Here is a 72,089-nt window from a genome sequence, read left to right as displayed (position 1 = left end):
TCACTCATGTTGACATTGATGTTTACTGTGCATTTTTCTTATTTTCTCCTTTTCTTGTTTTCTAATTTTTTTTTGTTTTATTTGTAAAATATTTCAAATCTAAGTTACGTTCTTACGCAAAGACAAAGAAGTCAATATTCAAGTTACTTGAGACTGAAGAGGAATAGCAAGTCAGGAAGGATAGAACTGTGATCTTACACCCTGACTGCAACCTTAAGATGGAGTGACCTTGTGTGATAACCTGGGAAGTTCTTCCTTACTAACCTTTCTGTCTGTTAGCATTAAACATATTTTGTTTATTGAGTACTACATTGCTGATTAATGCAGTTGATGAAACTGCAGTAATTCAGATTATTTTCAGTGGGGAAACTGTGTTGATCCAACACAAAGAGAAGAAAATTGCAGGACTCCTTGGTTACGAGCCACTTGCAGTGGCCCACTTGGACAGATGAGAGAGACCATGATAAAAACAAAGATCCGTATGAGGCACCTATCATTGCATTGATCTAGATGCTTAAAACTAAAGCTGAGATATTTTCAGCCATAATGGCCTTTGCTGTATGTCAAGAAAGAAGCATATCTTGAACATCTCCTTAACAATATCCATGAAAGATCCCAATGTGTCTCTTCAGTAACCATTTACAATAGACTCACACAAGTGGCCTCACTGAATTGCTCACAGTAAGATGAATGTGAATAAGATGTAGCGAAAAGAGAGATATAACCTCGCTGAACCAGACAACAGCTGGCTCAAGTGACAAATATAAACAAAGAAAATACATCTTTAACAGTTACATGATTTTTATCCCATACTCTACCCCAGACAGTCTGCAAATGCTCACTGACAGTTCATTGTGGCATTTAAAAGAGAACAGAAAAAATTGATGAATAGTAAAGTGTACCCAGAACCAGTTTACAGCTGCAATATATCATAACAATGCAGAGAGTTGAAAGCAGGACAGGATTTGCCTTCCCTGCCTGCAGAAAGGAATCTCCTCTGAAGATACCACAAGAACCAGTGGTTTTCCAGCCTTACAGTTCTTCCACTTCCACTTACAGCCAGAAATAGGAAGTGCAGAAGAACACAAAAAGGCAGGGATGTTGGAGAGAAAAGTCTGATCGAGCTTTCCAAAAAAGTGATTTGATTTGCTCTGCTTTAAAAATATGAACAAAATTTTGCACTGAGTCAGACTTTGCATTGTCTGGACTGTTCTGAATTTAACGGAGATATGTGTGAGTGATATGTAGTGAGAAGGGAGATCTTACTGCACTGCTGCCTGTTCTCAGAAATAGCTAGCTGTGTAAAGAGATCCCTGTAGTAAAGGTTAAGTGTATACTGTATATTATCTCTCTCTTTCCTTTTTTTTTTCTTAACAAAAAGAAGAAAGCTAAAAAGAAAAAAAAATGTTGTGAAAGTTTAAAAGTATGACCTCCAGAACCAGACATGCTGAGACTGGGCAATATTGGAGACAGAAACAGAAGGGGTTGGATAAAAGGCTTTGTGATATGAATCTCTGTCTCTCCTGCCCTCAGCAGAAAGGCTTAAATATCTCCTTCTTGGACAAACAGATCAATACAAGCTTTTTAACATCTTCAATGAGAGCTCATTAATGCTCTCATGGTGTCCTCTTTTGTGCCCTGGTGACCTGGTGGGAGCCAGGGAAACTGAACTGCAGCTTGGTAATTATCACAGGAATAACACTTCATATCATCTCCTGCGAAATGTGAATTGTTTTCCTAATTATTCAGGACAGCAGTGAGCGAAAGTGCAAACTAATTGAAAAGACATTATGATTTATTTGAGTATGTGAGATTGGACCTATTAGTTTGGGTTAAATGTTAACCAATAAAATATTTGCTATCTCTTTGAAGAGCTGAATGTTAGGAAAACACAAGAACAGAAAACTCCATTTCCTACAATCACTTCTTCATTACATGCAGTTTATGGATTTTCTTTTGCCACTGGAAGCATTGGAATCTTTCCCCTTATAAATGATGATATCCAGGCTGGGTTCAGGATCTTGAAATCGTTTGAAGATCTGAGCAATAGGGGTGGGATGTGGAGTGATGACTTTTGCTAAGACAAATTGGGAAAGAAGTAGGAGTTTTATACGATCAATATATCAAATAATTGAATAAATAACATTTTATTTGACTCAACATAAGATGAGATTTTATAAGGAAGGTGTCTTGTTTGTTTCGTACAGACCAGTAGCATGGTTCATGTGTTTTTACATCAGTTTTAGTCTATAATTCATTTCCACATAACAGTTTGAAAATCTTCCATAAAGAAGGGTCAAAAAGAAATTTTCAGTTTAAAATATTTCCCTTAAGCTAAAGAAAGTACATGCACAAGAAGAGCAAATTAACAGAGTCAAAAATGCCAATGTAAGATAGTCTGTGAGGTTACTTACTGCGTAGGTGTGACCTAACATCCAAACTGACCTGTTTGATTGAACTCCTGAGTGGCAGGGGAAGAAAAGAGGCACTCAGACATTTTAATGAAGTTGGATCTTCCATAAACACTGAAAATTAGAAAATCAGACCCTCTGCACATGTCTGATTTTGAGCCCTGGAAAACTGTAATACTCAGAATCACTCACTGCTTTTGAAAATTGAAGCCATGTAGTTGAAAATAGGTATTTAATTTACGTAAGAAGTTTGCTCTTTCAAGCACCTGTCTCAAGCAGCTTCTTATTATCGACATTGTAGGTTGCCACAGTGCCAAGCTATTACTACTGTATATTAGCTTGAAAATAACATGGTACTCATAGAACTGGGAAAATTCTTTTCATTTTCACAAATGGTGTGTAATTTTTGGGGTGACCCCTCTCTTAGCTAATCAAGATACAGTGCAAAGATACCAGAACTCATATTTTTTAATTAAAATTAAAATATAGAGAAAAAAAAAGCAACAAAAAAAGAAGCCCTGATCTATTTTAGTCACATTTTATAATCCTGTTTTTAGTGCAAGAATTTAATTATACATATTTTCATCATTTCTCATATTCTGACATATTAATTAAGGATGCTCTAATTCAATTCCTGTGGCACTATTGGCCTATCTTGTAAAAACATTTTCCTGTTTTGGTACAAACACAAAAATGAAGGGGAAGGTAAAAGCAGCACCTCAGTTTGCTGCCTACACATTGCCATTTCTTGTCATGGAAATAGCAGACTAATTATTTTATAAAGTGATAGATTCTCCCATCTGTATAGTGTTCAGTGGCACTAACACTTAATAAAATATACATGGGAAAACAGCAGTCTCCTGAAGGTTCCTGGGCTGAAGTGTGTCTGCCTCTGATGGTAGAGCCACAAAAACAAGGTTAAGTGCCTCACACTTTTACTGTGACTACTTTGCCTCATTATACAGTCTTTGAAAACCCTGTAAGTACTAGGTAAGGTTTATGGACTCATATGTCTTCTCAGGTCCTCCTTAAGACTCAGCAACTAGAAGGTATCACCTTGGTGCTCAAGGGGCTAAGCTTATTTTCTATTGTTTTTGTCCTAATATATTTAGTTTTTCAGCTATGAGTACAAACTATTGCAGCCTCAATATGTGTTGGGGAATGTCAGCAGTAACTAATGCAATGTTATGATAGTAAACAGTACACAATCTGCACTAAAATAATTATCAAAATCGAAGTTCCCATTCATGATTCAAACATGCCAGTATATGTAGCTAGTGAACCTTTAGAAGCAATGTGTCCAGCGTCAACTCCTGCCACTTGAGACTAAAACTGAGTGAACAAGGCTGCCATAAAAAGTGTGACAGCTAGACCCATCTCACACCACAAGCTGAAAGTAGAGCCTAAACTCATGCCATCAAGCTGGGATTGTCTGAGTGCTTTTACATCATGAGCACAATCTGAAGATGATACTCAGACTGGGATTGTGTTGTTTGTCTGGTTCAGGTTGGTTTGCACCGAGGAGGCAGGGAAGGGAAAGGCGTGCTGCTTTCCCATTTCAACAATTACCCATCTCTATTACTGATGTGGTACATTCATATTCATGCTGGGTCCAAGTCCAGCCACCTCAAAATGCACAAGGGGATAATGGGAGCATCAGTGACTAATGAGGGCTATAGGACAGTCTGGAAACTAAACCCAAAAATACTCTGACAAGCACTGAAGGGGACAACAAGGCTCACATAAACACTGACACATGCACACCAGGGAGAGAACAGAATAGCCTTGGACTCTTCAGTACTGGCAGGTGAATTAATGTCTGTAGAAGCTGCTCAGACTATCATTAACATATACCTGATAAGTATGGCAGTGGGATCTCAAGGTCTCCACTGTAATCCTGCCTTCTCCTTTTAATTCAAAGGAAAGTGTTGTACCTTAAAGCAATGCAGACATGCAACAATCATTTAGCTGTCCCCAGTTCCTGTCGGAGGGACATGAGCTGGTTGTGAATCATTCCCTCAAGAAATCTTGGTAATCTTGACTATTTTTGAATTTCTAAATGTATTTTGATTTAAAGCCTAAATTAGACTTAAGCCAGCGATAGTGTGTCTTGAACCACTTTTGAAAATAAATGAGATATGCTGATGCCGAAATGTTGGTAAAAGGGGATTAAGAAGACTAGGCTGCTTTCCACCCCAGTGGCTTTGCGTTACTATTAAGAGGGATGGATTAATATCAGATTTCTGGTATCTGGTTCCTCAGTGATACTGCTTAATTATCCAGATAAGTGATCAGAGTCAAAGCATGAGTGACAGCATAAATATAAAGAACATCATCTTATAATTTTTTCCCTTAAAAACATGTATATTAGTTTTAGTATCATAAAGATACATTTTTAAAGTGCTCATTAAAGTTAAAATTTTAAGTAGTTTTTAGATACTCAGTTTTGGTTAGTCATCCTTTAAAAAGTTGCAGTTTATTTATTCATTGACAGGCATAGAGAAGTAGCTCGCACTGAAAGAATTCCAAAAACACTGGTCTGCTTCTCTGTGCAACAAGCAGCTTCTTCCACCCATTTCCACATAGCCAATTATTCCACTTTCTTGCTTTTCACTCTCACTACCCTGCTGCAGAGTTCTCACCCTTGCTGAAGGGGCTGGGCCACTGACTGTCCCTGACTCACATCAGAGGCTGGAAATATCTGGTCTCCCTGTCCGATCTCCAGAGGGGAGGACCATGACTTCCCAGATTACTTCTCAGCCCAGATCTTCTTTATAGCTTTGGTCCCTGTTGGCTGGTAATTTTATCCAATAACACATTTGATATGTGTGTGTGAATGCACTTGTGTATTTTCAACATAGACAAGTACTTGGACTGATCAGGATCTTAGGATGGGAGAAAAAGTTTTGGCACCGGTAATTGATTCAAATAGAATCACTTTGACTGTGGTATTTTGTCCCTTGCTGAGTCCCTTTTCAAGACTCTGAGATTGGTGTCAGACATAAGGCAATGAGTTAAAGATGATTTTAGTAAAAACTCCTGCCGAAAATTTTTATGTGATCTATGCCTGCCATTCTTTGGCAGCAGGAGAGGATTTCCAGATACCTTGAAATTGAAAGATGGAGTGGAAATTTCTGTGTTGGTGGAGAATTATTTCCTCACTAATTTAGGGGCAAGAAAGACAAAATATTTTTTCTGGGGCAGTTCCTACATTCTGTAAGTAAGCAGGAAAGAGAACAAAATGTCTATATTAATTATGCTTTTAAAAACCCCAGAAGAATATTTAAAAAAAAAAAAATAAAAAAAAAGGAAAGTTCTGCACCTAACACGCAGACAAATCTGAATACAACTTAAATCAATAACTAGAGCACTGTTTACTCCCCTGAATGTCCAAACTTCTTCAGACATATATAAATTTTAGACTTCATTAGTTTCTGACACAATTGACATGCCTGTATTATGCACTGTAGCACACACCAGGCAGAATAGAGTTATATTTCATAATACAGAGCAAACTTTTTTCATTTTCTTTTCTGGTGTTATGCATTTCAGACATTGCAACTACCACAGCTTGTTCAAAGTCTTTTCCTCCAGTTTATTTGGAGAAATCCAGATAAGGCTCCAAAGAACATTTGCATTCCACCATTATAAGTGAATAGCAATGCAAATGGTGCTAACAGAAAGCACTGATACAGAAAACTGCCTCTCTCTTTTTATTTCTTCTGCCTCCTCCAGGGAGGGTGTTAAAACCTTAGGTGGGTTGCAGATACAAAAGAGAACTGAAAGTTGTGGACTTGAAAAATCCATACATGTTGATAGCAGCCTAAACCTCACTCATACAGTTCATTCTTGTACTTAATTCTGTAGGTGGAGAGACTATTTGACAATGACTCACAAACAGGGAAGAAAGACTCATCATCATACTGGTTCAAATCTGAGTCTGCAGTGGGAGGAGGACTTTTGCCATGGGTCTAACACCTTCATTTCTGCAACTGAGGTAAACTAGAGGCTCAAGAAAACATTTTTCAGGGTTTGGTTGTTGGGGGGTTTTTGTGGCTTTTATTTTTTTGGTGGGGTTGGTGTGGGGTTTTTGTTTGTTTGTTTTCTGTTTTGTTTTGGGTTTCTTGGGGGTTGTGTTATGTTTTGTGGTGGGGTTTTTGTTTGTTTTGTTGTTGTTGTTGTTTGTTTCTTTTTCAAGAATTTTGATATTAACAGGAAAAAGGCAATGTGAAATTATCTTGTGTACTGGACAGGCCAGCATGTTGGTAGGTAAACATAACACAGAACTCAAAATAAAAATAAAATAGAGTTTCTGATGATGGTCTACATGGGGTATTTTAAGGAAGAGGAATCTTAGGATTTCTTTGTAGTGACATACTTTTCTCCAAGGTTCATCTTAATGAGTCTCATCTCTTGTCACAGGTTCCTTAATCAAATAGGTCTGGTCAGCTGTTGTATTAGAGAAAGTCAAAGAGAAGTCCTATAAACTGCTGTTATTCACTGACACTCACCTGAGTTAATAACAGCATAGCACTGTGTTAAAGACTCTTTAGTGTGGTAGGTGACACCTTTCGAAAAAGATGTGATTAGTCTTTGGCCATCCTCTGCCATTTATCCTACTGTTATTCTCTGGAGTGACTGTTCATATGTCATAACCTAATTACAGCTAACTGTTATTCTCAGTGCCTAACTATACATGCTTTTCACCTCCAATCAATCTACAGCGCATTTTTTCCCTGTGGATAAAGCAATATTATCACATATTAAAATATGTGAATTTCAGTGTTAGGAAAATTGTACAGGAAGTGAAAAAGTCTCTGTTCAGTCCTTTCTATGGGTCAGTTATGCCCTCTACCTTGAACTCGTATGACTTAACCTTGTGAAGAAAATACAGAACCTTTCCTAGATTTTCACAGATGCTGCAAGGGCTGATGTAGCTGACCAGGACACTTAAGTGCTCACAGTGCACATTCCTCATTCTCAGCAGTAGAAGAGCATAGGATCCCTTGAGTACCTGTCCTCAAACATAAGACCATATGGTTTTACCACACTCCTGAGTCATCTGCTAATGCCGCCCCTGAACAAAATGCAATAATAAATAATCAGAAATTAAAGCAGCGAAGCATTATCTACAGCAAGATTTCATGTGTTTTCCTGGAAGTCAATTGGTACTGCCCATCATGCAAGAGAGCTGGTGACCTTGATAAATCTTCCTAACTGCAAAAAAACCCCTCTCATATAGCTTAACTCATAAATAGTGTTCTATGGACTGATGATGATCTCCCATTGGACCATCCAACCTTTCTCAGGGTATTTTAAACTGAGTTGTTTTACCCGAAAATATGTCAGACTCACTCTGCAATCCTCACTGCTTGTCCTTGTTCCTAAGTCTTTGGAAGTGCTTAGGCTGATCAGAAGGAGCCATTGAGCCCTCCAGTGTGTGTCCAGTGGGGAGCCCCCACAACACCTCCTGCACCTTCTAGCTGCACTATAATCAACCTCAAGAAGCAACTGAGGTCCATTTCTGTTCCCATTATGTTAGTGTCCAGGCAAGAGCAGCAGAGGGCAATAGCTGAGCCAGCTGATATTTTCGGTCTTCTTTTTCTCTCAACATGTTGTATTCCGGTTTATTTCCAAGGAAAAAGTTTGAGGCTCAAGCTAGGTTTTTCTGTTTGTAGGGAAGGGGCTTTTTTGTGCTGTTTTTTGTTTGTTTGTATTTGGTGAGTGGTTTTGTTTTTTTCTGAAAGTTTGTAAACCTGTTAATTAGAGCTAGATATTGATGCTATCTTGCACGTTTTCCATTTTCTCCATGTAAGACCCTCCCCTTGAAGGGAGCTTGAGTGGAAGTCAATTTAGGCATGGTGACAAAGGAGTCCAGATTCCATCAGGAAATCAAGCATAGGAAGGAGGCAAAAGCAAAAAAGAGATTTGTAAGTGTCCTTAGTCATCTGTAGTTCTCCACTAGGCTAAATAGACCCTTTCTGTTGTGCATTAATTGAAGTGTATCTTCTCCATTCTAAAGCTCTCACTTTTAGTTAATCATCCTGGACCCATAAGAAAGTGCAGGCTTCCTAGTCTTTCTGAAACTGCCCCTCTCCCTGTAAAGGGAAAACAGGCCCAGCTTACAATGCTTGCATCTTTCTACATAAACTAAATAGTGCCAGAACACAGATTTCAGTGTTGCCCTGTTTCATCTTAACTGCAAAATTGCTAACATGATCCTTGGAAAAGGATCTCTAAAATGTGTAGACATGGGAATATTATATAGTACAGGACACAGGAGGGATATCAAGACAGCGTGATTACCAGAAATTGTCTGTATTTCTGTGACACCCAATTATTCAGCTTTACATCTAATTTACTATACTACAATGGCAAGACAGGTTCTAGACTTGATCAAGTTTGTCTCAACTTTAGATGTATCCAGAATCAGAAAAGAACATTTCCTACCTGGAGGATAAGTTAAGTAACATTTAGACCTCACTTCACATAAAGAAGAACGAATAGAAAATGCATAAAATTATTAACTGCAGTATTTTTAAATCATTATTGTGAGTAAAAAAAAAGAACAAATAAAATTTGTGTTAAGTTTATTGCCTTGGTCATTAATATGAAACAAAAGCGTTGAAATGTTTTCCAGTGAGCATATTACATATGCAAGCACCTTGGGCCCGAATTTATTAACACAATGTATATTGACATTTCTGTGCATATACTCTGATATATTCAATACAAGGATACAAAAACTACACTAATAATATCACAAGTAAAAAATACAAACTGGGGTACACACTCTAAAAGGTAGTTTCATCACAGAGATATTCTCCTAGTATTAGCCACCTGTGAAGCAAAAGATTAAATACATTATTTCTTCCTAAGCACACTAGCTACGAAAGAAGACAATTTCCCCCATAATTTATACAGTTGTTTGTGTCATTGATAATTTAACTAAGGCTGGGAAATAGAAGGAATATTTTCAAGAAGTAATACACAATACTTTTCTCAATGTATTTTGAGTTGTGTCCAACTCATCACAATGCTATTTTTGAATGGTTTTAAGGGCCGTTAAAATTTCAGCTAAGTAGCAAGATTTACTTCTCCAGTCCAAAACCTGTTTGTTGGAATATTTATTTATTCTTTTATTTTGCATTCAACACCGAAATACCACGGCAAAAATTTTAAGCAGTCACAGTTTCTAGAGAAAAGGCATTGTAAGAAGAAGCAACCTATTAGAATGCCTACCTCTGCCGTGTATCACTATAGAGAAAGAAATACAAGGTCAGCTGCTCAGTGGGAATGTCTGATTTTAGTGGAGATGTACCAAGCTATATCACCTCAAAACCTAGACTGTCCCTAATGTCTCTTTCATCAGAAGTAGAAATGAGATTTGTGGTAAAGCCTATGCTACTACAAAATTGCAAAGATTTGACAAGGGCTCAATGCTGATGCAAGGCATTGAAGTGTCTAGAAGAAAAATTGATGAATAAATCTCTATATCCTTTACGATAATTTACAGACCAGATTTTATGCTGTGTTCACCCCTTATTTTGTGGCTGTTGTTTTCAGAAATGGCAGTTTAAAAGAGGAAGCTCACACCATGGGTAGTTACTATTCTCTGATACATCAAAACAACATTTCAGAATGAGGACTCTTTGCCTAGCAACTTTCACAAGTCTTAAAAGAACTTTAAACCAAAATTAAGACAGACCCATGGAATTCTGATAAGAAAAGTGAAGGCTACTTTTTGTTTTCTCACAAAGAATTTAGGACATCAGAAAATGTCAGAAACATTTTAGAAAAGGTAAAATTCCTTCATACAGCAGTACTCAGCCTTTGCAAAACAGGCATTAAAAATGTTACAAATTCTGATCTCAATAAATATTTCCTTTTTTTTGTAGCAGATTCACACATTAAAGTTAGATCTAGGGCTGATGTAAAATCCATTTAGCTTCATTGAGGTTAATGAACCAAAGATGATGTACATCCATTGAGAATCTGCCTTTGTGTGTGATCAGTTACAATGCTATTTGTTTTGATTGGCTTAGCCATTGATGTGTTACTATGTGGCTCTGTGTTTTTTTAATCAATAGGAGTTAGAATACTTGAAAACTATGTTTCTATGAAACTAAAGCCTGAAAGGGGCTCTCTTAAAACCAGAAGTTCCTTTGAGATGGAGGTATGGTTATATACTACAGAAATCAGAACATTTTAAACTGAATTTTTTGCTAAATAAGTGAGTCAACACACATTTATCCTCCATGAAAAACAGTAGAAAATTTGAAAAATGAGTGCGTCTTTCACCCCTCATAAAAGGTTATCTTGGAGTAGAGAAAACTTAAGAGGAAAGAAATATCTCATTCACACAAGATTAAAAAAAACATAAATTGCACTTTATAAATAAATGCAAAACAGTCTAAAAAAAGCAACACATTATGAATAGACACCTTTGGAAATAAATTTCTGAAGCCTCCAGAGAGCTTGAGAAAATAACTAGCTTGCACAGCATTAAGTGGAAGGAGTTTCCCTAAGGGAATCAAGGGATCAGAGGTATCCTGTCTTGGTTAGTCTTTGATAAGTTTGCATCTGTGTCTTTTTTAGACTGCTGGTAATAAGCTGAGAGACACAGTGTTACACAGAGGCAAATGGCAAAATTGTTTCTTAGGTTGAGAATAATAAAAATGATTGATTTTATTGGAATTATATTAGCACAATTTCACACCCTATTCAAAATACACAAGGGGAAATGGATTCAGGGTTTGCTTTATCCCCTTCTCATGACCTCTTTGTGTAGCCCTGGACAGTACAAAACTGCTTCAAACACAAAATGAATCTGTGCTGATGAAACTAAACATAAACCACCCCTCTGTGCTGATGTTTATTAATAGTTTTTGATAGACCTAGAGAAACATCACTCAGTTTCTTAAATATGCTTAAAATAGAGCAGGATATGTCAGTACATTTTTGTGAGTCAAAAGGTTTGCAATTCTTGTGGGCGGGCAAAGAGTGCAGGATTCATCTCACCCAAAATCAGGCATGAACAGAACAGATATTTATCTCAAAACTAGTTAGTCTAGAGTCCATTTACAGTCAGTAGAGATTTATAAGAACCTTTAAGGCATGAGTCATTAGACTTATTTCAGACGTCTACTTTCTAATGAGATACACTGCTCAGAAAGATACCTGTTTCATTCTTTTGACTGTAAAGGAAGTTCATATTAACTCAGAAACACATTTTAGACACCCATATTTGGTTAAATAAATGTCACTCAAAAAGACTGAAAAATAAAAATCTCCTCTGCAAGAGACCAAAGTTTTTGAGAGATTTATAATCATCAAAGTGATCATCCTTTCTCCTGAAGTCTGAGAGATTTTATTTTATTTTATTTTATTTTAATTTTTAAAAGATGTATGCCATTTGTTCAAGTCTCCTTTTGGCTTCTTTTTATACTAGAAATTAGTGACAGAGGTCTTTTTTAGGAAGCAATTCAGATCCAATACCCTGCCTCCAGTTGCGTAAAACCCAAGACTGAAAAAAGATTTAAATCTAGCCATACAAATCTATTTACCTGGAATCTCTGATTCTGAGGAACTAAAATACATGAAATCAGAGATTTAAGATACTTGGCATACTAATAAATATGTAAATCATAACATTTATATCAGCTAATAAATCACTAAAATTTGCCCTTCTGAAAATTGAGCTGCAAAACTCTAAAATGGAAGAAAATCCATTGAAAACTCAGAGAGAGGGGGAAAAAATGTTGAAAACATAATTTTTAGAATACCAGACTCTTCTTTAGAATATTTCCACATTCTACTTCATATAAACAATTAATATTGCTTGAATTTTCTCTACTTCTCATTGGTATAAATCAATAGTGACACAATACTTTGAGGAAAGATAAACTACAGCTAGAGCTCTCGTAAATGACTTGATTTTACGTATTTCTTATAGGAAATGAGAATTCATAGGAGAGAAATTCTTGGAAATATGTCTGATGTGAGGAAGTGTCACCTAAAGAAATGTAATGATACATTACAAAAAAAATTGGAAAATTCCAGTTTGACCTCTGCTGTACAGAATATTTAGCTATCATCTAGAACTACTATTGCCTTGTGATTAAAACTAAATTAAAATAGGTAAACAAGCAACTCAATTTATTCAAAACATAAGAATCAAACAAGAATGTTTTATGAGCTTTGTACTGCAAAAAATTTGAAAACATTGATTTTGTTTATTTTGTATGAGAGAAAAAAAAACAACTTTTACTTTTTAAACAAAAATATCAGTTTCCTTTTTACTGTGTTAACAACACAAACCTGAATGAGAGAAAAATCACACATCGAAGAAACCAGGTAGTCATTTAAACCCATACCCCCAAAGACCTAATTTTTATGGCTCTAATTCCCACAAAACATTTCAATGTGACATAATTTATTTAGATGCTAGAAACTTCATAAGGACAGGGAAATGAGAAGTATGTAGAAAAGACATGAAAAATGAAACCTCTACAGAAGCCTAAGCATGTTAATAACATATTCATGTAATAACCTGCGAAAAACACAATATGCAGGGTATGTTTTGTATGAATTATTTATTTTACCTTTATACATACAGTAGTGCACAAAAATTTCTTCCCAAATAATTGCATGTTGTTAATGGGGAGAGTACAGCACATATTTTCGCAATACCTTTCAAAGTCATAGAGGCATCTTTATTCACCCGAGGAATTCAAAATAACTGAAAATGGCAGTACTCTTAAGAATGGAAGTAGTTACATGTGGTGAGCTTTAAATGTGACCCGGTCCTATATAAATGATTTTAAGAATTACCAGACACACAGTGAACACAAAAGCACAGGAATCTGCCTCACCCTCTCCTCCCTGTGAGTTGTTATCAGAGGAACATCTTAGCGACAGAGAAACAGTTTTGTCATTGACTTACCAGGGACTGAATTTCAGTCCTGAAATTTCAAAGAAATCCAAGACAAGTGTTAATAATATATCAGAATATAAATAGGCTAAACAGACAGTACCTCCACCATCCTGCTTTCCATTTCCATCTACCACCATATTTTGCCCTAATTCAAATACTTGCCTCATGTAAAGAGGGAGTTTCCAGTGAAAAACAGCAAAGCCATCACAATAGTATCAGTAAATTTTTTAATGAGACCAGATGGGAAAAAATATTTGGAGGTGGACAAATCAGGGTATCACTCTCCTGGGCTTGTGGTAGGAGCTAGAGGGGCACTGACAAGAGCCTTTACTATCTTTGACAGCAGCCCGATTAAGCTTAATCAGCTTTAGATGCATTCCCCTCTGATTTTGCCTTTTATTAGCTCCCTTAAAACTTATCAGTGACATCAAACTTACAGAAACTGTTCATCTGCTGGAGCTGCAAGTTCTGCACATGTATCTCGTATTTTGCTTACACTTCTCTCTACTGTAAGAAAATTATTATAATGATGAAGAAGGAAGATATAAACTGTTAAAAACTGACTGCAGACAGATTTATTTTTTATTGCAAATGTGAATATTTTGTCTAAGATATATTGTCCTAGTTTTGACTGTATTGTGTTATTGCGACATGGTAAACAATTTAAAAATAGTATTTATATATACAAAGAGAAATGTAATAATACATGTACATTTTATGCAGTCTGTAATTCATATTCCATTGTATAATAACAATAAATGTAATTTGAAAGTCTTGAACCAATACTGATGAATGTGTCTGTGTTTTTTATGACAATTTTTAAAGGTTTAAGAAATTTCTATTTACAAAAGTATTTATATAACCCTAGTAAAGGTAGTGAATGATAATAAACTAAAAATTATGGAGGAGAGCCTTTCTTAATGTTTTATCTCATAGGCCATTCTTGCCAAACAAAAGAATCTGAAATGACCTAGTTACGTGAGTCCCTTCCTTTCTGCATCCTGACAAGGATCTACAGGCCCTAAAGGAACCTGTATCGAGCATTTTCTTCCCTGGAGAAAAATTATTAACACTAATCCCTGACTTTGAACACAGCAATCTTTTGATTGGTGTAATTGAGCTACATTACCTCACTTTTCTACTTCTGTCACAGCATCCTATAGATGTAGCACCACTGAATTCATGAGCCTCATACAGAAAGGGTAAGAGTATTAATATGTTAATAGTGTGCTGGCTTGCAAATTATGATTTTTTTATAAAGTCTCAGTTAATTACATTACCAGGGTTTGAAGCCAGACTGAATTTTACTCCTGTAAATTTGCAATGCTAAATGTTCTTAAGTAGACAAACTGAGAGAATTCCAGAAGAATTTGTATAAAATACTTGAACCTGATTTTTACAAGAGACATCTGGTTTTAGAGATGCCAAATCTCGTGTACATGAGTAGCCTGAACACGTAAAATGAAACATACTTGCTTCTAGACCATATCACATGTTTAAAAGAAAAAACAGAGTGAAGATAGGAAGGACTTAAACCCTCTGTCACTTTCCAGACTGGACTGCTCATCGGTTCTTTTAGGTCATCTTTGACTGTGATAAAAAATAGGAAAAAATATTATGATGCATATCCAATGCACTGAAGAAATATGGCAAAAAGCTGGTGCAGCAGTTTCTAGATAACTCATTAAAACTGAAAAAAAGAATATAAAAATATACCATCCAAACTCCTCCTAACCTAATAATGTCCCACAGGCAATTGAGGGCTTTTCAATTCCCATTTATCTGGAATCCCTCAATTGCCACGTTAGCCAGCTTTGGGGAGAATTTTGTGCCATCAAAATTATAAAGGCATCTCAGTGGAAGATAAGGAACAAATTCAGGCTGGACAGGGTTTTGAGCAATCCGATCCTAGGGCAAGACATCCCTGCCCACAGCTGGAGAGTTGGAACCCAGACAATCTTTAAAGGTCCTTCCCGACTCAAACCATTCTGAAACTCTATGAAACAAATGTGCTTGGGGGAAATGACCTATGCTGAGAATTGAGGAAAAAATGCTGTAGGAAATCTGGAGCAGGGGGCTTCCCACCATTCTATTCTGAAAGTGATAAAAACACTTCTAATGTAAGGTGGCTTCACTCCGAGTCACATGCTCAAAGAATGTGAAACCCCTCTGCTTAGAATCTATCCCCATGCCCTCTTGATATAGGAAATCTCATTGTGATTGTGGTGTTAAAGGCATTTTTAAAAGCATTTACCTTTCCCTAAGTCAATCTTCCCTTTTCATTGCTGTTTTTCAAATTAGTACTGAAGGCAACATCCAAGAAAGGGGAAAGGAGGAAGTTGAAGATGCTTCTGGACTTGTCTCTCACAAAAGAGAAAGTCAGGATCCTTATGTTTAAAGAAAAGTAAATATGAGCTCATTTCAGCCTTTTCTTAAGGTGGTGCAGATAACACAAAGTTATGTTCCAAAAAACCAGGATGGACAGTCTCATGGTTCCTGGTGAGCAGCTGAACTACAGATGCCTCTCTGCCCTTAAACCTACCGGAGAGCTCTGCAGTGACCTGAGGCAGGCCATGTCTCAAGGGATTGATCTCATTTAACTTTAAAAATCTGCAGCGTAGGCACCTGAGCCAGTTACCCATGTACTCTTTAGTGTCAATTGGGAGAGATAGGCATCTTTAGGGAATATTTTTTTTTTTTTAGTCTACTTGAGTTTCTTCTTTAGGGGGAACTATGTTGTGCGTGTTACAGATGTATACACTTTTTCAGAGTGCTTCCACCTCCAGATTTTTCTTGTATTTGGGCCTTTTCCCATTATTTTCCCTGACTTTGCTGTTTGGATTCTCTTCACAACAGACGAATGCTACCAAGACTTAGCTGGTTTGCACAAAGTCACGTTAGCTATCCTCTCTGTTCAACTGGAGAGAAGGTGACAAACATACTATCTACAAGTCAACAAAGATTTTAATTTGCATTCAATTTCAAATATATTGGTAGAATGGAAATGGAATATTTTCTGATTTTGTTTTGTGCAAGACTAAGGATATGTTTATATCCAGAGACTCAACTGTAGTTCAGTTTCTTAGGTTAAGGAATAAAAATATTATTACTGTAAGTCTCATAGGTCTGCTGCCACTACTGTATATTTCTGTATTAATGGAATTTTAAACATTAAATCAATCATTTCATTCAGTCTTTAAAATAGTGAAAGCCTTACTTTTACTATATGCTTTGGTTCTGGAGTGTGTTCATAATAACAGTGTTCCAGCTATTCTAAAGAGTTTAGGGAAGACTTCTGTAGTCTACAGGGTTATATCTTGGGGTTAATGATAAGGTAAAAACTGAATATAAGATGATGTATAAAATTTATAACTGATCCTCAGAGAAGCCTTTGAGTTACTATTTCTGCGACTCAGGAGTTTGCATCCCCTCCATGTACGAGTCTGAAAAGAAATTTAGTCTCCTTTTGCCTTTCTTTCCTGCCCCAGTTTTCATCTAGCAAACATGTAAAACCTGGAATTCAACACTTGCCTATGACTAAATGTTTATATAGTGCCTGGCACAAGGAGGCTTGAACCCTCATCCATGGCCTCTACTATAATAGTAACTGTTTCTGAAGATCTTTGAAAGGACCTGCCACTGAATGGAGATGAAGTACCAGTGAATGTTAAATCATGATTTAGTGTATATTCTCACAAGTCCTGCAATTATTGAAATTAAATTGTTGGAATATAAAATGCAATTCTATCAAGTACTAACTGCAAAGATCTCCTCTTACTGCTACAATATTTGAGTGATAATGGGAGATGGTCAAAGCGTTTTTCACTCACACCTGGGCACTCTATCCTTCTCAGAGAATCCTACCACCACTGCACTGATGTGCCAGCTGTTCTCATATCAGCCACTACTTTCATACAGTGAAGCCCAGGAAAAGGATACATCTTTAAAAAAAAATATCTATGAGGTATCTTTCAATGGTGACTACCTCTGCAAGAAAGAATGCACAGACAAAAGTAGGAAGATCTGCAGGTATCCCAGGGAAAATTATTCCTCCCTGTGAATATGAGTTCATGGTGTCAAAAAAGACTTTCCTCACTGGTAGCATATATTTTAATAGATGATTTTCTGTTCTGCTTTAAAAAGTATATCAAAACCAGTAGCCAATTACTTTTTATCAGGTACTGATCTAGGCTGATGGTTTTAGTGGTCTTACCGATTTGCAGTGTCAGCTAACTGCTAAGCAAAAGCTGTGGCTGGTGAGCAGGCTGCTTTCACATCACAGCTGACCTGCTGGAAGACATGCTGAAACTTTGTTAAGAGGCAATAGGTGGAGGAATATCACGGTACCCTACTCTTCCAACCTTGCTGTGGTGGTGACAGGTTTTGGTGTACCCTATTTGCCCATATAATGATCACACCCTACCACCACAACCACCTGACTAGTAGTGCAGTAGTGAACAATGGATTACCAGTCATTTTAGAACAGACATAAAAACCTGAACCATGTTATCTGTTAGGACAAAATGCCTGGAACCAGCAGGGATTTGTGTGTTCCATGAGGAAAAGAAGTTCTAGATCTGACTAAACAGACAGATTAAGACATGGATCTACAGTGGAGGATTCAGATCTGGAGTTGGATATAAACATACTACAATTTTTTTTGGTTTTGCAGTAAGTCAAGGTGCTCTCTGGTGTATAGTATGTTCTGTTTCCATCAAATGGCCTAACATAATATAGGGGTGCAGAATTAAGCACAATGCACTCTAAAAGGATTGTAAGTCTCAGATAAACTAGTATGTTTCATGTGAAACATCAGGTTTGTGAATATATATGTCCCATTCTGCACACTTGGTGTCAGCAGTTCTTATGCACTGGAACAGCTATAATGCCACCAAGTCTGCTTCTGTGGATAGCTGTTATATGGGTAAAGGCTTAACAAAGACATTTATCTGTGAACATTTTGATAGCGTTACTCCACAGTGTAGGGCCTGAGCATCTACAGTTTCAAACTATCATTTAGTTTCAATATATCATATGCCAGCACTTGTTTGTCTAAACACATCATTCAAGAAAACACATTAGTGGTTTAAGTCAATTATCTATTCCATTTGTTTTCTTAGCTGCATGTGCTTTTGAATGGTTATCTTAGCTTGCTACTGTGCTTCTGTGAGGTGTGTCCAACAGTTAGAACAATATTTCTCATGCTCACTGAAGCAGAGAAAAAACAGTTGAGATCAGCAACAATGAATTCACATAGTTCTGCTGCATTCAGCACTCATGTTTGGATCTGAGTGCTCTCTTCTTTCATAATAAAAATTCCCAGGAAGTCAGAGACAGTTTTTACTGAATCTAAAAGCCTTGTAGGATCGGGGATTGTTAAGGATCAGACCCTTAATAATGCTTTAAGGGCTGTGCAGGTGTACTGAAAATAGATAGATGCTTAGGGATTTCCGACTAGTACTGGGATGATGATGACTGGTATGTAATTTTGTAAAAAAACAGCTTTCCTTGAGACTAGAACTTCAATCTTGAAGTCAGTGGCAGATTTTCCCAAGTTCACAGAAAAAAGGGCTGAAGGGACTACTTCTGCCATCTAGTCTGTCTGCTTGCAATATTCCTGAGTTATTTCCCCTAGATGTTAGCAAGAGTAGAACTACAGGCAGATAGAGGTCAGCCCTAAGATTTAAGTTTTCACAGGACTCTCTTATCGTTCTTGCAGAAATTGGCTCTGAAGTGCCACAAAAACACAGGAGTTCCTGTTCTTTCCACTGCTCAACAGGCTCCAAGGAGTGAATACCTCATCCTCTTCATTCAAGATCTCAGGATGGATTTGAACTGAAGTTTCTAAGGTTAAAGAGCTTGACAAGACACACTGCTGCCTTCCTCTAAACAGCTGGAATAGCATAAAAATCTTTTATTCTATGCATCTCTCCCACATTTGATTCTGAAGGAAAACAATGCGCTGTCTAGTAAGCTGTATTTTTTTTTTTTAGATAATAGCAAAGTATGTCTAATTCAAACCAACTGAACTAATTGGACAAAAAAGGATGCAAACAGCCTAGACTACCAGACTGTATTTAAAACAATTGTTAGCAATCAATAAATCCTGCTGGATTGCTTGATTTCATTAAAGATGTATTTGTTACCAAGCAGCTGGCACCCAAACAGCTGTTTTAAATAGAGAGATATTTTTCCTGCTCTATTTTATCACTGTCTTCACTATTTTATTTGCACATTTTCAGAGACAATGACTACTGAATAGAATCAAAATGCAGATAAAGCCTATCACATCCTTGTCTGAGCATGTGGTGGGTCAGGGGAGTGCATAGGAGAAATGACAGCCTGCTTCCCTTTCTACTATCCCTGAACATTATCTTTCAGGCTTTCAACACTCAGTCATGAGGATAAAACCAAACCTGAGACTGGCCCACTGATTAAATAATAAACTAAAGATATCACAGCTTCTTTTCAAAGCCCTGAATTTGGCTTTCTGTGAATACTGACCTGAACATTCACATCCATCGAGCAGAGTGGTCACAAAATGAGGGCTCCCTGGTGTTATAATAGTGCTACATAGTGGAGTTAGTTCCTTTTAAAGACCACTTTAAAGTAAATTTAAGCTGAACCCTACGCAGATGAAACCTCTACCGCATTATATAACACATATAATGAAGGTAACAGTTTTTGTGTTACATTTTGATAGCAAACCAGGCAGCTTTCCCTTGTGGATATGTTGTCACCAAGCAAGAGCATTAGCAGCTGAAGCATGGACAGCTTTTAGAAGGGAAAGCAAACTCATAATAAAACAGCTGCAAATTTGAAATCAGTCCCAGGATCACTTAGGTGCATTTAGGTGAGCCAGATACCCAGGGAGTAATGTGGAAGCAGGATAAGCTTAGTTTTTCTTGATTTCTAGCCAGATTTAGTCTCACTGTGGCCATTGTGATGCTCTCAGTCCTGCACTCACATACTCAAGTAGGAGAACAGTCAGCAGAAAGACCAAGGTGGCATTCCCTGTTGGTTCTGCTGCCTGCCAGCATTCTTTGGGCATAGAAAGGTATATTTTACCTCTTCCTCATCTTGCAGTAGAGCTGGGCTTTGAGGCTACAGATATGTGTGTTGCACTGTTGGCAGACAAGGGAGAAAGGTGTCCTTTGTCATTACTCTTAACACTCTGTAAAATCATTCACAATGAACCTTCACACAATTGCATGATATGGATAAATCCATGGTGGCCAATGGCCAATGTGGCTCAGGTGATATTTGCTAATATACACTCACACTTTATTAAAGTTGTGAGGTACTTGGATCAAGGGGCTTCATTTCATGCTTGTTCTATATTTGGCCCAAGCAGCTGAAATCTCAAACTAAACCCAAATTAGAATGATCACTTTTTGAAGACAAAAAAGGACTGAACCACACTGATGTTGACTTATTTTAACTTCCCTTTGAATTTTATGAGGCAGATCCTGAGCTGACGTCATCAGAGCTATGCTGATGTGCATGACCCCAATCCAAACAAAAATCAAAAGCCTGATTACACAAACATAGCACAACAGTTTATTCTTGCAACATTTCAGACTCTTTGACAATCAAGTGGTGGCAAGAACCTCCTAAGAAGAAAGATTGTCTGTCAGCCCTGTTTCTAGACCAAAGAAATTTGGGTAAACACACAAACTTTTTTGACTCACATTGTAAACATTTTGAAGCCTGCCCAACACTAATTGTCTGTCATATCTCAACCTATGGCCATGCAGGTTCTTTGCAGACAGCCAGAAGAAAAAGAAAGCAGTAGGTATTTTTTTAATATCCATCTATTCCTCTGTAGTTTGAAAAAATAAAAATCCTATTTTAGACAGGCAAAATGTTTCAATGGAACTTTAGATTCATCCTAACATCTTAGGCCCTGCTGGGTTGACCCTCCCCTCTCCCTCTGCTCTTTGCAGAATTTGTATGCAAAACCCACAAAAAGATTTTGGAACAGGCCATACATCCAAAAGCTTTTGACAAGGAACAGGGACTACTTGAAAGAAAAGGTCTTCTGAAACAGCTTTTCTTTTCTTCTCTCCCATTTTTTCCCCAGAATTCATGCACCCCTTAACAACTTCACTGGTACTTTAGCCTGTGTGGGCTTCGTCCAGCACAATAAATGAAAGACAGCCAACTCTCCATGTTTAAGACAGTGATGGAAGGGAGAGACTGTGTATGCCAAAAAAAGAACCTGTCTTGCTTAGGAAGCATGTGCTCTATCTGATAGTTATCATTTCCTGTTATAAATCAGAGAACAACATATTTTCATAATAAAACACACTTATTACATAACACTTTTGGCCAGATGTTTGCAAGCAAAGTCGTCAATAATAATTTCTCTCAGTGAAACCTGAGCAAGAGTGACTTTCAGCAAGAATTAGAAGAACGGCTTTTCACATATCCACACAGATTAAGTAGGGCATGTAGAATTGAGACAGGACATCTGCCCACATCAGTTTCAGGCAGCTGAATGTTACATCTGAGGTTTAATCCTCCAATATCCCACCCATTACTTGCAATGTGCATCAGAAAGGTTAGTAAATGTGTCTAAAGGGATCAGAATACATATGTATATATGTTATGTCCATTTCCCCAGCTCAGTAAATCAGGAGATGATAGTGCCAAAACAGAAGGAACTTTCATGCATTATGTTTTATTCCCGGTTGGCTTGGAGAATGGTTGAGCCTTTTACACAGCCTCCTAAATCCTCTGTGTTTTGACTGGCCCATAATATCCCAGTAGCTAAAATAAATTACACTCCAAAAGTCTAGTCCCACACAAAGCAACAAGGGGCAACACAAAGCACCAAGGTGCTCAAACAAGCATAAAAGTAAGGTAAAGTAGTTTTTGTACACACATTATGGACGAAGTTTAACTGCAGGTTACACTTTGAACCATATGATCTTTAGCAAGAGTTCAAGAGCTAGCTGACAGACTCTCAAACTTCTTCAAAAGTGGCCATCTGAAATTCTCATTGTTATGATCTACTACATTGCTCTTCAGTAAACACTATTGGTGCAATTGAGCAGGCCTAAATATTATATAAATTGACTCTCCATAGACAAAAGTACTTCTTTTGAAACTTCAGACATATGGTTAAGTAATCACAGTTTAGCATGTTAATGTGTGTCAGCTCAGCTGAGCCATGTACATGATGTTGGCTTTTGAATATGATATGGACTTAGACACTACTACATCTTAAGTGAATGTCTCATCCACTTGCATTTAGTGTGGTCTAGCTGTGTCCTAGGGTAGTTATGGCAATTCGGTTTCTGCAGTAATTCATTACATAATAGAGATATATTAGAGTCTAAGTTCCAACTTAAAAGGTGTTACTTTAACAGATTGCATTCAACCAGTGAAAGACCCCTGTTATTTCAGTTTAATGGTCACATTTGTAAATTTAAATTAACCCTGTTAAATTAAGATTTAAGCCCTGTCAACAATAATCAGACTTCAATCAAGGGGAAAAGTGTCCATCCTGCTTTTGTTCCTGCTCAGCTACATAATTTCCAACTTGGACTTTTCTTGAGAAAATGTCATCTTTTGATTAACATTACCCTGACTTGCTTTCCTCCCTGTCCAAGTGTGCTACAAGAGTCAGATAGAATCCAAGGCAAGGGTATGTGTTGGGACCAATGTCAGAATAGTACAGGGACCAGTGGATGTTACCCATCCCCTGCCTCAGAGGTGGCAGAATGACAAAATGTTTTATTGACCACAAATACCACCTCAGGAATGTGGTCTAGTTTAGAAAAAAATCAACAGTCTTCTACCAGAATTACTTAAGCTAACACAGTTCTTTGTTACAGGCCTGTTTTATGTTGCAACTAAGCATGTCTTTTAAATGAGACAAAAGGGGCAAAGTTTTGGTCACAGAGATGAATTTAACCGAGATAACAGAACAAAAGTACAGGTTCAGTTTTCCTGTGCTCACAGATGTGCAAACAGCTTTTTAGGTATGTTGAAGAAAACAGAGGCCAGGCTACAATACTCTATGTTTGGGCAGCTTAAAACTAGGACAGTGAAAGACCACATCTGTCCAGAGTACCTTAGGACAGCCTATATTTAATGAAATGGTAAGTGCAAAAAGATGAAGTATGAGTAATTTGTAGGAAAATATACAACTCACCCGTGTGTGTCAGACCAGTCACAAAAACAACTGTATGAAAACACGCAGTTCTGTAAAGTTCTAATCTCCACCCCAACTAACACACTCAGACTTTTAGCCACTTCCCAGACACTCAGATTTAAATAAAATTATACTGCTTCCTGCTCATGATTCAAAAAAGGCTCACCAGTTCTACAGAATTTAACAGGCAAAGAGAGAACAATTAGGAGGAATCCTTAAAAGCATTCTTTTCATTATACTTTGGAGAAATATTTTTTTTCTAATTTCCTCGATGATGTGTTGTATTGTGCTGTCACTTTGGGTTTTGTCAGTCATGTCTGCTAATGTAATACAGTATGACTGACACAACATGTGACATGTCACCATGAAATGCATCACTTGGAAACTTTGGCAAACACATTGAAGAGAAGGAATTGCAGCAAAAAGGCTGACTGTTTATTTTCTTTATTTCTTTCTCCTTCTTTCTTTCTCACTTTCATTTTCTTTCTTCCTCTCTCTTCTCTTTCCTCTTTCTCTTTAAAATAAATGCAGAAACATTTATTTTAAAGATAAAGGCATAACTAGCAATAGCACATAGAATAATTCCCTTAGTGAAAGGACTTGTTAGCCCTTTATTAACCATGGCAGAGACTGTGAGAGCAAATCAGCAGGCTAAGAAGTTAATTTTCACAAGTGACCTGAAAAAAACCCTATGCTTTTTAATCTGCCTTTAAGAGGCTTCAGTAAAATACTTTTAGTTTTCATAATAGGTAGCAAATCTTCTATAAAAGCAAATTCTAGTCCTAGTGAAACTGTTAATATAGACACAGAGAGAACTTCACATTTTAACAATCTCACTCTGATGGCAGGGCAGAAGTGTAATAACCAGAGAAGTACCCAAGTGTGAGACTGACATTGGCTTCTTTAGGCTGATGGAAATAAGGACAGATTTCATTTGTTTCCTTGACAATCCTAGAAATTTCCTGATTACTGGAGCTGGTGGAGACTTTCCAGGAGTTTTCCATATTTCACTCTCTGGATTGTAAATTGTTTCAACACACAGCAAGGTGCATTTGTAATAAAAAAATGTATAAATATGACTGAAGACAGCAGGCAGGAAGACCCACATAATTTAATTAACTTGAAGAAGTTAATAAGCTTCTTTCTGGAATGCCTTGAAAACTGGGTGCACTGTGCTTGAATGATAGTAGTGTCTCAGAACTACCCAGCATTACCCAAATATTCCCTCCTGGCCCATTATTTGGGCTAGTTTTGGGCTTAGATCTTGGCCACAACAGGAATTCTCATTACATGCCTTTATATACCTCTGCTCTTTGGGGGTCAAAACAAATTCTTCATTAACAGAAGGTACTATCCTGTACCCAAGAGTAAGCACAAATAAATAAAGACAAAACAAGAGCAATGTATGCACAAGGTCCATGATGAATGCCTGACAACTTCTTGTTTTTATTAAAAACATTGTAAATTTTGCATACTCTGTATATGCTTAATCTTATGCTTGGATATTTTTACTTCTTTAACTTTGAAACTTGCCCCTTAAATTTCAAGAAATACTCTGGGTATACAAATAAGTATACTATATATTTTTGTTGATGGGACTTTAAACATAGCTTTTCTTTCTTTCTTTCTTTTTTTCTTGCACTCTTTCTTCCTTTTTTTCTCTTTCTTTCTTTTTCTCTTTTTTTTTCTATCTTTATCAGACCTTTCACCAAACCTCTATATCAAATATATCTGTTGAGTATTTGTGGACTGTTAACTATGTAGTCCTAAATAAATAGTTCTTTAACAGTTTTTTTCACTTGTTTCAGGGTCATGTTAGCAGTTTATTTCAGAGTCCAAGCTCTAATGGTAAAATATTAAATTGTTTTATTTTTTTGGTCTTGGATACAAAACTTAGATGGTCATATCTGCAAGTAGCTCTACTTTGAAACTTTTTCTACAGTTTACCCCTCTTTGTTTATTTCTGCTGCACTTTAATTGGTGATTCTTCTATGTGATGTGCTATTAAAAAAAAAAAGGGTATTCTTTGTAAGTAACTGCAAAAATAAAAGACAGACTGAAGTTTAACTGACTTTGTCTATTACCGTGTGAACCACATCTTGCAGGTTTGCATAACAAACTCTTCTCAAGAGGTTCGTGGGAAAGATATGAGGAGGGTTGCATATAGTCTGGTAAAGGAAGGATATTCATTGCTGCTGTTCTTACATACTTGTACTTTTATCACTTCCTATCATCTCACTGGTTGTTAACCTCAAAAGTAGGACAAACTGCTAGAAGTGCTATTGTGAGGCACTTCTAGGGTATCACAAAATGGTTAGAACCAGAAACCAGTGCAGCAGTTAACATCTATATTACCAGGCAGTGATACTTAGCAATCATAAAGTCCACTATTCCTTTCTTTTCAGCGTGTTTTAACTTGTTTTCATGAAGTATAGGAGGACCTTGGTAAATGCCTAGCAGTATTTAGTCTCTTAATCTGCAAAATACTGAGCGGCTCTATGTTGCTACTGTAAGAGTCCTTCTGGGGTTTGCAGTAGTTGAAGGTCAGAGTGCTTTCAGCTTTTTCTAAATGCAGTGGAGAGCAAAAGTCACCCAACACCTGCGAAAATGGCACTGCCTCTTTCAGTGCTCCCCTGGAATGAAATCATTGAGTGAGAGGGCAGATATTATGACTAAAGAAAAGGGGTGCGTGGAAGGGCTGGTTTCAGTGCATTAGAAGAAAAAGAAAAAAAAAGAAAAAGGAAAAAACCACCATCAAAACACAACAACCAAAAAGGGAGGCAGAAAACTGAGTCACACAGGGAATGGGCATTTGAGCACTGAAGCTTTCCCCAGCCTGAGGGACGTAGACAGCAAGGAATAGTGATCCTGAGAGGACCACCGCACATCGAGGAGTCAGAGGTCCACAGCACAGATGGTCTGAGTGGGGCCAGGCACACACAGTGTGGTCCTCAGGCCTGACTGTGCTGCCCAAATCCCTGGGTGCAGGACAGGCTCAGCCAGAACACTGTGCCACAGGAACCCATGGGCAGCTCCGCTGGATACAGGCTCCCTCACCATCTGCCTGACCTTGCCTTTATCTAACAGTGCAGCAAGAAGTTCCCATGAGAACATCCTTTCTTTCTGACTGTAGAAATGACAAATAGAGCTGTTTCCTTCTAAGAAAATCCCATAATAACTAGAAAGACCAAAAACTGAGAAACCCCGAAACCATAGTCATAGAATGATTTGGATTGGAAAGGACCTTAAAGATCAGCTAGTTCCAACCACCCTGCTGTGGACAGGGATACCTTCCACTAGAGCAGGTTGAGTGGAGCTCCATCCAACCTGGCCTTAAACACTTCCACAGATGGGTAGTCCACAACTTCTCTGGATCTGCATGGCATGCTGCACATGAAACAGAGTTCTGTTCAATCTTACACTGCTCAAGGCTCCCTGCATCTGAAGGGCTGTGTGGTTACCTATGCTACTCTCATCTTATAACACTAACTCTAATAAATAGCATTTAAAATAATTTATTACAAAATCTGCATTATTTCTTTCATAGCAGACCTGTATCTCCTGGTGCAATACACAAAGCCAGATGCAGACATGGTTCAGGGGGCTGGAGACCAGCTAGGAGGGGTCAGTGCAAGCCTCTCATTCAGTCAATGAGAAAACGAGAACGAGGGAAGAGATTCTGAATACTGTCCAACAAAGTCAAAAACTGATGGCTGCTACTAAAACCATGAGTCCTAAAAAATCCTCTCCCTCTTCTGAGAGGGAAGATGTCGAACTCTGTCCCTGTCCTTGCACGCAAAGTGCCGCTCTAGACCAACCAAAAAGCAACTCTAGTTCCCCATCAGACACCTCGTGGCTGTATAGGCTCTATGGGCCCCGGTGTGAGAGTCATGTGATACAAGCTGTCAGAAAATGTAATGCTTTTGATTTGCCCTGAAACAACAACTGAGTTTCCTGTTTCTAATCTCACAAAGGGGAATAAAATCAAGGAGAGGAAAATCAGTGTTGCTTGACTTCTATTTCAACACGCAGCAAACCACATGTGTATGAAAACAATTACCTTTAGATGAAAGAATGATGAGTGCGTTAAGTGAACATAGATAGTAGAAGATGAGTCATAAAATATTCCATTGTCATTAATGCACAGAGTGGTTAACTAGAGAAATAAAGAATTAAAAGGTTGGACCTCTCATTAATACTAATACTATTATCTGGTGTATCTGCATATATTTCATTTGCAGTGTGGGCTAAGTAGTGCCCAGTATAGCTAATGTTTTTGGCATAGTCATATATTCCTGAAAGCTTATTTTGGGACTAATACATTTCGATATTGTCCTTTGATCTACAGTTAATTTATGTTGCAAGGAGACAAAGGCTAAAATCTGCAAAACTGATTTTTGAAGTTCCTTGGTTGTTAAACAAAAATTCATCATGACTCACATGTACATGCTGTGCTGTTTTGGATCATCCTAACATTTTCCTTTTTCCAGATTCCTCTTGGTTTGCATAACAGCATTTCTAGTTGAAACAAAAGGTTTCTTCAGCCTTGAACAAAATGTTTTGGTTAAATTTGGTGCATTTTTAATTAAATAAAAAGAACTTAGGAAATGAAAGGCTACCCTCATAATGGGATTCAAGTATTAATCACAAGACCCAGAAGGGACTGTCCTTCTGCCAATGAAACCTGTTCTGAAGTGCTCTGTGGTGTGGGAAGGTTTCAGACTTTTATTTACATGACTCAGCACAGAGCTTTGGGTTTTTGAGTATTTCAGGTGTTACTTCTGTCTGATTTAAATATTCCTTAAGCCGCCTTTGGATAGGCATTTTTCATGCTCATCTCTTACAGATGCTTCTGTTACTGATTTTTGCTATTTAGGTGCACTGTAAAAGAAGGGAGTATTTTGCACAGTGAAGCAGAACCCAGTGACAGCTTACATTTGGGCAGGTACAATCCTAAATTCAGAGACACTTTCTCAGGATCTGAAAGCGGCATAGTCATACTACCTTCACAATGCACCTGAGCTATTAATTTCTGCTTTCCAGTTGGGGTGGTGGGTGACTGCCTCTGAAACTCTTCTGGTCCCATAGCTAGTTTAGTCTCACATAGGTCTGGCACTTCTGTACCGTGCTGAGTTGTGTCTGGTATATAGTAGTTAGGAAGTGCAGTAGTTAAGTATTAGGCCTGTCCTCACTTTCTCCAGGCACATGTGCATGAACACATATAATCTCCCTTCCCACAGCAATTAGGTTTGTCCCAGATCATGTCTTTGTTCCCTCATGGAGTTAGCCTTAAAAAGACTCAAATTCTGAAGTACTTAAGAAAATTGCTTTCCACGTTTCTCATTCTTTAATATTTTTTCTCTGTTACAAAATACATTAATGAAATTGATATGATAACACCAGTGCCAGGTTAATACTGGAATAAACTTCTATGTGAGGACAGTCAGGTAGTGGAAACAGCTGCCTGGACAGGTTGCGCAGTTGCCACCCTGGGAGGTTTTCAAGATACAACTGGACAAAGTACTAAACAACTTGGTCTCATGGAGCACCCTACTCTGAGCAGCAGGTTGAACTAGAGACCTCCTTAAATCCATGCCAGTCTGGATCAGCTTGTGACCCCAGGGTCCTGTCCAGACATTCAGTTTCCTCCACTCCACCAACTTCATTGGGAACTTCAGTTTCTCGGCATTAATTTGACTAGAAACAGATTAATACGATCAGGTCTTGCACTGGTGTAAAGTGGCAAACAGCCACTGAAGAGGCAGCATTGCCCAGAGGCTAAGACATTGTGTTAAGGCTCAGGAAATTTAGGCATCACCTGAGAACTGTTCTTATATCTTCTTTGCCTGTCTGTTTCACTCCTTTTTATTCTTCATATTTCAGCAGGGACATTCTTTGGAGAGCAACTGCCTCATAACACTTAAAGTCTATAATAAAACTAGGTTTCAATTTCACTTGGGACTTCATGGCTTGGTTATTAGGTAAATAATAGCAATTCAAGGTTTTCAGTGGATCTGTGTCAGTTTGGACTCTCTTAAGGGATAGTGAAGGCCAGAAGGATCATGTACTCTCTGATTATATACCCTGACCTCCAAATAAAATCTTCATTCAGTCTTTCAGACAGCACAATTAATTACCACAGTTTTGAGGCCCTGAAATAATATAATCTTTATTTTCCCAAATAAGTATTTACAAATTTAAATTCATCAGCTTAAGATGTCTTAGCATAGGTTACAAAAGTTAACACAAAATTAAGTGTTAGCAAATGGCCATTAGTCTCAAATAGTTGCTGTCTGAGAGTATGCTCAGGTAAAATAGATTTAGTTTTAAAGTAGATAGGCATCTTTAAAAGTTGGCTAGTGAAGGATGGTATATTTCAAATATTTACCTGAAAGAAATGCCTGAAAGTGCATGGACTGTCCATCAACATCCATGGGATGAAATGTTGGCCTCTATCAAAACAAAAGACTCCCCATGCAAAGAAGAGTAATATGGGGCAAAATGGGACTGCTGTAGGAATGTGTACCTACAGAGTTCATGTCTGAAAAATGGTGCTGCCTGGCAGCCTGCCTCAGGAGAGAAGGATGGATCACACTGCAACACTACAGAAAGGTGAGGCTTGAAATTATGAAATGGATTAGCTTATCACTCACCCTGGCAGACTGCAAATACTATAAAATCCTCCCTTGCTGTGGTTTGCAATAAGGTATAGTTCTATATTTGCTCATTGTCAAAAGAGGAAAATTCCTCCTGCATATTTGCCCTTAGAAAGCAACTCAGCCATTAGACTCCATGCTCAGTAAGATCCTTTGTGGTTCAAACAATTTGCAGATCTTGCACACAAAATTTCTAAACTCTGTTCTATCATTCCTCGCTGATATGAAAAGCCTATTCAGTCAGTGAGTTAACTTCAAGGCATTCAAAATCAAAGACTGATTATTGAAAGAGCCCACCCTTCTTAAAATCTTATCTTATAAACATGTGTGTCTATCTTGCAGATATGTATAGACAGATGTGCATGCCCAAACCATCTCAGCATCTATGTGTGGTTTATGGGAAGGCACAGGACTTGCAGAAGCTGACAGGCAGGTCCTCTGTCCTGGATTTGGGATGTTTGGATTTGATTGTTATTTGGAGTGGTGTCATATATCAGGCATACGTCTTGTTCCTTTTACATAGTTTAATTAAAATCTTACGTTCAGAAGCACTGTGTAAATTGATGGTTCAAAATTACTGATAAGTTGTTCAAAATATTGCCAGGTAGCTTTGTGGTCACTTATGTCTTTCATTCAGCCTAAAATACTTTCCAATAAGCTTTAAAATACCATAGAGAAACTTTCTTATAGTACTTCTACCTGTTATTTCAGTAGTTTAATTGCAGCAGTCTGAGATGTCAGTGGCCATGGAAATCCTGAGTAAGGGCAGGAAGGGGGGTGTGGGGGGAGAGAGAGAGAGACAGAGCTCTCAAAGAAAAAGTGGGGGAGGTGGAAAGCAAAGTTAAAATTCATCCACGGAATTAGTCTCAATTTCAAAGTAATATTCATAGACCATTTAGAATGTCATCATGCTTCTTAAAAACTGTAATTGATGGCATCTGTTGGCAGGATAATGTAACATGAAAAAGAATATCGGACTGTATTAGATTACTTTTTCCATTTCTTTTTTTTCCCCCTTTCCAAACTTGTGGGTGAATTCTAATGTGTATGGGAATTAGGGAACTGCTAGAGGCCAAGGGTACTGTAGTCAGGAACTGAAAAGGAATCTCCGAAGTTTCTGCCACCATGTCATATTTTCCCCTTCACAGACCTAGACACATGGTTCCCCACTACCACTTCACCTCATGGAGGAAGTTGTTTTTACTGAGTTATGCCAGCCCAAGTGGTGGTTTCATAATGTGATCAAGAGTGAACTAGAACACATGAGGTGACTTACCTGGAGAAATATTATTGAAGTTCATTCTAAGAGTAGTGGATTAGAAAAGCCCAAATGTTTTATTTTGCAAACATCTAAATCAACGTTTTAATTCTGGTTACTGTAATCTATATTATATGTTTACAGAGATTTAGTCTCCACTCTATGGAGACTGGCAGTTACTAGGAGAAAAAAGGGACCTAACAACATGTAGAAATGAAGGGCCTGCTGCCCACACTTCTCATGACCTTCCTTTATCTTTTATCTTCTGATCTGTGCAATCCTATTTATTCCTTATTGGTAAGGTTTCTTTCCTTTACTGCATTTTTTCTCAACCTGTTCCCCCTTCTCCCTGTCTTCTCAAGACTTTGCTGAAAAGGATGCCACATAACAAGACCCCTCTCAGCAACTGCCACAGTCTCTCTCTTGCTCTGTGACCCCCGTGCTTGATGCCATTTATTGGCCTGCAGGTCTTCATGTGAGACAAAGGTCATGGGCATTTGCAAGTCACAGAACAAGCTACTAAGGGAGCCCCAGACAGGACAGTCTTGGAAGCCCCAGACTCACTGTGGAGGCTCGCTGGGACTTTCCCTTGCGTCCTGTTTCCCCTCTGGTAAAATCATTGTGGTTCTAAGGGTATATCAAATATGCAGTCTGCCAAGTTCCATGGCACTGCCTGAGTGGGTCATGAAATAATGCTGTACACTGGCAGATTAAGGAGACAGCGATGCAAAGTCCCTGGATGGTCGGTATATAGAGGAGCCCCTCACTACCTTCTGTATTTGCTACAGTAAACTGGAAAGCAACTGTTACCTGCAGGCAGGTACTTCAGTAGAAGAACATGAGTGAATATGTCAGTTCCTCACAAGGGTTATCCCTGCAAACCCATTTTTCAACCTGCAGGTGGTGGAGACATGGTGGTGGAGTAGCTTGGGATACTGTGGGTAGGACCATAAAGGTGTTACAAACCAGGACCTGCCTTTGAACCTATTAGGAGCCATCCCTGCACCACAATTAACAGAACACAGGCAGACACAGAACCAGGAGGATTGTCTTGAGCCCTTACAGGTACAATATTTCATGGGAAGAACCCCATCAAGAGGCTTAAAGCAATATTTTTTTGTCAGGACTGGTTTCATGCATAAATGATACTGGCAGCTATGCTGTGAATGCCACACTGGGGTTAAGATGAGCCATCTCACCATCTCCGGGCTCTGGCAAGGGGATTCAAGGTTTCCAACCTGAAACACAGAGTAAAATGCAGACGTTGCAAACTCATGCAAATTGAGACTGAAACAAAGGTCAGTGTGAACCCTTGTGAACTACTGTTAATCTCTGAGATTCTCAGGGCTCCGACTCTGCATTTTAATATATTGGAAAGGTTTTTGCTTTAGCAGAACTAATCAGGACACTGACTAGATCTTATACCTAGAGAATCAAAAATCTTTTATCTCCCTTGACACTATAGGCAGAACCACAGGATAGTCAAATCCAGTCCTGCAGGGTTTTAGTGATTGAAATTCTGTGTTTGCATGATAATTTTCCAGCTGATAACTCTTAGAGTTGTCAGGACATAAAGACCTGAAAGTGAGCACATTTCTAGATGACCATCAGTGTATTTTTAGTCCATTAAAATTGTCAAAATGCTACTTTTGGTTAGTTAAAAGATGCATCAAAATCATTCTATTGCTGAAAAACAGAAGACCTTTCTTTCCTCCAAGGAGAAAGTAAGCTTATTCCTTCACTTGTGATTTATGATCAGGGGTGTGTTGCTGTTATAACACTCTGTTGACACCCCAAATGAGCTTGCTGGTAATTTTGATTGTAACTGCAGGTAAGCCAAGTTAAAGTCAATGAGAGTTGTGCCGGGAATATGTAAAGTAGTGAAAAATTTTAAGCCCTCGGAAGAGAATCAGACTCTAGATTTTTCATTGTGAACATTCAAAGACATCTTTTGACTGCACCTCAATCCCCATATGTAAAATGAAGATGATAACAGTGCCTTGGCTCACAAGGTTTCTGTAATGATCAGCTCGTTCAGTTTGTACAGAACAGAGGATCAGAACCGCCAGTGCCCCGAAGCTCCAATCTTTTACATCAGACAGTGACCTGGCCTCAGGCAGAACATCATTCATGCCAAGAATCCTTCTTAATTGGTGGTCATGTAACAGTGACATGTTGAGCTAGTTGTGCTGTGATGCAGTGCATCGTGAGACATGTACATTCTCAGATAAAAAAAATGTGTTCCAATGAAGCAGATTCTTGTTTTTATATCAATAATTACATTTTGATTGTGATTTTCATTTTGTGAACATAGTTTTGAATGAGCAATTCCTGTGTTCACTAAGCTCAGAAAAAGCATGTACAGTATTATAGGAAGTTAGAAGAGCTACCTGATTTGAATTTATAAGTTCCTTTTATTCCTTTTTTTCCCATAGTTTTTAATAGGTAAACACTAAGAATGGATGATTTGCAATCATCAGCTGTGTGAGGCTTGCTCTATATGCATGGCATAGTTTTCCCATGGAAAGCTTTGTCTGGAATGCAAAAATTTACTCGTGAAAAATTATACATATATAATTTCCAGCATATTTCCGAAGAAGGATAGCAAGACTGCCTCTGCCAGGTTTGCCCCAGAAGTCCCAAATCTGCAACGCTTGTTTGGATGAATTTGTTTTATTTTTGTCAAACTTTGTATTTTTTCCCCCCATCCAACTTCTACAAACTCTTTGCATATTTTTTTTAATACACATGAATAAAAGATGTTCCTGCGGACTGATGTAGTACACAGGCTTTCCAGATCAAATGTTTTCCTTCTCCAGGTGAAATGTGGAAATGAGAGATAGCGTTGTCATTATACTGTATTATTTGTTTGTTTGAACAAATATGACCACAGTAATCATTTTCATCGATATTTTAGAATAACAGGGAGGGGGGTTTTTTAACAGAAATCAATAAATGCAAAATTTTCCATAAAGCCTTCAGTGAAAAATATTCCTCCCTCAACCTCATGTATATTAAAGTGCACAGAATATGCTGACTAGCATAATGCAATAAAAGCGATTACTGGGAGGCAGTGGATATGATTAAATATCACACAGTAGTCGGAGTTACCTGAAAATATTATGCATCCAGCACTCAAGAGTGGAAAAAACCCCACATCACAACAAGCAAGTTCCTTGGAAGTTTGCAGCTCCTAGTCAGCCCCCCTGTTCTATACGTGGCTCTGTGGATGGGGTTTTAATGGATGCATGACAATAGCAGGCGTTGTCTTACACAATGTGAAAAACTTCATCATTAGAAGGGAGGCAGATGAATGTCCATTGTAACACACATATTTTGACAAGGAAGGTTTAGATTCTCCTGAGAAAACAACATAGGCAAAGAATCTGCCTGTTTACAATTGACGTGGTTAAATATTGAGGAGCTTGTTCAACTGGTTGCTGAGCAAACTGGAGAATTTACTGTTGGCACTGGGGAGACTAATTCCTCACTCGACAACTGGCTGACTTTGCCACACATTTCTGAGTCCGAAATACAGTAATGATTTAAAGCAGGGAAAAAACATCAATTAGTCATTTTCAAACTCCCTCGAGGTATTGAAAGTATGGAAACTATTATTTGGAGTGGGGAGAAGTAACTTAAGTCTTAGAGTAGAATATGTTGATGATGGCATGAAACTTTAACAAATACAAGATTCTTCGCTCTTCTTACTAAATTTATTGTCAATATGGGTGAAATCTGAGGAGGGAATATGAGTAATGAACCACAGATCAGAGAAATCCCTATAGATATTCTTCTATTCATTAGAACACACATTCTCTGTTGAAAATGTACATATTGGAGTTGATTCTTTTTACTGGTCCTCTTCTTCATATCCTCCATCTCCCTGTAGTGCCAGACTGCAGTTCTTTGTCTCATTGCAGACCCTCAATTTTAATGCACTACCAGCTTGCCAATCTATTTTTTCTCAAAACTCACTAAACCTTAATTTATTCCAGATCTTACTTTAAATGAAAAGCATGAGAAGAGTAACTTAAGCAATGGCTCTGGTCCCAGGAGTTCTTGAACACCTCTGACTCCATGCTGTCTTCGGTGAGAACTGTAAGGTCTCATCTTGCCTTTTTCAAAACTTGACTTCTGATTATTCCTCAAAATATTATGTTAACTCCAGAGCACTGATCTTAGGTCTTCTCAATTTCTTTACCATAAATACACTCCCTTATATTTGACCGAAGATTTCTTCATTTTAACTGTCTCACATCCCTATGAATTGACTCACTTGGTCAAGATTTGCTGAAGTCACATTTTTCCACATAGACTTCTGTTTCCTGGAGCCCTGAACAAAGTTACAGATCAGAATTGCTCCTTTAAAAATGGAGGTTCTTAGCTCTCTATGCACAAAAGCATATGCTTAATTTAAGTCACACTGCCCAAATCAGAAGAACTCTGTCCTGCTGCTCAGCCCTCCAGACCTGTATCCACCCAGGCATGGCTGAGTAACTCCTTGCCTCCTCATGCTCAGCTTTCTTTTGGATCCAGTAACCCACACCTGAATTCCCTGGAAAGAGTAGCACAGCTGTAGCCCAGTACTCTAGGCAATTCTCTGTGCAATAAAAGTTGTGTGGTGCTCCAAGAACTTTTTTGCATTCTACTGCATACTTTTTTTAATCTGTAGTTCAAAAACTTCCCTAAGAGCAGAATCCCCAAGTCAGAGGTTTGCTTGCATTATCTAATGGGAACAAATGTTGGAGAAAGTTTGAATGAGACTGTATTTTGCTTGAAAGATTGAGACAAATTGCAAAATCATGCAAGATTAGTAAAAGTCGGTCTACAGGTGTCTACTGAATTCCGTAGATTTTGGGTTTCAATGGGGGGAAAAAAGTCACATCTGACTTGTCTTAATTTAAGATGCTAAACAAAAAACATCACCCTAAAGCGCCTGCTCTCAGAAAAGGCTTCCAAGTGCTTTATAAGCTAAAGGTCAAATACAATTCTGAAACCCCAGTGTGTAATAGGGGAAATTTCAGACAGAAGTATCTTGGCGTGGCTACTCCTTATATATTCCAAAAACTCAAAAGCTTTTAGAAAGCATTGCATAGCTTCTTGGGGTTTTTAATCTCTGCAATACAGATAAAGTTTTTAAGCCTTATTATTATTACTATTATTATTAGTTGAGGCTATCGAGGGAATCTAATGACCAGAAAAAAATTGAAGAGACAACAAAGTTTAGGGCTATATTTTTCTTGCATTTTTTTTAATATTCTCCATATTATTCTCTTTTGTGTGAAAAGAAAAACCACCCAAAAGTGGCCTTCACTGTTAAAACAATGCCATACTGAGGCTATGTTCAAAGATAGTGAAACAATGGCAGCAGCACAGCTTTGATTGTGTTTCTCATTTATCTTAATAGGATGATAGCTTTAAATAGTAGAGACTTCTTCTTCCACTGAACTCAATGGTAAATATTTCAATGAGACATGCCCTGGGCCAAGTGAGCTGAAAATACATATTGTGTTCAAATAACGGTTGTGAAATGGTAAAATAATTTATATTGTTTCCCTGTCTTTTTCTACTAGATTCAAAGATTTTACTTTCATTGGTTTTAGCCATGGTCCAGCAGAAACAGTGTGAGAAGAATGTGTCTCTGTGTAGAGCTGAGCCACTTTGAAGGGAAGGAAGCAAACTGAACTGAGAAGCCAAAGTGATGGGACTGAGGCATTTCACCAGTATGAACAGGCTATGTTACAGCCATCTGCTCAATATGATAAAAACAGAGCATGACCATATTCCAGCTTAGCTGACCACAATGATAACCAGTTCTGCTGGGTTGCTTTTCAGGCCTGAGGGTAGCAGTTCAGGAAGTCTGAATCATGGGTGGCCCTAGGGATCCTTGGGTGACCTCCTGGCTTCACTTGGAAATAAAAATGTCAGAACTACACTCGTTTAACTTCAAACCTGAATGCCAAGTGGAGAAAAAAACCGCTGTGTACAGACAGAACATCTTTCTGATGTCAATATGAGTAGGTGTAGCTAAATGAAAAGGTGTACCTTTTGATTGTTTGTACACTTTAGTCATTTTTCGGTGAGACAGCACAAACAGAAAATGCAAATCACTACATTTTTGAGAGAAATCACACCATAAAGACAGAATTCCAGATGTCTCACTCTAGAAGACAAACATAATGGTGATAAATTTCCATATCAGAAGAATATAGCTACACTTTACTTTTACACTTCTCTTGAAATATTTTTTTTTTCACTTTCCAAGACTAAATTGAAACCTGGGGTGTTTACTCTTTAAATAATTACTTAAGAACCCTGTATCTTTTCATTATAATAGCAGGTAAAGCCCTAATATTCATACCCTCTTTACCACAAGTCGCTCCACGGACAACAAAATTTGTACCTTTTCTCCTCAAAAGGCAGAAGTTCTATTCAAAATCCTAATTTTCTTGCATGGCACTTCTAGCAGGTCAAGCAACAAGACCCAGATGCAGAACCTCTGAACATTTATCTGCATTCATCCTGTTGGATGTGGATGTGGACCACTCTCCATGCAGAAGCTCTATAGCCATGATAGTTCCTGTACTGTACTAATCTAACCTGCCTTCCTGGAATTCAAGAGAAGAGTAATTAAATGAAGGGAAGGAAGTGGTTAGGAAGAGAAAGACAAATATTGTTTGAGCATGTGAGTAAAAAGCCACGTTGGAATGCTGACGTAACAAAGCGGAAAGGCTGTTCAAACTGAAGTGTAGAGATAAAAACAGAGCTTCAACCCAGCTTTATTACCAATGTGGTGAGAGTGTGAGCAAGTAGATTAAATGAAAACAAAGATCAAAAATCACCTCAAATCCTTCACACTGCCAAAAGTTGTGTACTGCTTGGTAAGACATCTGTATATTTTGTGTCCCAGCGGGCTATAAAGTCAGGAGAATAGTCTTAGATTCATGTATGCAGAGCTTGTCTCCAAGGCTTGATCTTAGCACTGACCTTTGAAACAGATGTGGAGTCATACCAGAATCTGAAGAAAAAAAGATACTGCTAAGTGGATAGAGCTGAAATCTGCAATCTAGTCACCTCTCTTCAGAAGTTCATGCAGGTCCTAAAAGTGGAAGAAGGCTGTGAAGTCTATCCAAATGTCTTCTAAATTACACATAAAATGTATGCACCAAATCTTTCCTACCAAAAAACACCTGGCAGACAAGTAATTTCCTAATTTGGGCTGTTTTGAAAGTTCTATAATGTCTATTTTTTTTTTTAAAATCATCAGTTATTCCTTTTCGCATCAATCCTTTGGGTTATATTCAAGAATACAGAAGATCAAAGGCTTCACATTTATCTAAAAGAAGTAATGGTGTGCCAGATAACCACAGAAATAGGGCAACTGGTTGTCTTTCTGTTCCATGATGCGGTTGACCCAGAATACAAGATGAAGAGTGCTGTTAAATGACCTATCACAGTCTTCTCAAACAAATTGCTTGGAAGCAGCTTGTCTACTAACATAATAATGGCAAAAAAATGTTAAAAATTATCTCATGGATTTAGTGTAATATGAAATCTTTACAAGTCAAAAGGAAAGATTTCCTGTGAGTTGGAATGTATTGTGAACTTGGTTTAAAATCAATTACTCATTAATACAGGTGAGAATGTCAGAAAGTAAAGCTACCTTGTGTGAATAGGCACACACTGAAATTGAATTAAAACTAGAGCAGGATATATGATGAAGTATGATTGATACTGAACTTAAGGTAGAAAATTTACTTTTGATATAGAGTGGGATTTTGAGAAATGTTCAAACAGTATAATTGTATATGTTCAATGGATGAAGAGAAAGTTATCTTATTAAACACAATACAAGTTCTTGGGAAAAAAGCCACACATCATTTTCAAATAAAATTATTATTAAGAAAACTGTCAGAATGACTTTATGGTAATACCACCTAAGGGGTAGCTATCACTGCCAGACCAGCAGTAACCCACTTCCTTTGTGTATGCCACTGTAGTAATACAATGGTTTCTGCAAAAAATGCACTTGTCACAGGAATTAATACCTAGTCATTTACTATAGAATTTCCCTGTTAGGTTACATAACATTTTTGTGATACTTACTCCCACATTCCCTAAAAAGTACCCCAGCAAAGTTTTTCATACCTGTTTAGAAATTGCCTTTAATAAGACTGTGCATCATCTTGACAGCACATGAGGCCATCACCATAACAGGCAGTTAATATTTATTAAGGGTTTAGTGTTTGGGTTTCCTTAATATATATTCCGTATCATTTTAGTGTATGTATGAGTTTTTGGTTTAAAAAACAAGTCTAAAAGCATGCAGCACACTTTGACTTGCATAATAATTCCAGCACAGTGTCTTGACCTTATGCTACCTTGCCCAATTTTCACCTTTATGGTTTGTTACACTAACAGACTCATGTCCTATGCTTGTGTATAGCAAGACTCATTTACCTTAATACTGGCCATAGGTGTACCTGATAGTTTATTATTCAAAATGTCACTCGCTGTTGTGAATTATTGTTTGTGTATTGCAAGAGCTGGACAGATAGAAATGCCTTTGCTGAAAAAATGCAGTAAAATTATTACAATTCTTCCCTTGCATGTGTGTTTCCTCAATATGATCCCATTGCCTTCCAAAGCAATTTTAGCTTTCCACCTTTATTTGCAGTACTGTGAACTCCAAGACACAACATTTCTATCCCTGTTAACAAAGTCAGGTCTATTGCCTGAACATAGAAAGCTTCCATGCAAACTTCATGCAATCCTTAACGTCCTGAAATTCAGATCAAGCCTTGACACACTGAGTCTTGAGAAGAGTGCCAAAAGCTTGAAGCTCCTCACTGAAGGCTATTTAATTAAAATTCTAAAGGGTTCAATGTATCAAAAACCTGTTGAGCAAAGTGATGATAAATAAAAGCAAATTACCTTCCTGACTCACCTGAGGTTCTGACTTTCATGACTTATGAACCACTTTTTCTGTAGTGGAGATTATTTGTAGTAATGGCATACAATAGATTTGCTCGCTGTTATCACATATAATTTGTATTATTAAACATGAAAAATATATATAGATGCTTAAACCTTACAGCTGGTGACTGTTGCACATACCTTGGAAGGTCTAAATTGAAATGAAAGAAAGAAAAGTTCAACAAGTTCAGCAAGTCACCGTCAAATCCCAGAGCTCTGGTTGCAGCAGTACAAACACAAGAAATCAGTCTTTATAGAGGCAAGACACTGGGATAACAATGTTATCTCTCTAAATAGGCCATTATGTGATCAATAATAAATATTCATAACTCCCCTGTATGAAGGGTAAAAAAAATGATGTAAAGATTAAGATAATCTCTGTTTGAACGTTTGTTTCTATTTGGGTTTTCTCAAAAAACTTATCTTGAATTATAGGCAAGAGCAGTCCAATGTTTATCAGAAGTTCATTCAGTATGTGTCATTTAAAAAAAAAAACTATTTGTTAGAGTGTCAGTCACACTCATGCTATCCAGTCAGAAGAAGATCAGCTCCTTTTTGGATATGGTCACCTTGTATGGTTTTATAATTACCTACTTTGCTGAATAGAGATTATTGACTATATGTCATTCGATTTTTATTCTTCAACACTTCCAACTTAGACAGCCCAATTCCCGCATTAGTAAGGAAATTATCGAGGACCTTAATTACTTAAAGGTTGTTGACATATTTTAAGAACACGAGAAGTGTCTATAAGTACATATTAGGGTTTTAGTTTAAACATGATAACAACATTTAATTAAATTTCAATATTATGAAACCTTCTGTAGTCTACATCCAGTTTTTCAAAGTAGTTGTATTATTGAATTAAACATCTCAATTTATGTATGCATAGACCTCAGCTCCAGTAAAGAAGACCTAACTGCAGCTGGTAAACTGAATGCTTGTCAAGACAAAATCTCTGTGGTAAGTGGAATGAAGAGGAAGGAAAGAGACTTCTGAAAGGTAGCCCAGGTTCGGTCTGGGAAGTCTTACATCACTGGGCATCCCACAGAGAGAAACTGTCACATACGTGGGATAATAAATTTACATGTCTGGTCTAGAAACAGCCCTAAGAAGCTGTTTGGGGTAGTAGCAGGTACCAAATAAATGTGAATACAGTCAGCTAGAGGAACCAAGTTGCTGTTAGCAGAATGTGAAAGGAAGATTATCCTTAAATGCAAAATAAGATAAAACTGAAGTATAGATGGCATTGTTAACGAACAAGAGAAAAATGAGAATATGAGAGAATTGGTTTTCCTTGGTCATGAAAATCTGGACTTAAAACTCTAAGGTTCTCTGTAACTTCACAGACTGTGCATTTAATTTACAGAGAAGTTTCCCCAAAATTATGTTGGGTGAGTACAAGGAGATTCTAAAACCAGACAGTTAAGTGTGAAGGAGAAAAAGAGCTGTATCAGTGGCTTTCAACACTAATTTCAAAAAAGACCAACAAAGCCACAGATCTGCAGGACTTTCTGCATAAAATGTAAGGCTTTAAACTAGCCTTGTAAGCAAACACCTTGTGTTGTCTGTGCCACCAATAAAAGCCAAAATATAAGATGTAAAATCTGTTCTTAGAACACAAATGCCACTCAAAGGATATCCGGCACAGCCTTTTCTTTATGAATCCAAAGTCAATACATGAAAAAGGAGCATAGGATCAGAAGAACGCACTATGATTTTCATTCATACTGCTTACATTGCAGTTCATGAAAATATGAATATAGAATCATAACATATGATTCCCTGACTCAGCTTTTTGCTACCTGTAGCCAGTGGCATCACGGGGCTGTGCATGGAGTCAGACTGGTATGGGAAAACACAACAAGGGCATGTGTATGTTATCACAGCCTCCTCAACAAACTGGCTGTTAAGCAATCCTTCCCCAGTTAAACTGCAGGCTTTTTTGAAGACTTACATTTGGTTTTCAAATGTAGTGTTTAAAAAAAACAAGAGACAGATTTCAGTTGGCCTGCTAAGGACATGGGTTGGGAGAAAAATTGGGGAAGCCACTGAGATTGTAGTGTGCAGGGAAAGAATGGAATCAGGCAAGAGTGTGATGCCATATGTCATTGATTATCACACTGATGAAACGCAAGTTTCTTGCTTTGCCCCCCTCAACGAGCCACTAACCACAGCTATTTCATAGGGTCTGTCTTTGCCCTGCTATTTCATCTGCACAAAGACAACTGCTGTGGTTCAGAGAGTTTACATTTGGTGTGCTTGAAGAGCAAAGAAAGAAAATGTCCCACTGTTCCCTACAATATGGTGTCGGTGCACATATAGTGCTCCTGATTTTAGCTATCTGGATGTATAAGATTTGTTGCTGCACTGGATGAATGTCTGCACCATGCTTTGAATGCCACGGGATCAGAGGGCTTTCACCACTGGGGTGGGAATGAACTGCCTGATGGGTAAGAGCTTTCCACATGCTACAGGTGTGCAGTTAAGCATGTTAGCTCCCTGCAAGAAAGATCACAGCCATGTTACTCTGTAAGCTCCAGAGGATTTGCTGTAGATATAAAGCAAAGCTTGAACCAAAAAATCCAAAAGAAAGTGGAAAAACATAAACAATTGCTTTTTAATCCTGTGGTAGGCATCATTTTGGCATATTTTCAATGTTTATTACACACTTAAAAATATGTTACTGCCACAGAACTGTGTTATCATGAAGTTACATATCAACAGAAATTGTGAATAATAGCTGTGCATTTGTGAGGGTTTTTTGAATTTGAAACTGACTCTCACTATTTGTTCATATGTCTTCTGAGGCATTTTAATGCCTCTGAAAATCTGCTCTTGCTCTTAAAATCCATCTAGTTTCTAGTCAAAGGCAGAGATTCTAAAACTAAAAATTAGTGATCATAATGAGTTTCTGCTTTTGTCAGTCTACAGCTCAATGACTCAGGCAGAGTACTATGGGGTTTGAAAAACAAAGTGTGAGAGCAAGGGATCCAGAGTAAACCCTCCCAGCATTTCAGGAACTGAAAGTATAGTATTTTCTTAATTGCACCCATGTAGCAAATGACAGTGGGGAAGAGAAAGTGGACAATTCTCAGTTACCAAGCATGAGACCATTCCCCCAGTACACAGCAGATCAAGACAGCTCCTGCTCAGCTTTCTAGAAGACATAACCACACAGGTCCTGAAAGGAGGAAAGTCATGTCTGGTTTCTCATATAAGCCTTATTCCGTATGTCCATGGCTGATTTGAGCAATGATGTGGGTGGTATAGAATAAAACCTAGGTACACCCACATGGCTCTAGACTCCATCACCTCTTTGCTGCTGTGAAAAATGAACCCTGCCCTTGGCCAAAATTAGGACAGATGTGAATGTTAAAAGAATATTAAAATCCTGAAAGTCTGGAAAACAGAGGTAGGAATATAGAAAGGTTTGCATACGAAGGTTGCAAGAGCTAGGGTGATTTAATGTTGAAAAAGAATTAGAAGGCATTTAATTAAAGCATTTAGGCTTATGGAGGGTAGAGTCAAAAACTAGCCAGTCCATCTTTTTAACAGTGTCTCAGAGCACCAGAACAACAGGAGGGTCACTTGAAGTTAATGACAGGTAAATGTAAAACAAAAGAGAGAGAATAATACTTCACACAGCATGTAATCAGCCTGTGGGATTTCTGTCATGGAAGGTCGCTGAGTCAAATACTTCAGATGAATTTTAAAAAGGGGAAGGCAATTTTATGACCAAGATGATAATTTTATGAACAATGGTATTTATGTTTGCTAATATAGAGATCATTAAAATTCACATGACCAGGCATAAGACCATTACCAGGAAGGAATTCATTGTACCTCACTCACTATCCACCCCAGACTTGTCTCATATGGTACAGCTGTTAAAGGATATTTTCTGATTCAATCACTATTGTTTGAGGCTTAAGTTGAAGGTCATCCCTAGAGAGGGAGATTATCTTCTTTAACACAGAGACACGAAATCTGGACTTCTGAGTGCATCATAAACCATACTATTACAATTCTCTGTAACTTTGAGGATACCATGGACCAGATGTAGCTCAGGTTCACATCAATTGAGAAGGTCTACCACTGAAATCTGTTTAGTGTGCAGAAAATTCCATGTAGAGTCACTGCAGCAGATAGACAACTTCCGAAACTACATACTTCTATTGAGCTGGAGGTGATTGTACATTGTATTGCTTAGAGTGCAAGAAGGAGTAATTTCCTCTGATATGAGAAATAAAGAATGAAATGTTATGAATCGTGTGATGATAGTGATCTGAATAGACCACCATAATCCATGCTTCTGTGAACAATAACTTGCCATTTGATCTTTCTGTCCTGTTGTCTTATGATCACATCAGGCTTCTTAAAATGTACTTTTCACTGCTTAGTGCCACAAAACTATTTGAGAGTTGAGATGGTTGGTAAAGAAGTGGGGATAGTTAATTTTAGTCACCTAAACTTGATTTAGCAAACCAATTTTAAAAATAAACTTTCTTCACTATATCTTTCACCCATGACATCTCATTTTTGTGTATTTTTCAGAAGGTCTTGTGAATAATTTCAATACACAGGTTTCAGTGTGAACTCTTTCATGTCCAAAACTATTCCTCAGAAGTCCAAAAGGCATCCTAATGATTTTTTAAAGTTTCTAGGTGAACTACTTAGACTAAAGGCTGCTCATATTTAGATGTAATTTTGAGGAAACTTGCACAAAATTTAATGACAATTATGTTCAGGAACATAACTGCAAGCTGGTCTGTAATGTTACTTACAGATATGGTAGGAAATAATTGGTTCCACAGTACGAACCTACCAATATGTTTCATTAGCAGCTTTAATATAGAAACAAAATTAATTCCTATAAATAAATGTCCATTAATTTTGAATTAATGTTGTAAATATATAGCAATTATGTAAAGTAAGGTGAAGGGGAAACCTTATTAAAATAGCATGAAACATAAATAATAAAAAGAGATTAATATCTTTAAATTCTTAGCTTCACAACTTGGATCCTGATGGTAAGATAATAGCATTATTAATGTAATGTTTAGTTGATAATAAATAAAATAATGATGTTTATTAACATGGATCTAAATATTTGTTTCCCTGTAAAAAGAGTTTAGATTGTGCCTATAGTCCTCCTTATGAACAAAACAAAACAAAACAAAAAAGTAACTAATCCAGAACATAAGTCAATAAGTAGGGACTGCACAGCTTTGCTTGTTATTTCAGTACTTTCAGCCCACAGAACATATTTATGAACAAGTTGCAAATTCTGGGCTACCACTGAGCAATGTGATTGTAAGCCAGGGCTGCTGCAGTCAAAGGCTTTTCAGCGTGATTTGAATGATACAGCAACTCATCCCCAATGAATTTAAAATCCTAATCATAGTACTGACACTGGAAACCTGTGTCTAACAGTTACACCACTCCCCCAATCAGGCAAAAGAAATGTAGTATGTAATTATATTTCCAACAAACAGAGCTAAAAAATGAGCTACAGATGAAGACTTCTTCATAATGTATTGTCAATAAAGCAATAAGAGCAAATGTATTTGAGAAAATCACAGTTTAATCCCAAACAATTCACAGAGACAAAACTCATCCAGTGAGCAATTTGTTAAAATACATTCAGGTCTGGTTTATGCTTACATGAAGCTTTAATATACACAAAAAACACATTATTTTTACTGTTTCACCTTTGTTTATAAAACAAGTTAATTTTCTTTATTTCCAGTAGAACTCTTATTACAGTTTCAGCCATATTCTGCATTTCACTATGTAGACATTCTACCTGTAGGGAAAAAAAGTTTCCATTTTAAGATAAACATCATTGCCCACCCAAAGATCGTGATGTTTGCTTAAGAAAGTTCCTTTTTTAAATGAGATGACTTTGCAATGATGCCTGAAAATGTATAAAATAAGTTTCTCATCTCTGAGGGCCTGATTCTATTAAAGTAAGTGTAAGTGATTCCATTGACCTCAGTGAACTTTGGAAATTGTCCTAAATTGAGAAGGATTTAATGTGTGTGTGTGAATAGATGAAACATAAGCTGTGATACAATTGAGGTGGAGAAAGCATCTTTTGATGATCAGAGAAGTTCACTGAACAGCAGTAAGAGTTCTACAATGAGTTAGACAAACATCTCCCAAGAATGACATAGGTGTGATTTACTCTGCTTTGAGAGTGATGTTAATGTCCCAGCATGATATAGGAACCAGAAGACTTCAAAGGATTGTTAAAGTAAAAGCCGAAGTATTTCAAAGAATTTATTTTAAATACTGAAACTATTGATCAAATAATGTAGTGAATTATTTAAAAATCTAGTGTAAACATTTTATGAATAAGTATACATAGAACACGATTTTATAAATATAAATACATTTTAAAACAAACTAGTGATATTTACAAACTTAGCACCATTTCTCAACCTTTTAGGAAAGATTATTTGGAGGCAGTGTGCTAGAGCCAAATTTTGCCCAGATCTCATTTGTTGCATTTAAAGGCAGCACAGATCTCCTCATCACTGCAGGTGAGAACCTCAGTATGAACGCAGATTCAAAGCAAGGCAAATGTCAATCTGAAGCAAAACCTTCTTATCTAATTATGGCAAGTGGTTGCACTTAATTTGTCATTCTGTCTTTGGGCAGATTAGGTCTAACCTTTAGCCTGAGTTGTACGTCCTGTGGTTACCTAAACCAGTCAGCTCTTGGTCTGCGGTCAGTTCTAGCTGTGGAGGTGAAAAGTTAATTCTTTCTGTAGTCTTTTGTCCATGATCATTGCCTTTAATTCATCTTGTTTTGACATTTCTTTTTGTCCTTAACATAAAAGTTGAAGTTATACAGCATCTTAAGGCCTACTGAAAATCTGCAGCAGTCTCTTAGCATTACCACATTCCCTCAGTCATTTCTGCATATGCTTTCCCAGTTTTAAGGTTGAAAGCAGACTTCTTCCTCTGAATCATAGACACCTGAAATAATAGCCTTTTGGTCTGTGACTGGGGTCCCAGTTATTGCTGAACAATGTCTCGCATCCCATCCAGTTCTATTTCTACGCACCTTTCTTGTGTTTAGCAATTATTTTTTTTTTAAATTTCATTGCTTTCTTGCTGAAAGCAAGGGAAATGAAGTAAATATGAATATCATCCAGTTTCTTTGAATACCTTTGTCCTTATCTGAACATTTATCATAAAAGTTTAAGATACCTCTGTAGGGACTCAGCAGCTGTCTCCCCTCATGGTTCATGCACCAGTAATAATTCAGTTAGCTGCCTTTAAATGAAAAACTTCTGTCTCAGGTAAAGTTAGGTTGTTTTGTATTTGCTTTTTCTTGACTCTACATTTCTATACTGCTTTTTTAAATAAAAGTACTAAGAATCATTGTCTCGAATGGACTGCTTTCAGAAAGTCTATATGATGTTAATGCCTCTTAAATTCAAGCCAGACCTTGAAATTTTAATTCCTCTATTCTTTCATCCCATAAATTATTTTAACCGGCGTTCTATCCAGTACTATTGCACTCTTGAAGAGAGCAATACTATCTTCAAACAAAAATTCTTCCAAAGTTGCCAATACCTATCTGGTAAGAAGTTCATCAGAAGCAAGCCCAGTAATTTGGATGTGACATGCTAGAGCTGTATAAGGAGAACATGTTTCTGCCCACACTTCCGCTTATTATTTTGTAGCAATGAAGTCTCCTCCACTCTCTCTTTTTGACTGTCTCACTTGATCACTATTATAACATAAATTATAAATTGATTAAAAACATCAATAAAATACTGTTAGATCTGTGTTATCTTGTTTTCTGGGGCGAGTATATGTATATATATAAGCATATATAATATATAAAATATATGTTAAAAAAATGAAGGAGAGTCTTCCCATGTCAAATCTAGTTAGACAGAAGCCTAAGGAGGAACTGTTGATGCTGCTGATTATTCAGCACAGCCCCAAAGTAGCTAATCACAGTATCAAGCCACACTGATGCATGATGTTCACTCACTGAGGTGAAGATGATGGCTATATAGAATAGTAGGCTACTCTGTTGGATCTGCATTCCTGTGGGGATATTAACATTTGGAATTGCATTGAAAGTAATTCTGTAGCTCTCAAGGGCATATGTTTGAACTCGTATGGAAGATCTCATTCTTGCATTTTTCCAATGATGAATGAGCACAGCAAAATGAAAATCACAATATTTTTTATTGGCAGTGGCCATACTGGCAAAATTTTATACTGCAAGCTCTCTCCACGAGGTAGCATGCATTCCACCCTCATTTGAATGTGGTCAGAATGTTAGGAGAGGTTAAAGCTTTCTCTTTTAATGGAGATGTTTTTTACTATGTTTACTTTAATTAAGAGACAAAGCTGAACGGCCCCTTGACAATGCCTTAAGCTCTTTTTTTTTTTATTATTCTCTTTTTTTGTGCTGAAGATGATAGTTAAAGTTATCTGTTCTGCACTTCAGATGAATAGATGAGAGAAAATGGTAATGTGCTAACTGCTGACATCACTTACTACTTCATTTGCAGATTTCATTAACCTTTGTGTGCCAGCAGTCCAGGGAACGCACCCATATGAGAGTGAATCTCAGGCAGCTTTTCTTTTCTGTCCTTTTTCTTTTTTTCTTTTTTTTTTAAACCCCCAAAATTAATACTTCATATTATTATTAATGCAGTCAATAACAACAGATTTTGACTTTATGCAAAAAAATTATGTCTAAGACCTGAGGATGCCAAGGGACTGCACTGGTGTTCATTAGCTGACAGTAGGAGTATTAAACCTAGTGTGTGGCTGGATTTTATCATCTTTAAAAATTGCATGTGATAGCTCATTCTCCAGAGAGTTCTACTGAGTCAATGCAGTTACTCATAAATATTACACGTCACTAAGAAAAATTAACCAATAAAATCAAGGTATCAATCAAGGTACAAAAAAAAAGAAAGATGAGAGACAGATCTTTAGGAGAGTATCTGTGAAATATTTGCCTTTTTTCTTCACCAAAATTTTATATAAGAACATGTTGCCCTTTGTACCCAACCCCACAAAGGATCAGATTTTCACAAACTTAAAGATTCAGCTGAGTATGAATTCCAAATACCTTATATGAGTGCTCAAAATAATGGAGAATCAAGACATCCGTAAATAACCAAGAAACACACGCTAAATCAGTACTGTATCCAAGTGCTACAACATTGTCATTATTAATATACTGTTAAATGCAATACATTCAACTGTTCTCAGAAAAATATGGATTACTAGAATGCTCAGAGCTGGAAAGATATTTGACTATTCATCTCGTCTCTTTATTATGAATATATTTAGTTAGACTTTGGAGTAACATCCTTAAAACCAAAATGCTATAAGATGCCAAAGATGCACAGGAGAATCTGTGAATCTAGTAATAAGAACTGGGCAGAGGAGATAGGATCTACCTAACCATATCTGCCTATAAATTGTGTGATATGTCTCCCATATAATGTTTCAATCATTGGCTGAAAGCATAAGGACATCCAAGAAATTTACTCCCGTCAGTAAGAAGCAGACTTATGATGCATAGGTGGTAACTGGGTATTTACATACTGGACCATTATTTAGCAGGACTTGGCTGAACTTCTAATTTTTGATCCTAAGATCAGATTATCTGAAACAACTCAAGAGCACCCGAGTGTTGTTGCAGCAAGGCCAGATCATAAGAAATATAACAGGCCAATATTCACATCTCAGGAAAGCCGCTGTAAATAAAGCTGTTTTCTTATTTGTATGTTCCTCAGAATAAGCAGCAATGGCAACAGAAATCTCCTGTTTGTCACAAGAGACCCTTCAAATCAGGCTCAAGGAAGACTGGTAGAAGAGGGCAGAGGATATCAGCTGTTGAGGTTTTTTTGGTTTTTAATCGGTGAACAGAGAACACGCGTTTCCAGTCTGTTAATTCAGTGCCTTTCACAGGCACTAATCACATTAAAATAATGTGGAGCAATGCTTTCTATTGAAATTGTATCATTCAATATATCAGAGGAATGCATTCTCTTTTCATGATTTTAGTTTATATCTTGGCAGCAGAGAAAATGTGATTTCTTTGACTGATGGCTTTTTGCATTTGTGCGCATATTTAATCAACAATAGGCTCAACATATAAACAGTATATATCTCTATGGAGTCACAGTCAGCCACACTCTGCTGTCAACTAAGCCATGGTAATTCAAGAATAAATGCCACTGAAATCAGTGGAGTTTCTCTTGATTTACAGTGGGGTAGCAAGGAGCAGAATCTGTTCCCCTCTCTTTAGCTGCTGAAATACAACCGCAGTGTACACCAATAATGACCCCAAATTAAAATCCCTGATCTTTAAATACATTTGAATTTCCTACATCTGCATTTTGGCTTTAAATAATTTAAAAAGAGGAAAGAACTGAATTATGGTTTAAGTTAAAGCTTCAGAATGATTTTAATAATCTAATTAATTGGAGAGCAGAGGGAGATTACACTTTGAGTTTCTGTGGTACAGATAGCACAAGTCCCAGTGACTCTATCCTCCCCTTTGGGGGAAACAGATCCTAATGATTCCCTATCTCCCTTCAAGGACAAACCAGGTCCAGGAGTTGAACAGTCCACTCCCTTTGGCCTTTCAAGCAGGACTGGCAAAGTGAGGAAGACAACTGACAGTCACAGGCAGGATGTAGCAGTGACTTCACTTCCCCTCCATTTAGGAGGTAGTATTTTTTCCCAAAAGAAGGATGAACACTGACCCTGAAATGGAACAATTTGGGCCCCTTCTTTATTTATTTCAGAAGTGAACTTGAGCTGGCTTTTGTAGCATTTTGCTGTGAAACTCCAAGTGCACTAAGCATTTCATAGTTCTGCAGCTCTACATGCTTTCTTAGTTCCATTGAGGCCTGATTCAATAATTGACTTTTATTCACTCCCAAGATTCACACTTAGCTATTCAATAAGGGCTTTAATGAAATGTTTTCACTGTAACAAATAAAAAAAATAACGTAATGGGCATTGAGATATAAAATCCCATTTTCCATAATAAGGTCATTCAAATAAATCTAGCATGAAAGAAACCAAGTACCCTGTGAAGTCCCAACAGAAGCCTAAGTGGAGAATTTGAATTTACAGAACTGGTCTATATTTCAAACTAAAGTGCAAGTCCTTTCCTCACCTCACCCAAGCAGAGAATGTTGTGAACAGTTTACTGCAGTGCCTACAGGTTTGCCAGATCCTGTTTCTGGGTCTGGGTGCAAAAAGAGTTTCAGCTTTTGATGTGTCCTCTGAACAAAAAAATGTGTGTTAATGGATGGACAGAGCAACTTGAAGTTGCAAAATTATCCCTCTACAGGGAAGCCTGAACTTCTTTGAAATACAAGCTCAGTCATGACACAGTTTCTCACTGGTAACCAGCCCTTCCTGACCTTTTCTGACCCTACAACACCCTCTCCTTCACAGCAGAAACATATAGGCTTACATAAATATGTGATAAAGTCTTGTGGCAATGCTTCATTTTAAGACAGAATGTTTGCATGTATTCTCAGCAAGTCTGTGGTACAGACCTCATTGGTACTGTTTTGAGAAGTCTCTGATGCACACAGACATTGAAAATACTGCATCAGAAAATATTTCTGAGTGTTCTGTTGTCTCTCCATCAGAATATAAATGCAAGAAATTTTGCACAGGACTGAGGCTTGACACCCTGCATTCAGACAAGAATGGCAAAAAAAATTCTGTCCTGGTTTGAGGGGAGAGAATGCACAAATAATGTTCCTATGTCTACTCCAGCTGTGATTTATTAATATGTTTCTGGACCTGGGTTAGTACTTCATATGACATGCAAGCTATGGGTCTTTACGTGAAAATATTGTCTACACTCCCTTTATGCCTGTTCAGTGTTTAAATAGCATCTGTCACTTTATCTTTGTTAGTGTATTAGGTATGCCCTTGGTTTAAACTTCCTTGAACAGAAAACCGGTGGAGGTCATACCTTTCCAAGAACTGGAGAAATTTATTGCGTGTCTCTAACACTTTCTTCCCATTGTATCTTCAGATTTTTAGACTGGCACTCCAAAATACTGCAGCAAATGCTGCAGTGATCGCAATCCTCTTGCTCTACAATCTAACTCCCTCCTGAGTTTTACAGTTTTAACTGTAAAACTTAATACTAGAGCTCTGTGAATAGATGCCTAGAGTACTGCTTTAGGGTACAGTGTTATAGCATGCTGATATGCCTTTAATGTGCTTATAGTGGGTAATGATCACAAACTATATGTCAAAAACATCATTACTAATGAATCCAAAGCCAGTCTGCCATGTGATGATGTCCAGCTGCTTCATTTTTTGGAAGTGAAAAAGAGATCAAATATGTGATCACATCCTAACCTTCCAGTGTTTGTCCTGATTGGCTACACATTTGTACCCGTAGGATCTGACACCTTAGAGAAAAGTGAGAGAAACAGATAAAACAGATAAAACAGTATTCCCAGTCCAACTCTTTTGTGATGTACTGGAATTGTAGTGCTCATCATTTCTGGTGAAAGTACCTGACCTTGTTCCAGGCTGTTGTTCCAACTGACTAAGACACCTTCATCCTTCCCAGATCAGCTTGTCATGAAAACTGGAAAACTGCATTTCAATTCCTGCTTTGCGAGTAGTCTAAGTACGGGAAGACCTGCTGGAGTACAAAACTGTGTGCCACAAGATGATCTCTGTATACAAAGAGGGGAAATAAGGATAAAGAAGGACAAAAAGACACAGAGGAGAAACCCACAGAGGGGAACTAGATGTTGCAGTTATTTCATTGCCAGAGTTATGTCTTGAATGTCCATAAACTGCAGGTTATGATGCTATACATGATTTCATCTCAAGACTAGACAGATCTGTGCTGAAATGGAGAGGAGTGTTACTCGACCCACACATGCAGGAGGAGACGTCACACTAAAGTGCAGGGATCATTCACTTACTGTGCTAAAAATCTTAGTGTTCTATTAAATGCTGCCTAAATAAGTGTTTACTTAAGACAAGTTTTGCTTCTTTCTCCCCTCTCTCCATTTTATTAATTTATTGATTAATAATTTGAGGAGACTAGACAAAAGATTAGTCAGCATAGTCCATATTTCTTATATATCCAGGATGATGTTAGCGAGGTAAATGGAGAGAAATTGATAAAGCTTTTGTAAAGAGGTCAGCTGGGAAAAGGTGGCATTGCTTAGGAAGATAGGTTATGCTCAGCTCACCTTCCTGTTCAGAGAAAGAGAACTTTTCAGAAGTACAAAACCAAGAGCTATGCTCAGGGATGTGAAATATTTCTTAATGTAAATGTCTATTTTCCTTGTGCATAATGAATGTTATTAAATTCTTCTTTCTTCAGTGAAACATAATCAGCCTTCAATATTCTAGCAGGAAATCTTATTGACAAATTCCCTGAAGTTCTCTAATAACTTTTTTAACATAATTTTTATTTGAAGCAACAGAAATCCAGCACAATGAACCACTCTGGCTTTCACTCAGTCAGGCCTTTGCCAGCATCATTCTTAGTGCACAGTGTGTGCCAGTTCTCCTCCACTCCCTGGTTGATATACTTGCTTGCATGAATAGGCTTATCACCTGCAAAATATAATATCTATGCCTTCTCTCCTTCCTTTATTAGCCCTAGTAAATACTAATATCTCAGCTCCTATGAGCTTTCCTGAGAACTTAATTTTTTAGATTGTAGTAGTAAAGTTTACATTGACATTTCATCTCCATTTCTAGGTAGCTTGCTTTCATTTAGTTTGATTTTTTTTGTTTGTCTTTTTGCTTTGTGAGTAAGAAGAACAAAATACACAGACTATGTCAGAATTGCCCATGCTGTCAACAGCGTGGTCTCCTCATCTCCACCAATTTATCCTTCCTCTGCCTTCCAGCAAAAGTTACAGTCTTATTACTCCTCTCTTCAAAATGTTTTAATTGATTGCCAAGACCCTTGTGCAGGATTTCTTTAAGGCTGGTTATTCCCTAGACTAGCTGAGCATATTTCTAGAGCTCATACCTTCTGACTCACCTCTGGTTCCCAGCTGCTATCACGGTTCTGGATTGTGAAAGTGTTTGGCATGGCTTTTCACTAAGCAAAACATACTCCAAAATCATCTTATGGTTTCCCTGTAGTTTGCATTACATGCAGAGTGCCAGAAGACACTACTTCTGTTGCCCTGAAAGGATTTGGAAACAGAGAAGAAAGGTGAAAGTGAAAAGGATATGGTCTGAGAGTAAGGAGTCCAAACTTCCACTGAACTAAGGGATTAAAGAGAGGAGTGTTCTGTAGTACCTCTGGTTGCTAGGGTCCTGATTACTGCTGGAAACTGTTTTTCACTGGCACCCAAAGCCTTTACTATGAGTGCCAACAGTCTGCACAGACTGAGGTCCTATTGGAAAGGCCTAAATTCCATCTAAACACCTGCTGCTCCTGCCGCAACCTTTTACTTTGCTTATGCCTTTCCAATCACTCAAAAGCATTTAACTGTCTTTGCTCCCCAGCACAGGGTCATACATGCAATACAGACAAATATTTACTTTAATAATATTTATTTTAATGTCATTCTACCTGCTCTTCAGATTTTAAAATGTACACTGTTACCCCTCCCTGTGTAGCCATTATTCTGAGATCAATGTGTGACCTCTCAGATTGTGGGGTCAGAAGGAGCTTTCAGATCATCCAGTCTGACCTTGTTTATGATTCAGAATTTATAATTACATCCCATTCTCCCTGTATGTGAAAGCATAATGTACATTCTTATGCAATTGCTATGCATAACATGCAGAGCTGTGTAATTTAATAAATAATAATAAAGCATATCCAAGTGGCAGCTCTGTAAAAAAGAAGGCTGAATTCACCTTGTAACTTTATTGGCCAACTGAGAATTTCAGGCATTTGATGGAAAGTTTAATGCAAGCTTTCAAATTTGGAAAGCATGTTTCTTTGTTAAGAAATTCTCCATTTCTCATCATGAGTTTCTCAGAAACCATTAACATTTTTTATTTAAAGTAATAAGCTCAGAAGAAGGGGATATAGCCACGAGATAATAGCCTTTGTGAAATCACTAGGTGTGCTGAGGTGAATCCATGGGTACTCAACATAATGACAGGATCATCAGCTAATGCCTACTTTTATAGAGTTTTAATATTCTAATCACTTTTCCAAGAAATAATCTTTATATTTAAAGGTATAAGGACAGTCTTAGAGCCAAAAATGTTAAAATAATATTATGTTACCCTACGAGTCTTGTAGACAATTAGTTTTAATAGAATGTAATACACCAGTCTGCTTCACTAAGACAGTAAGGTTTTCAGCTAAAAGAATTACAGAGGCTATGCCTGCTCATTATATTTCAGCTCTAAGCCAATTCAGATTCTCTTCCTCAGAGTCCTCAGGCTCCTCTGCTTGGTGTCTTGATTAAGATGGCAAGGGAGCCCAATGGTCCCTTGTGGCTGGTATTACGATTTAAACCTCTCCTGTGGCTGAGGTTCTAGCATGACTCTGGAAGTCAGGACACATACATTTGTCTCCAGACTCACACTTCATTCCTATACAGGAATCCCTATTACTTCCCATCTAAAAGACAGAGATAAAGCTGTGCCTGAATGCCAGAAATGTTAATGAAATTATGATTGTGCAGGTTTGAGACCCCTACCAATACAAATATCTGTACAAAGTGATGTCATTAGACAGCCTGCAAGGAAAAGGTTATAGTTATTAACATAATAATTTCTTCAAGCAATTTCTTCTTGGCTGCTAAGAAGTTAGCAAACTCTCATTGTGAGAGAGAAGCAGAGTTGGAAAATACCATATATCACAGAGCCTACCGTGTCAGTCATTTGTTTCTTGCAGGTGTCAGTTCACTGTTTCTGACAAGTGATATTGTTCAAATTACAGAGATAGGGTGTTTGTTTGTTTGCACGCTTTATTATTGGTGTAGATGTGCTGTTCAACATTTGCTTCTCACAGGACAGTCTCAGAAATATCAGATCACAGAATATTCTGAGTTGGATGGGACCCACAAAGATCATTTGAGTCCAACTCCTGGCCCTGCACACGACCAAATATCTAACCTAATTTAGAGATAGGCAACTCAAGAGAATATGATAGCTCTGCCTTTTATGTCTCTAACACAAGTGGGATAAATAGATGTTTGAAGAAGCCTGACGGGACTTAGATTTGTTGTCTAACTTTTAATGGATATAATTAGGTAAGGACAATATTTTAATTTACCTTGAGATGATAGTACCTCGAAAATGCTCTATTATTCAGGCCTACGGGCAAGTCTGTAAACAAATATGCACATGCTACATACGATTTAAATGAGCCAACAGAGATTATCCTCAGATATGAATCAGTTTGTCCAAATAGGACTCCAGAAAGGAACTAAATCACAGAATCGCAGATTTTTTATATAATAGACCTCCAACTGAACTTCATCCTATCAACTAAACTGTAGCACTAAGTGCCACGTCCAGTTGTTTCTTGAACACCTCCAGGGATTGTGAGTCCATCACCTGCCAAAATGCTAAATTCATAAAAATACTAGTGAAGCTACAACTATCTAATAAGTATCTAATAAATACAAATGCTAAAAAGAAAAGGATATTTAAGAATAAGCAGGCAAGCTTCTTCTCTCATCATTTTACAGATCACAAGGTCATACAAATTTTCAAACAAGAATGTTCATCACATCTGGGATGAGGCTGTATATGACAGCACAAGAGAATATGACCAAATAAGAGGGGATTATTAGCTATATTCTGTAACAAATCTACAAAGTCATTTTATTCATGTGCTTTCAGATATGATTAAATAGTAGCCATGGGGTTATTTTCTGATTATACCTGACTGAAAATTCAAACATTTTAAATATAATAATGAGGATTTTACTACTCTACTTGTGATGCTACTGAGATCCGAGTCTCCTTGTATTAAAGTAAGCAAGAAGCATAATGTTACTCAAGTTACATTTTCCACTTGAACTGGCAATGTTATTGTGCATTCCTAAGCCACAAGAATAAAATCTTTGGAAACTAAAAGCAACCAACAATACATACTGGGATGTCAATGAGCCATAAAGGCTATATATAGATTTATATAGCAGATAAATATTATGCTGTCATTAGGCAGCAAGCAAGAGTTTAATATTTGGATCCTATGTCAGATTTCTGCAGAACATTACTCTCGAACAGAGAATAAAAAAACCTCTTCAAGAGGACAGCAAATCAAGGGATAGCACTATCAACAGCCAGGCAGCCAAATCAACCACACATTTTAACATTAACTTCAGAGGGGACCCAATGAGAACTTTATGGTGTAAAGGGACCAAGGAAATTATCTTCATCCCTTCTGTCAGTTCCTGGTAAACCCGAGACACAACAATATCATCAGTTCATGCCATAGCTGGCATTGCAAGTTCACTTTAGGTGCTCAGGAAAAGTCATCTCAACTGCTTCAGTATTCTTACCCTGTATTCGGTTCATGGTGGCTTCCAATTACAGAATTACTGACTGTCTTAAACAAAGAATTCTTCTTTTGGGATTTCTTTTTCTTTTCCTTTTATGGCAATTTGCTGTGGGGTTTCCTATTGTCCCTTTTAGCTAAGTTAGGGAGATATACAGAGACTATTTCTGTTTTCTGTAACCCAAGAGGGGTTAAGAAAGCTCATCACTGTAAAGGGTCGACCACTTAATATATTTTTCTTCTATGAAACTAAACCCAAATCAGACTAACTTTTCCTTTAAGTTTTTTGTCCTTCCTGTGGCCTAAATCACTCTTTCTGACATGCACAGAAGATCAAAAGAAATGTCCTTTTCATCAGGACATTATCTCCTATAAATATCAAGAGTTCTTTCTTTACAATATGATGGCCAAAACTGTATTACTGAGCTTCTTCCAGCAATCAAACGATATGCATGAACAACCTTTGCATCCAAACAGTATATAGACATCCTAGTATTCACCTATTTGTATTTAATTTTCACTGTACTTATAGTAATCAAGATGGTGATATCACAGGCTTTAAATTTACCATTGGCTAAATTTTGTAGGTATGTTTGTCTCTGTTGTCAAATATATCTGTCTCCTAATGCTTTCTTTCAAGAAAAGTTCTGTGATTATTACATAATTCCTTTGCCATGTTTTATTTTGAATTGCAGTCTCTGGGCTAGTTTCCATTGAATATATAAGCCTTGCAGAAAGTCTGCCTCTGTCCCAGGCATGCGTTCTCATCTTCCAGCAGTGGAGTCATGCTCCTTCCTTACTCTTCAGTGATCTCATGAACCTTTACATAACTTCGATAGGGAAGCATGCAGAGAGCTTGTACTTAGAGCATTTCTATAAAATAATTCCTGTCTAAAGACTTTGCAAGAGTTTTGAAGGGTATGGGTTGTGTTGGGGACACCCAATAATTTTGTTCATGAAGGTCAGTATGGATGTAAGGACACGTTTTGCCACTGAGAGAGTCTGAGTGTAAAACCCAGCTGCAGGGCTGTATTCCACTAGTGAAGAAGGCCAACTACACTGGCCTGAAGGCCAAGGACTCTACTCTTTTCCAGGCCCACTTAAATGCTAGTTCAAAGAATGAAATGGATCTTATCCAACACATATAGTCTTGGCTAGTTTATCACATAGAAAACAATTAATGAAGTACATAATAAAAAATTAGTCTAGAACTATAACTTGAAGGACCTACACATAAGTCTCTTGCCACTATGTATTGAAATCTTATCTCTTGTCAATGTTACCCACAACTGAAGTGAAGATAATGGCATTACTCAATATGTCATTTCCTGAACCAGTAGCAAACCACAGACCGGTAACTGGACAAAGCACATTTCTTAATTTGGTAAGCAAGAATAGTGGTGTTACCTGGGTCTCACACATAATCAAACTGAATATCTCACCATCTGAAAGTGGTTACAAATGTGGAGGAAGATGAAGAGAAGAAACACTTTCATGTTTGATCATTTGCTGCTTTCAAATTCTTTAACCTTTCACTCTGTTGTAAGATTCTTCACCTTTAAGTGCTGAACTTATTACTTTAAAAACTGAATAAAATGAAAATGTAAATTATTTTCATTTTAATTTCAAGTCCTTTTTTTTTTCTGTGATGCATAAATTTTGGGGAGATCAAATCATCATTTGATTCCCATATGTTCACACCCCACCATTTTGAATTGTGTTTTTTTTAATCTACTTTTAGTGTCATATCAGAAACTGTATCTGTTATTTAGATGCAGATTCTTTCACTGACTACCTAGCAGTTCTATCATTTTATACAGCATCCTCAATCCTCAAAGAACCTCCTGGAAAATTATTTTCCCCCTTTTAGAAAATTTTAGTTTGCTACCATAAAATCAAACCATGACGTGTTTTAATAACGACTCTTAAAAATATGAGGTTTTCTTATCTCGGCTAAAAGAAATAAAAATCTGAAGCTTTCAAAAAGCGTCTTTAATTTTAATATCCACTTGTCCTCCACTGAAAACTAGTTTAGGAAAACTAGGAGTACCCCACAGTATTAAACACATCTATTTTTCTATAGTTGTACAGACATGCCCTAGAACAAGCAGCAGTCACAAGTATTGGGGCCATATTACTGAGAACACAGCTGCGTTGGGCAGGGCACGTCTCCAGGACGAAGGACCACCGCCTCCCTAAGATCTTGCTCTATGGTGAACTTGCCACCAGCTACCGCAAGAGAGGAACCCCGAAGAAGAAACACAAGGACTCCCTGAAACAACATCTCAGCCTCGGCCATATTGATCACCATAACTGGTCTACTCTGGCCTCCAATCAGGAGGCCTGGAGACACACCATCTATAACACTGCTATCTCCTTTGAGAACGCACGCAGGATCACTCTCGAGGAGAAAAGACAATGCAGAAAGAATCACGTCTTGCAGAATATACCACCTAAGGAGTCTTTCTGCTGTGCCTTTTGCGATGGGATGTCTGTCTCGTATTGGCCTCATTAGCCACCAGCGTACTTGCAACAAATGTGGTTAGAGCCTTCCTAAATCTTCGTTCGCGAAGCCTAGCCATGATACAGACATGCTCATTTCTAAAATGCACCTCCCATTTCTTGGTCTGACACAGGTTGAAAATTCTGAGTAGGCAGGAGGGGACTATGGCATTTGTTTCTCTCTCCTTAATCTTGTTTCTTCCGAAGATCAGGTTTTTGTTCAGGAATGCACTCTTCTCTTAAGAACAGATAAACTAAGGCCAAATAGCCCCTGAGTGTGACTCTTGAATGGAGAGATCAGCACCAGTTGAGACCTCTTACTGATCTATTGAGTCAGACTGGAAGGTATGAAATTCCTCTTAAGTGTGATCCAGCACCCATCCATGCCCTCCAAAATATATGTCTTCACTAAGCAGGAAAGATAAGCAAATATTTATGTAAATAAATATTTTTTAAGATTCTTTTGCTAACATACATTGAACAAACTTTATTTTCATTTAACTTATTTGTTATCAGAATTTGTTGATTAAGTCATTATTTTTACTAGATCCTATAAAAGCAGTTCAGCTCCCTCATAGTTAATACAGGACTACTCACTTCCAAAACAGAAGAATTTAGTTGCCTATATAAAGGTCTCATTTTCATCTAACTATGTTTCTAGTTACTGTTATACAATCATTATATTATAACCATGGTAATTTTCTAAGAATTTTATCATTTTACGTAGACATTGGACCAATTTTGGACCTCTGGTTTTGAAACTATTTTAAAAGGTCTGGAATTTTTCAGAGAATTAGGCCCAGAAAGAGTAGTGAGAATACAGAGTGTGAACTAGTTAACCCCCGTTTATTTTGTCTAAATTTCTGAGTCATAAAGAGCAAACAAAGACAGCTGACATCATCGTACCTGCATGTTGCTGTACTTGTTTCTGCTTTTTCCAAGGAAAAATAGGTGGGGTTGTGGAAACTGAAGGCTGCACTGGACATGAGATTGTGGACTTCTGGATCCTGGGAGAACAGAATAAAGAAAAGCAGGATCACAGTCCTGGATTTCAGGAGAACAGACTTTAGCCTGATCAAAGACCTACTTTGAAGAATCCTATGAATTACAGTGCTAGAGAGAAAAGAGATCAAGTAGTGCTCATTGATTTTCAAGAATCACCTCCTCCGAGTTCAGGAATGGTCCATCCCTATGTACAGGAGGTGACAGGGAGCTGGATGGAAGAATCCAGGAAAAAAACACAAAACTTCAGGCATAAAAAGAAATCATACAAGAAGTGGAAGCTGAAAGGAGTGATCCATAAGGAAGACAGAGCCGCTGACTAAGTGTGGAAGAAAAGGATTATGAAAATCAAAGGCCACCTGCCATTGAATCTAGCAAGGGATGTGAGGGGCAAGAAGAAGAACTTCTACAAACATAGCATCATCAAAAGAAAGCATAGAGAAAGTCTGAGTCACTGCTTAATGGGACAAAGGACTTGGTGATGAAAGTTACAGAAAAAGCCAAGGCATTCAGTGCATTCTTCGTCATTAACATCAAAGACAAAGCAGTGATATTGAGTGGACAGCCAGCAAGTTTGCAGATGACATGAAGCTGAGTGGTCCAGGTGACGGACAGCATGCCATTCAGAGGGACCCAGACAAGCTTGAGAATTAGGCCCATGAGAACCTGTTGAGGTTCCGCAATTCCAAGTGCAAGGTGCCACATCTGTATCAGAGCAATCCCAGACATGAGTACAGACTGGTAGAAGAATTCTTTGAGATCAGACCTGCAGAGAAGGACTCGGGAGTGTTCATAGATAAAAAGCTGGACATGAGTCAGCAATGTGTGCTTGCAGACCAGAAAGCCAACCATGTGCCAGGTTGCATTAAAAGAAATGTGACCAGCTGATTCTCCCCATCTATTCTGCTCTTGTGAGATCCCACCTGGAGTGCTGCATCCAGCTCTTTGGGCCACAACATAAGATGGACCTGTTGGACTGAGTCCAGTAGAGGCCCACAAAGATGATCAGAGTGCTGGAGCATCTATCCTATGAAGACAGTTGGGGTTGTTCAGTCTAGAGAAGACAAGGCTCTGGAGAGACCTTATTGCAGCCTTTCAGTACTTAAAGGGGTTTATAAAAAAGTGGCAGAGAGACTTGACAAGGACATGTGATGACAGCACAAGGGCAAATGTTTTAAACTAAAAGAGTAAATATTTAGGTGTTAGGAAGAAATTCTTTACTCACAGGGTGGTGAAGCATTCTTTACTCACAGGTTGCCCAGAGAAGTTGTGGAAGACTCATCCTTGCAAATATTCAAGCAATGGTTGGACAGATCCCTAGGCAACCTGATCTAGTGGGTGGCATCCACCCATGGCAGGAGTGTTGGAACTAGATGATCTTTAAGGTCTCTTCCAACCTAAGCCATTCTATGATTCTGTGAGTAAGACATGCCCTCACAAATCCCAGAGTCCTGAGAACAATGAGAAAGTTTGAAGCAGGGAAGACCTACCCTCAGTGAAAGAGGATCAGGTTTAGGTAATGTTTAAACAAATTGGACATACAGAAGTCTGTGGGATTTGGTAGTATACAGCCATGAGCACTGAGGAAGTTGGCAGATATTGTGAGGCTGCTTTCTATTGTATTTGAAAGGTCAAGGTGATGAGGAAAGTTTCTTGAAAACTGAAAGAAAACAAATGTTATTCCTGTTTTGCAGAAAGATAAGCAGAAGAAACTGCAAATCTATTGGTCTGTCAACTTCACCTCAGCCTTTTGGCCCCCCAAAAAAATCTGGAAGCCATTTCCAAACATAATAATAAGAAGAAATACATATTAAGAAGAAGGAGGTGATTAGAAGAAGGAGGTGATTAGATGAAGTCAGTGTGCATTACAATGGGGAAATAGTGCCTGATCAACCTGATAGCCTTCTGTGATCTGATGACTAACTTGATGAATGAGGCAAGAACACTGACTTATTTGACCAAGTCTTCCATAATATCATCATAGACGACCTATGATGAAATTTACTTGAATAATCTGATCTCTTCCTACAACAAGGTGACTCACTGGATGAGGAAAATGCTCTGAATGTTGTCTACATAGACTTCAGTAAAGCCTTTGACATTATTCCTACATCATTCTACTGGAGAAACTGCTCATGACTTGGACAGGGGCACTATTCACTGGGTAAAAATCTGGCTGGATGACCAAGGCCAGAGAATGTTAGGGAACGGTGCTACATCCAGTTGGTTACTAGTGGGATTCCTCAGGATTCAGTGTTGGGGTCAGTTTTGCTAAATATCTTTATCAATGATCTGAACAAGGAGATGGAGTGCACCCTCCGTTTTCAGATGACATCAAGCTGGGTGGAAGGGTTGATTTGCTGGAGGGTAGGAAGTCTCTGCAGAGGAATCTGGACAAGCAGGATTAATGGCCCAAGGCCAATGGTACGAGTTTCAAAAAGGCCACAACAACCCAAGGCAGTGCTACAGGCTGAGGGAAGAGTGGCTAGAAAGCTGCCCAGTGGAAAAGAATCTGGGTGTGCTGATCAGCAGTAGCTGAACATGAGCCAACAGTGTGCCCAGGTGGCCCAGAAGGCCAAAGGCATCACGGCTTCTATCAGCAATAGTGTGGTAAGCAGGACCAGGGAAGTGGTGGACTTGGCAGTGTTAGGTTAACAGTTGGAATCGATGATCTTAGAGGTCTTTTTCAACATAAATGATTCTAAGTATTGGCTAGATAAGTGGGCAGTGAGGTTGACTGAAAACTGTCTGAACTCTAGACTTGAAGGGTTGTGACCAGCAGCACTACATCCAGCTGGAGGACAACCTCTAGTTATGTACCCCAGGGCTCAACACTGGGGCCAGCACTGTTAATCTTTCAGCATTAGGATGGATATTTTTATCAGACTGAGAGAGGAGACCTGTGCTCAGAATATGTGAGGCATTTGGTGTGTTGAGTCCAATTCTGGGCTCCCTAATGTAAGAAGAACAATGACTACCCAGAGTGAGTTCAGTGAAGGGATGCAAAGTTTATTAATGTTCTGGAATGTCCTTCATTTGTAAAAAAGACTGAGAGAGCTGGGACTGTTTGGGCTCAAGAAAAAAAGGCTTGAGGGCAATCCTAGGGTAAGGAGGAAAGACAGAGGCAGAGTCTTCTCAGTGGAGCACAGTTAAAGGACAGGAGGCTGTGGGCACAAACTGAAATGCAGGAAATCCTGTTTAACCACAAGAAAAATGCTTTTGTCTTACTGAATACAGGAACAGGTTTCCAAGGAAGAATGAGAAGTCTCCATTCTTGGGGATTCTCAAAACTTGACTGGACACAGCCATGGGAAACATGTTCTGGTTGATCTTGCTCAAAATAGTGGTTGGACTAGACGATCTCCGGTGGTTCTTTCCAGTCTTGACTCTAGTGTGATTCTGTGATAACCCCTAGGAAGTTTTAGTGCTAGAAAAGTCTAATAGGAATTTTAAATGAAAACACTGTGAACTTTGCAATGTTTTACACTTCAGGGGGAAAAAGAAAAGAAAAATTTAAAAAAGTAAAGTAAAAGAAAAAAAGACCACACCATCACCACTCTCTTGGGTGCCTCTCAGTTAAAAACTGATATTTGTTTGAAGAAATTTTTTCAGAAATCCCAGTGTGACTAAGACTATTATAAAAGCTTTTGTTTACATGCATTAAATTACAGCACTTTTCCAAGAAATCTGTTTTCATTCAGTTATTTACTCTCAAAAACAGGTTTCTTGAGACCAGGGAGAAGGCTGCTTCTGACCATATGGAGTCCTCTGACCATCACAGCTTCTCCTTAGAAGTTCCCATCTATCTATCTTTTGCAAATGCAAATCAATCTGACTCCGTAACACTTTCCAAGGCAATAAAAGTTTATAGTGCATTTGGAGGCCACTACACAGGAGAAATGAATACTTTCCCACCACACTCCCCCTTCTCTTTCACCTCCCAAGGAAATCTGAAAAAAACCAACTCTAATATTATATATTTGCACTTGAACTAAAACAGTATTGGTGATTACATGAGAGTGGAAAAGAGAGAGTCTTGGAACTGGAGCTTACTCCAGACATTTAGTGGTCATAAGTATTATACAAGTTTGTAAATTAAAGAGTGTATAACTCATAAAGCCAACATCCCCCTCTCTTTCTCCTTTTTTTTCCTTTTTTTTTAATTGAAGCCAAACTCCACTTTCAACCAGCAAAAATTCCTCACCCCCACTGCCCCATTGTTGGGAATCTCTAGAAAGGTCAGATGTTGGTGGCAGTAATTCAGAGGCTGGAGAAGTGCCTGAAATACCCACTGCCCTCTGGAGGACGAAAGCGTGGCTGAGCTGCTGGAACCTTCCGCCAGTGCGGGCTGTAATGCATTGTATGCTTCTGTTGTGGTTTCGCCTAAGAACAAATGGGGATTGAAACTGGAAACTACTTAATGGTGCAAAAAATTAACATAGCCCCTAAAGGCTTGGAAATTTAAATCTGAGTTTGTTCTCACTGATATTCTGTGGTGTGTCATATTAATTCATGTCCTATTTTTATATCTTATTATGAGAAATGTTGCTTATTATAGAATGGAAAAATCTGTCAGATATGATCAACGCCTTCATGTCTAGGAAAGTAGCCTCGTTATAGTTACACAGGCCTAGGATTTAAGAGAAACAAAGTTTTAGGGACAAGTAATTTCTTTCCTTTAAAAAACCTGACACAGGTGGAAAAAGTACATGCTTTTCAGGCAAAGTTCTTCAGTTTTGAAATTCCAAGGTACTGAAATATATACAGATGAAGCAGGGCGTAATTGATGAATATGTGTAGTCATGTACTTAATAAACTGGAGAACCAAATTAAAACTTAATCTATAACTAAAGATTCTCCTGTTATTAAAAAAAAAAGTGTAAAAATGATGAATGATAAGGCAAGACCTGAACAAGCATAAAATGCTCTATCGCTTCAAATTTACAGAAACATTTTCAGGTAAAAGTAAAACACAGTATTTTTGTTTTATAAACATAATATCAGCACCACAAACAAAAAATATTTCCATATTTTACTTTTCAGTGCAGCTACAAAAAGTTAAATGAGAGAAAAATCTGCCTTACCACCATTGTAAGACAAAGATATCTGTGCTGGTACATGCAAACTTCAGAGAGAAATTGACTGTAAATATCAAATATGATTGGTCCCTTCTTCACTGCGGTAGACGGAAACACAAAAAGCCAGCACAAATGGCAGAAAACAAATTTGATTTTCTTGTAAAGTGAGGAATTTTAATAATTGCAATGAATTAACATAAAATTCCTTCTTAAAAAAAAATCAAAGCCCTTGAAAAATGGCAGATTAAATAGCCTGATAAACAAGATCTAATAAAAAGCATAATGTCCTCTATTCCATTCAATATTTTAAGTCATCCATAATGACCTTAATACAAAATATTAATAAGAAGAAATTTGTTCTAGAAGTATCTAACATTTTAAAAAGACCATTTGTATTGAAACTTTCCAAGACTCATTCTCTCAATAATCCTTCCTTTCCCTCGGAAAATAAGAATAGAGAGCTATGAGAGCATTAGATTGCATATCTCCAGGAGGAAGACTCCCTGAAAGCGCTTTTTAACTTATTGTGCAAATACATGATCCACAGCCAACTTATGATGGGACATGATATACAGCTACTAAGAACAAGACAGCACTACTCCCTCCCTTCCTCCCTTCCTCCCTCCCCCAAAATTTGTCTCCCTCCACAACACAGAGCTCTACTGAGATCCTATGGAACACTCCTATGCACACATTGCTCTCCATAACTTGTCCTGGCCTTTCTGGATCCTCACCCACCTTGCCCTTACTGGCCTCCCTCAGTCCTCAATCCCTCCCTGCATGCACTCCTTGAATATTGTACGTCATTATCACAAAATGCAATTTTGCTCTTGGGGGAAGTGGAAGTTAATGCTGCCTCCAGAACTGAAAAGCCTTGAGTGGGTCCTAGCACTACATGAGGAATTGTATCATTCAGTGAGGAATGTGATCTGAAGAGCCCTATTCAGCCTACAAATCATTTACTCAAACGACTACAATAGACACCGGGCAGAAAAAAGTATGAATACAGAAAAAAAAATAAATAAAGGCAGCCTCAATCCTGCAAACACTTACATATGTACTTAATGTAATGTGGATGAATATTGATTTCAATGAGTGCTTATATGCATAAAGCAAGGCATATACATGCTAATAGGATCAAGGCCAAGATTGTTAAGTACTGCAAGCTGAGCTTTAATGACTAATAAAGTAACTTAGAAATACACCAAAATATGTCAAGGAAATATTCAGGATGCCTGGCTGGTTTCAATGCTTATAGTACACTACCTCTGCTCTTACTCTGAAATAAGAAATATAATTTTTTAGTCAATTAATGACAATCACATAAAATTAGAAGTAGTACAATGTAGGAGCAAAAGCAGAACACATATGTGGCTGAATAATTCTGTCTCCTCTTAGAATGCATCCATTTCTGTTAATATGGCAGCTACTGAAAAACGTACAAAAACATAACAGTTTATGTCAAGAAGGTGAATGATCCTCCCATTTGCAACAGCCAGGAAAAATTTTAGATGAAAGGTAATTGCTCACAACAGAATTCATTCTGCAAGCATGAGTTGCAAAGCCAATCGGTGATCATTCAGACCCCATTGTACAGCTAAAGCCTGTTTTTAATGTAAGTGGACTTACTGGCCACATGAATTATCTCATGCTCTGTGTCATAGTACAATCTGGAGCTCTGACCTAATATATCTTACCAAAATTACTTTTTTCTTCAGCCTTCTATGAAAAAGAATGGATGTGAAATGCTTTGTGGAAACACACACTCTGGTTTCTGTCTGAATGATCTCAGGGAGACTGTTTAATTGCGTAACCAAAATGACAGTTCTGGACAGTGACTGGTAACTTAATGCTGGAGACTTTGAAATCCTAGGTCTTAATTCCCCACTCAGTAACAGTATAACTAATTTAGCAGTGATTAGCATGGAAAACAGACTCTTAGCTCAGCCTGAATGCTGAAGAGATACTGTTTTCAATTATGGGGACCGCTCTAGTCTGTAACGATCTTGAGTGAGAACTCACTGCTTCTGAGCAGTGCTGGGTGAGAATACATAACTTTCCAGACCATACAAGTCACACACCTAAATCCTTTTTCAAAAGTATACTGCATATTTTAGAAAGCCAATCTGAGGGCAACTCCATAAGTAACTCGTTGGAAGGAGACAAGTCTCCCAGGGAAGGAGGTTTGGCTGAGCACTCAGCTAATATGCACAGAGCCCTGTGGTGAATACACTGTGATAGACGTCTCTATCCCTGAAATGAGGTGGTGTAGCCCTGCCAGATGTGTGGTGTCCACACTGGCTAGAGTTCAGAACTGACATGAATCTTCTCTGAATATAAGATGATGGATAAGCGTCTCTTCAGATCTGGTCAGCTCTGTGAACATGACTAACTCATGACTATCAGTATTTGGTGAGAATGGAGTTTTCTAGGAAGCTTCAATTTCAGAATTTCCTCAAGGAGCTGTATTCCTGCTTTCTTTATTCTTTGTTCTAGGAAGATCAAAATAACAACAACCAAACACAGCAGCAAATTTCTAGTTTCCACCTACAGTGTCTCATTGGCCAAGGAAATAGCATGTCATCTACTGCACAGACTGCTTATTCCTGCCTATCTACAGGACTAGTGGCCAAAGCGCTGGAACAGGCTGTCCAGGAAGGTTGTGCAGTCTCCCTCTCTGGAGACCTTCAAAACCCTGGATGCATTTCTGTGCAACCTGCTCTAGATGATTCTGTCTTGGTAGGGAGGTTGAACTAGATGAACTCCTGAGGTCCCTTACAACTCTTAACTATTCTGTGTGACTATGATTCTGTGACTATTGTAGAGCAATACACTCACTTGCACTATTTTTAGTTCAAAGCAAGTTCTACTCTGGTGTCTAAATACCTCAACAGCTGCTCGCACTCTGCCTTACCTTTTTCTCCCTTCTCCCTGCCATGTGCTTGCATGAGGACCTTTCCAGTTTTCCTTCTTTGGTTTAACAACAATACAAGTCAGTGACTGCTGTTTACCAGTCTGCAACACATTACCAATGTAAGAAAGGTTATAAGGAACAAGTTTAGAGATAGAAAAGGTAATGGTTTTTTTAGTATGTAAAATATCAAGTAAAACAAAACAAAACAAAACAAAAAAAACCCACAAAACAAACAAACAAAAAAGAAACAACCACTTTTTTTGTACTACCCAGTGCAGAATTGTGCTGCTTTTCTTCTGAAATTATACTTTAACACAGTGTTCTTTGCACCAGCCCTGCAGTTTTCATCATGTCTATATCCTTTAAGTAAAAGTAAAACAATATAGGAACAGTTCAGTGAAATAAAACTGTTACCCCAGAGAAAACAGGAAAAAAAATCAACAAAAAACCAAACCCAAACTTGTGAACTTTTAGGATGGAGCTTCAAAATATATATGTTCACTTTAAAACCAGATCTTTAGCTGATGAAAATCAGCATGCCTTCACTGAAGCAAATGAAATTATGCCAAAACACGCCAGGCAAGTATTTGACACTCAGTTGTGTGCAGCAATTCCCTGGTCTGTGGCCGCTTTACGAACAGTTGAACTGGCAATTTGCTCAGGCAGGTTTTCGACTTGTCCGTGGAACTGCAAGGATTTTCTCACCTCTCATCAGCGTGGATCTGCAGCCAACATCTTTAAAAATACATCCTAATCTCATTTAGCTCCAAGTTGTGTACTAAAATGAGGCAAGCCCTGAGATGAATTAGAAGTAAAGGGCCTCATTGCACACTTGAACCCTATGTGCAGCTTTCATTGACATCAGTGTGAGCTGTGTCTGCAAATCGGTGGCCCCCTTTTGTTATGGAGTAACAAATCTTTAGCACACAGCCTGCTTCTGACAGAGTCACAGTCTTCCTTTGAACAAGCACATTCTTTCATCAGATTCACGCAAAGACATCAACCAGCATTGCCAGATGACACACTCAGAAAATCAGGATGCTGTTCTAGCCAGCAGTGAAGAGACTGATAAGGACTGTGCAAATCTGGAAAAAATCAAGACTTTTCCCACTCGTGTGAGATACAAGGAAAAATACTTCCAAAATAAGAACATCCTAATTTTAATCTTGGTAACTAAATCCTAACACTAACTAACTGACATCAACACCAATGACAGCATAAATGTGTCTGAGGTGTAGGCAAAGAGTATGCAGGGTCATAATTCAAATTTCTCAACATGTGCAGTTAAGGCCATATTTTGCAGGAACTCATTTAAGCAATGATAAAAGGATAAATTTTTTCAAGCATTTTAAGCATCCAAAAACTTCTGTTCTGGCTCTGTGGATAACCAGATTTTCCAAACATCTTTATTTTTCCCATGCTGAGAATTTTTGCAGACCTGAGTCTCACTCAGAACATTTCTAAAATGTTGACGTATCATGTAACTTACTCAGCTGAGAAAGGTCTGCTTTGGAGCAGGGTCTGCTCTGGAGTCCAGTAAATAAATGCCAATGACAGCGTACACACTACTTACACATAAAGAAAATCCTCTTACTTCTCAACTTTTAATCATGAAATGGTTAAAAATATTGAAGGGCAAGAACTATCAGCACTGAGAGAGACTGAGAGAGAATGGAAGGAGGAGCATGGTACTGCACTTTGCAAGCTCAGCAGTTCTTCAGATGTGGTCTGGCATGTAGTTCACAACGTCAAGCAAATCGGTTCATTTCATTCGTATATACAGACACATATGCATCCGCAGAGATGGATACACAGATTTTAAACTCTCTGAAGAATAAAATAAAGCAGTGTCATGTACATCTTTAGTAGATCAGCAGTAACATACATGAAGTTATAAAAAATTCATCATTTTGTCGTATTTTAGCACAAAAACACAAGCTGAAAGTTTCAAGTATGTGACATCTAGAATAGGTTTTCTCTTAAGAGGACACTGACGATGATACAATTTGAATTTTCTACTTCACTTTGAGTTTTTCATTATTATATTTTTTACTGGAGTTTATAGGAACATGGTAACAGAAAAGAATTTCATCCAAAAAATGCTGTTTCATCATAGCAAAGTAATGTCACTGAAACAGAGTAACTTTAAATTTTTTGGGCTAGAAATTTTTTGAGATTTCTCTTGTTAATTTTGATTAGGGAGAGAAAAAGAGAAAGGCAGATGGAGGGGTAGAAAACCAGAGGAAAAAAGACGCATATGCACAGTCATGTAGGAGAAAGAATGTTGGCAGACTTTTGGGCAAATGGGTGAGATAGGAAAAAGTAAATTCCAGAATGTTGAAATATAGGCATAAAATTAAATTTTTCTCCCTAGAAAACTGAAGCACTTTGTTTTTTTCTTATCGGAGTACAGGATTTCTGGTTCTTCTTCATTATTTCTTGCAAATGTTCCATAAAATGTGGTGTTTCTTGCACTGTGCCAAACTCAGCAATGCCCATGCAACTAGACGTAACACAAATGTTAGATTGGCCATAATAGTTAATTAAAGTAACTTAGAGCAGAGACAGTAACAGAATCATTGAATGGCTTGAGTTGGAAGGGATCTTAAAGATAATCTAGTTCCAAGCACTCCTACACGGGCAGGGATACCTCCAACTAGACCAGCTTGCTCAAAGCCCCAGCCTGTGAAGGAGCAAGATT

Source organism: Chiroxiphia lanceolata, chromosome 6 (assembly GCF_009829145.1).
Source record: "Chiroxiphia lanceolata isolate bChiLan1 chromosome 6, bChiLan1.pri, whole genome shotgun sequence".
Taxonomy (NCBI): Eukaryota; Metazoa; Chordata; class Aves; order Passeriformes; family Pipridae; genus Chiroxiphia; species Chiroxiphia lanceolata.
Note: the sequence above shows the minus strand (reverse complement) of the source record.